The following is a 72,000-nucleotide window of genomic DNA, read 5'->3' as shown; positions in this document are numbered from 1 at the left end:
CGTGTGTCTGAACCACACCTGTGGAAAAGACACTTTGGACTTTCTATCAATGAAACCAATCAAATTCAAGCTGCTGTCGCCCAAAGAAAAACGCAAGTTGTCGACCTGCAATGCAAAGCCATTTCAAACAAAGTGCGTGTTTTTGCAGCTGTTTTTTTTAAATTAATAAATAATAATAATATTTAAAAAAAAAAAAAAAAAAAAAGGTAACACTTTAGTATGGGGAAGACATATTCACAATTAATTAGTTGCTTATTAACATACAAATTAGTAAACTATTGGCTCTTAATTAGTCATTATTAAGTACTTATTAATGCCTTATTCTGCATGGCCTTATTATGCAACCAGTAAGCCATTAACTAAGAGTCTTCCCTCAATAACCTCAAAATTATTGCTTAATAGAATAGAATAGAATAGAATAGAATGGACTTTATTGTCATTATATTTGCATATAACAAGATTAAGGACTCCAATTTAAGGTGCGGTAGTGGGAACAAATATGGGGTCAAAATAAATTACAAAATAAAAACACTACTATCCAATAAAAAATATTAAGCAATCCTGTACAATATGCAAAACACTAAATACTGTACAATATACAGAACAAGACAAGAGTACCGGAGTAATAAATTGCACTCGAAGGGTAATGTTGCACAGTGGGGTATTAGGGTAGGATATTGTATAGGGGTGAATTATTATTATAAATTAGAGGTATTAGTAACACTAACCCTCACCCTAACCCTTATATGTTCCCCTAGTGTCCAAATAACTCTAAATTAAATATGTGTTATTTTGCCTTATTCTGCATGGCCTAATTATACAACCAGTAAGCCATTAACTAAGAGTCTTCCCTCAATAACCTCACAATTATTGCTTATTAGAATAGAATAGAATAGAATAGAATAGAATAGAATAGAATAGAATGGACTTTATTGTCATTATATTTGCATATAACAAGATTAAGGACTCCAATTTAAGGTGCTGTACTGGGAACAAATATGGGGTCAAAATAAATTACAAAATAAAAAGACTACTATCCAATAAAAAATATTAAGCAATCCTGTACAATATACAAACCACTAAATACTGTACAATATACAGAACAAGACAGGAGTACCGGAGTAATAAATTGCACTCGAAGGGTAATGTTGCACAGTAGGGTATTAGGGTAGGATATTGTATAGGGGTGAATTATTATTATAAATTAGAGGTATTAGTAACACTAACCCTCACCCTAACCCTTATATGTTCCCCTAGTGTCCAAATAACTCTAAATTAAATATGTGTTATTTTGCCTTATTCTGCATGGCCTAATTATACAACCAGTAAGCCATTAACTAAGAGTCTTCCCTCAATAACCTCACAATTATTGCTTATTAGAATAGAATAGAATAGAATAGAATAGAATAGAATAGAATAGAATAGAATGGACTTTATTGTCATTATATTTGCATATAACAAGATTAAGGACTCCAATTTAAGGTGCAATAGTGGGAACAAATATGGGGTCAAAATAAATTACAAAATAAACAGACTACTATCCAATAAAAAATATTAAGCAATCCTGTACAATATACAAAACACTAAATACTGTACAATATACAGAACAAGACAAGAGTACCGTAGTAATAAATTGCACTCGAAGGGTAATGTTGCACAGTGGGGTATTAGGGTAGGATATTGTATAGGGGTGAATTATTATTATAAATTAGAGGTATTAGTAACGCTAACCCTCACCCTAACCCTTATATGTTCCCCTAGTGTCCAAATAACTCTGAATTAAATATGTGTTATTTTGCCTTATTCTGCATGGCCTAATTATACAACCAGTAAGCCATTAACTAAAAGTCTTCCCTCAATAACCTCACAATTATTGCTTATTAAAACAGAATAGAATAGAATATAATAGAATAGAATAGAATAGAATAGAATGGACTTTAATGTCATTATATTCGCATATAACAAGATTAAGGACTCCAATTTAAGGTGCGGTACTGGGAACAAATATGGGGTCAAAATAAATTACAAAATAAACAGACTACTATCCAATAAAAAATATTAAGCAATCCTGTACAATATACAAAACACTAAATACTGTACAATATACAGAACAAGACAAGAGTACCGGAGTAATAAATTGCACTCGAAGGGTAATGTTGCACAGTGGGGTATTAGGGTAGGATATTGTATAGGGGTGAATTATTATTATAAATTAGAGGTATTAGTAACCCTAACCCTCACCCTAACCCTTATATGTTCCCCTAGTGTCCAAATAACTCTAAATTAAATATGTGTTATTTTGCCTTATTCTGCATGGCCTAATTATACAACCAGTAAGCCATTAACTAAGAGTCTTCCCTCAATAACCTCACAATTATTGCTTATTAGAATAGAATAGAATAGAATAGAATAGAATAGAATAGAATAGAATAGAATAGAATGGACTTTATTGTCATTATATTTGCATATAACAAGATTAAGGACTCCAATTTAAGGTGCTGTACTGGGAACAAATATGGGGTCAAAATAAATTACAAAATAAAAAGACTACTATCCAATAAAAAATATTAAGCAATCCTGTACAATATACAAACCACTAAATACTGTACAATATACAGAACAAGACAGGAGTACCGGAGTAATAAATTGCACTCGAAGGGTAATGTTGCACAGTAGGGTATTAGGGTAGGATATTGTATAGGGGTGAATTATTATTATAAATTAGAGGTATTAGTAACACTAACCCTCACCCTAACCCTTATATGTTCCCCTAGTGTCCAAATAACTCTAAATTAAATATGTGTTATTTTGCCTTATTCTGCATGGCCTAATTATACAACCAGTAAGCCATTAACTAAGAGTCTTCCCTCAATAACCTCACAATTATTGCTTATTAGAATAGAATAGAATAGAATAGAATAGAATAGAATAGAATAGAATAGAATGGACTTTATTGTCATTATATTTGCATATAACAAGATTAAGGACTCCAATTTAAGGTGCAATAGTGGGAACAAATATGGGGTCAAAATAAATTACAAAATAAACAGACTACTATCCAATAAAAAATATTAAGCAATCCTGTACAATATACAAAACACTAAATACTGTACAATATACAGAACAAGACAAGAGTACCGTAGTAATAAATTGCACTCGAAGGGTAATGTTGCACAGTGGGGTATTAGGGTAGGATATTGTATAGGGGTGAATTATTATTATAAATTAGAGGTATTAGTAACCCTAACCCTCACCCTAACCCTTATATGTTCCCCTAGTGTCCAAATAACTCTAAATTAAATATGTGTTATTTTGCCTTATTCTGCATGGCCTAATTATACAACCAGTAAGCCATTAACTAAGAGTCTTCCCTCAATAACCTCACAATTATTGCTTAATAGAATAGAATAGAATAGAATAGAATAGAATAGAATGGACTTTATTGTCATTATATTTGCATATAACAAGATTAAGGATTCCAATTTAAGGTGCGGTACTGGGAACAAATATGGGGTCAAAATAAATTACAAAATAAACAGACTACTATCCAATAAAAAATATTAAGCAATCCTGTACAATATACAAACCACTAAATACTGTACAATATACAGAACAAGACAAGAGTACCGGAGTAATAAATTGCACTCGAAGGGTAATGTTGCACAGTAGGGTATTAGGGTAGGATATTGTATAGGGGTGAATTATTATTATAAATTAGAGGTATTAGTAACCCTAACCCTCACCCTAACCCTTATATGTTCCCCTAGTGTCCAAATAACTCTGAATTAAATATGTGTTATTTTGCCTTATTCTGCATGGCCTAATTATACAACCAGTAAGCCATTAACTAAAACTCTTCCCTCAATAACCTCACAATTATTGCTTATTAAAACAGAATAGAATAGAATAGAATAGAATAGAATGGACTTTATTGTCATTATATTTGCATATCACGAGATTAAGGACTCCAATTTAAGGTGCGGTATAGTGGGAACAAATATGGGGTAAAAATAAATTACACAAGAGGTAATTAAGAAAAAAAAACTAAGAATTGAAATAAACAGACTACTGTCCAATGAAAATAATAAGCAATCCTGTACAACAGGGGTGTGGGAAAAAATTGATTCGGATTCGAATTCGAATTGCGATTCTCACGTTGTGCGATTCAGAATCGATTCTCATTTTTAAAAAATCGATTTTTTTTTTAAATTTAATTTATTGATTTTTTTCCCTTTTTTAATTTTTTTTTTTTTTTTTTCAATTAATCAATCCAACAAAACAATACACAGCAATACCATAACAATGCAATCCAATTCCAAAACCAAACCCGACCCAGCAACACTCAGAACAGCAATAAACAGAGCAATTGAGAGGACACACAAACACGACACAGAACAAACCAAAAGTAGTGAAACAAAAATGAATATTATCAATATTAGTTACAATTTCAACATAGCAGTGATTAAAAATCCCACATTGACATTATCATTAGACATTTATAAAAAATAAAATAATAGAACAATAGTGTCACAGTGGCTTACACTTGCATCGCATCTCATAAGCTTGACAACACACTGTGTCCAATATTTTCACAAAGATAAAATAAGTCATATTTTTGGTTCATTTAATAGTTAAAACAAATTTACATTATTGCAATCAGTTGATAAAACATTGTCCTTTACAATTATAAAAGCTTTTTACAAAAGTCTACTACTCTGCTTGCATGTCAGCAGACTGGGGTAGATCCTGCTGAAATCCTATGTATTGAATGAATAGAGAATCGTTTTGAATCGGGAAAATATCGTTTTTGAATCGAGAATCGCGTTGAATCGAAAATAATCGATTTTGAATCGAATCGTGACCCCAAGAATCGATATTGAATCGAATCGTGGGACACCCAAAGATTCGCAGCCCTACTAGTTATTAGCTGACAACCTGTTATGCACTGTTAGCCAGGAAAGAGAAGCATGCATTTGGTTAACATTGGTTCTTAGTGAACAACCCAGAACCAGCCTTGCAGCCCTATTCTGTCCTATTAGGGTATGATATTGTATAGGGGTGAATTATTATTATAAGTTAGAGGTATTAGTAACCCTAACCCTCACCCTAACCCTTATATGTTCCCCTAGTGTCCAAATAACTCTAAATCAAGTATGTGTTATTTTGCCTTATTCTGCATGGCCTTATTATACAACCAGTAAGCCATTAACTAAGAGTCTTCCCTCAATAACCTCACAATTATTGCTTATTAGTAACCCTAACCCTAACCCTAACCCTTATATGTTCCCCTAGTGTCCATTTACTATTTATAACTCTAAATTAAGTATGTGTTACTTTAATAAGCAACTATTTAATGGTGAATATGTTCCCCATACTAAAGTGTTACCAAAAAAAAATAATTAAGATAATTGGTGTCAAAACTGTTTATTTACATATGACCAGGGTAAAATGCTTTATTAGTATCATTCATTCATTTTTTTTTTTTTTTTTTTTTTTTATTTCAGGCAATGACATAAAAAAATTAAAATAAAAAGTACAAAGTTGACAACATATAATAATATAAATTAATATAGTGCAAAAGGTAATGTACAGTATGTAATGCATGATTGTCCAGTTTTGCCTGAAAGGGAGTGGGAAGAAGATCATTTATTTAATCCCACCCCCAGTTCTCCATTCAGTGATTATTCCCATGAGTTTCACTGTTCCAAAGTAACAGTGAAACAGTCATGCTTCCAACCCCGCTTCGAAAAAGCTGTGCACTAAAAATAATTTACTCATTGGTAGCCATCAATCCTGAAAAAAATCAGCACACATTGTTTTAATATTTTTTATTTTGTTTGTTGTTGTTGTATACATTGTACTATTTAGCTAATGTTGGAGTTCAATTTAAATGTGTTACTATTTATTGAGTTTATGAAATAAATGTTTTCTTGTTCCTAGGGAGGGCGTACCGGGAAAATAAATGGGAAGCACTTCCTTAATTGAACAATGTTGCAGTAAAAAATAAACAACATTTTTAGATAATAACAAATATCGAATAATTGTAGTTGCATAATACTTACAGATACAAAGTTTCCAAGGCAGAGCCGTATTAGAAAGTGTGTTAACTTAGTGGGTTATATATAATCAGGGAACCAATTGTTCAAGCAGGATGTCATTTTATTAACTAGCTCTCAGTCAGCACAAGGCAGGACACCTCTAGCTCAAGCTATAAGCAAAATAAGCTAAGCATGCCCCCATGTGGTGTGGGTTAGAACTGCAGGTAATTAACTATCAATCATCAATCAATGTTTATTTATATAGCCCTAAATCACAAGTGTCTCAAAGGGCTGTACAAGCCACAACGACATCCTCGGTACAGAGCCCACATACGGGCAAGGAAAAACTCACCCCAGTGGGACGTCGGTGAATGACTATGAGAAACCTTGGAGAGGACCGCATATGTGGGTAACCCCCCCCCCCCCCCCCCCCCTCTGGGGGAGACCGAAAGCAACGGAGGTCGAGTGGGTCTGACATAACATTGTGAAAGTCCAGTCCACAGTGGATCCAACACATCAGCGGGAGTCCAGTCCACAGCGGGGCCAACAGGAAACCATCCCGAGCGGAGACGGGTCAGCAGCGCAGAGATGTCCCCAACCGATGCACAGGCTAGTGGTCCACCCGGGGTCCCGGCTCTGGACAGCCAGCACTTCATCCATGGCCACCGGACCTATGCAACTCCCCCTCGCAAGGGACAGGGGAGAAGAGGAGAGAAGAAAAGAAACGGCAGATCAACTGGTCTAAAAAAGGGGGGTCTATTTAAAGGCTAGATTATACAAATGAGTTTTAAGATGGGACTTAAATGCTTCTACTGAAACTACATAACCATATCTTCCTCCCCCTTAAAGTTAAAGTTAAAGTTAATCAGTCACACACTAGGTGTGGTGAAATTACCCTCTGCGTTTGACCCATCCCCCTGTTCCACCCCCTCGGAGGTGAGGGGAGCAGTGAGCAGCAGCGGTGGCCGTGCTCGGGAATCATTTTGGTGATTTAACCCCCAATTCCAACCCTTGACGTTGAGTTCCAAGCAGGGAGGTAGCGGGTCCCATTTTTAGGATAGTACCACTAACCTAGGCATTTAACTAATTACTTCTACTATAATCACTTGGTGGCTCCTGCAGAAAAAATGTTTACCATCAAACAATACTGACATATACAGCAACACAGGAATGTACTTTTTCCCATTTTTTAAAATGTTTAACTATCTAGGAAGGTGGGTGGACTACCAGCCTTCCAGCAAGTCCCAGAGCGCATTCTTGTTCTTTTTTGTGGGATCTCGCCATGACCTAACAAAGTCTCTCAAATAAGCAGGAACTTGACTGGACAGGTGTAGATACGACTCCTGTGTCTCCTGGAAACCCTGCACTGCTGTCCGGAGATCTCTCAGGTGTGAAGACATCATTTTGTACAGGAGTAAAGACAGCCGGCCCCTCTTGAGAAAACTCCAATGGAAGTGTTGGACCCATAAGCTCAGTCGGTTCCCATATCCTTCCAGTCAAGGGTTTTTCGGTCTCAGCTGTTTGTCTCCTGGAGACTTGATTGACGTGGCTTCTCACTGTACGTCCATCTCCTGTTTGGGCTGTGTTGGTCCCGTGTTTTCTTCAACGACAGCTGGTATCCTGTAATTTCTTATGTACACCTCATCCCCTGGCGTAAAGCTCCTCCACTTACGGTGTATGTCTTGCTGTTCTTTTTTCTTAAGATGCTTGCTACGGATCTTTGATTTCACGTCTGGCAGCAGCAGATCCAGGGTGGACCTCAGTCTTCGAGACATGAGCATCTCGGCAGGTGACAAGCCCGTGGTCGTTTGTGGCGTTACTCTGTAATTGAAGAGAAATCTAGCAACTTTCGTTTCCAATGTATCTCCTTTTATTTTGTGCATTCTTGTACAGAAGTAGGGACAGCCGGTCCCTCTGGAGAAAACTCCAATGGAAGTGTTGGACCCATAAGCTCAGTCGGTTCCCATATCCTTCCAGTCAAGGGTTTTTCGGTCTCAGCTGTTTGTCTCCTGGAGACTTGATTGACGTGGCTTCTCACTGTACGTCCATCTCCTGTTTGGGCTGTGTTGGTCCCGTGTTTTCTTCAACGACAGCTGGTATCCTGTAATTTCTTATGTACACCTCATCCCCTGGTGTAAAGCTCCTCCACTTACGGTGTATGTCTTGCTGTTCTTTTTTCTTAAGATGCTTGCTACGGATCTTTGATTTCACGTCTGGCAGCAGCAGATCCAAGGTGGACCTCAGTCTTCGAGACATGAGCATCTCGGCAGGTGACAAGCCCGTGGTCGTTTGTGGCGTTACTCTGTAATTGAAGAGAAATCTAGCAACTTTCGTTTCCAATGTATCTCCTTTTATTTTGTGCATTCTTGTACAGAAGTAGGGACAGCCGGTCCCTCTGGAGAAAACTCCAATGGAAGTGTTGGAGCCATAAGGTCAGTCGGTTCCCGTATCCTTCCAGTCAAGGGTTTTTCGGCCTCAGCTGATTGTCGCCTGCGGACTTGATTAACGCGGCATCTCACTGTACGTCCATCTCCTGTTTGGGCTGTGTAGGGCACTAGTCCCATGTTTTCTTCAAAGACAGCTGGTATCCTGTAATTTATGTACATCACATCCCCTGGTGTAAAGCTCCTCCACCTACGGTCTATAGCTTGCTATTTTTTCTTAAGCTGCTTTCTACGGATCCTTGATTTCACGTCTGGCAGCAGCAGATCCAAGGTGGACCTCAGTCTTCGAGACACGAGCATCTCGGCAGGTGACAAGCTCATGGTCGTTTGTGGCGTTATTGTGTAATTTAAAGGCCTACTGAAATCCACTACTACCGACCACGCAGTCTGATAGTTTATATATCAATGATGAAATCTTAACATTGCAACACATGCCAATACGGCCGGGTTAACTTATAAAGTGCAATTTTAAATTTCCCGCCACACTTCCGGTTGAAAAAGCCTTCGAAGGATGACGTATGCACGTGTCGTAGCCCGAGGAACAGAGGTATGCCTTCTCCATTGAATACAATACAAAAAAGCTATGTTTTCATTTCATAATTCCACAGTATTCTGGACATCTGTGTTGGTGAATCTTTTGCAATTTGTTTAATGAACAATGGAGGCTGCAAAGAAGAACGTTGTAGGTGGCTGTAGCAACACAAGGACCACTTACTCGGATAGCAGACGCCTAGCCGATGCTAGCAGACGCCTAGCCGATGCTAGCAGACGCCTAGCCGATGCTAGCAGACCCACCGCACAGATGATCTGGTGAAGTCCTTCGTCGCGCCATCAATCGCTGGAACGCAGGTGAGCACGGGTGTTGCTGGGCAAAGCAGATGAGGGCTGGCTGGCGTAGGTGGAGCGCTAATGTTTTTATCATAGCTCTGTGAGCTCCGGTTGCTAAGTTAGCCTTAGCGTCGTTAGCAACAGCATTGTTAAGCTTTGCCAGGCTGAGATCTATTAACCGTGTAGTTACATGTACATGGTTTAATAGTATTGTCGATCTTCTGTCTATCCTTCCAGTCAGGGATTTATTTATTTTGTTTCTATCTGCATTTGAGACAGATGCTATCACGTTAGCTCATGCTAAAGATGCTAAAGAGCTCCGTCGATGTATTGTCGTGGAGATAAAAGGCACTGTAATGTCCATTTCGCGTTCTCGACTCTCATTTTCAAGAGGATATAGTATCCGAGGTGGTTTAAAATACAAATCCGTGATCCACAATAGAAAAAGGAGAGAGTGGAATCCAATGAGCCAGCTTGTACCTAAGTTACGGTCAGAGCGGAAAAAAAAATGTATTTCACTGCATTCTAGTCCGTCACTCTAACGTTCCTCGTCCACGAATCTTTCATCCTCGCTCAAATTAATGGGGTAATCGTCACTTTCACGGTCCGAATAGCTCTAGCTGTGTTGAAAACAATAGGAAAATATGAAGGAGTGAACAACTGACAACGTCACGCTACTTCCGGTAGGGGCAAGGTTTTTTTTTATCAGAGACCAAAAGTTGCGAACTTTATCGACGTTGTTCTATACTAAATCCTTTCAGCAAAAATATGGCAATATCGCAAAATTATCAAGTATGACACATAGAATGGATCTGCTATCCCCGTTTAAATAAAAAAAATTCATTTCAGTAGGCCTTTAAGAGAAATCTAGCAACTTTCGTTTCCAATGTATCTCCTTTTATTTTGTGCATTCCTTGTTTGAAGGACTGTATGGCCCTTTCCGCGAGGCCATTCGTAGAGGGGTGAAAGTGCGCAGAGGTGATGTGTTGTATGCCGTTCTGTTTAGGGAAGACTCCAAATTCCTGGCTCGTAAGACAGGTTCCATTAGCCGACACAATCACTTGAGGCAAACCATGTGTGCTGAAACATTGCCTTAGTTTCTCGATGGTTGCTTGGCTCGTGGCTGTTCCTGTGGGATATACATCCATCCATTTCCAGTGTGCGTCCACAATGATCAAAAATATTTTTCCTAAGAATGGACCTGCATAATCAATGGGATGCCAGATCTCCATGGGTTTTAAAACGAGTTTTGGGGATCTTTTTAGAAGACCCTGGCCTGAAGACCGGATGCTGCGCCCTGAAGAGTAGAGGCATAGCAAGTCAGTGATGTAATGAGGGGCCCCACCGTGCAATGCACGGAATGTCAGGACTAAAATTTTAAACTCAATGTGGAATTTAACTGGAAGTCAATGAAGACTGGATAAAACGGGGGTAATATGGGCTGTTCTGGGTGCACCGGTCAAAAGTCTGGCAGCTGCATTTTGTACCGTCTGAAGTCTCTTTAGCGTTTACTTGTTGAAAAGAGTGAAAAGAGAATTGCAATAGTCAATACGAGATAAAATTAACGTGTGAATGATTCTTTGAGATCCACATTTCTCACTTTAGAAACATTTCTGAGATGATAAAAACTGTTTTTGGTCAGTTGACGGCAGTGACCCTCCGAAGACATTGACTGATCAAACACAAACCCAAGGTTTCTGAGGCTGCTTTTAACAGATGCAACAAGAGCACCAAGGGAGTTCTTGATCAGGGGGATCTTTTTATCGGGAGCAATTATCAGAGTTTCCTTTTTGTTAGAAATTATCTGGAAGAAATTTGAGGACAACCAGTTTACGCACTCCAAGAACTCAGACAACAAGTGAAACTCTAAATCATTGAAGGAGCATAACAGTTGAATATCATCTGCATAGAAATGATAAGAAACATTTTTAAAACTACTGTTTAACCTCCCAAGCATCAGATACAACAAAAATAAAACAGAACAGAAGCCCAGAACAGAACCTTTGGCCACACCACAAAACAGACTGGACATATTGGACATTACATCATTAAGAGCAACATTAAAAGTAACAAAGGTAACAAAAAGCAAGCCTGACATGTCTGGACTTCCTGCTCAATGTCAGAGTCCATCTTGGCCCCCATACATAGGAGTGTGCTAGGCCCTTCATCCTGGAAATGCCAGGGTGCATTTGGTGTAACTTTCAAAATAAAGTTCTGTCCTCTTTTGGGAATGATTACTCTTGCAACCCAGACCACGCATCCATCGTTCATGCTCAATTCAAGCCTTTGCTGCCTATACGATCTGTATTGTGCATGCACTTGTTCTGGCCACCCAGTTCTGGAATGCAGCATAATTCAGCCCTGAAGGCGGGAAACAGGTGCAACAAGATAAAACTAATTGACAATGAGCGTCTCGTGTGCTGGCAGGACATGGAACAGAAAGTAAAGGTGTTTCAAAACACAGACCAAACAGGAAATACAACGATCATGTTGCTGTGTTTAGACAACAATGCTGAAGTGCTTTATTGATTTGTATTATTATTATTAATAAAAATATGAAATGTATTATTAAATATACTATTGTATCAAAATTATTTCTTTTCCAGGCTTTCACGAGCAACGAACAAATGATGTGACTGGCCAGCTGTGGTCCCTGGGCCTTGACTTTGACGCCTGTGTGTCACGGCCAGTGTGCATTCCAATGCGCACTCATCAGTGCGCTCCGCTGATTGAGCCTCCAAGAGCGCACCTGCGCGCGCCACTCCAGCAGAGGCTGCGCCGGTGCACAGCTACAATCAATCACCGGCAATCAGCGCACCTGAAGCTGATCATCTGACCTGCCTTCATAAGCCTGCACAACCTGCTATCCCGCGCCAGAATGTAGTCATCTGTTCCCGTACAGTAAGCCGACTAATGAAGCTCTATGCATTCTCTCTGTTTCTCCACCGTCGTGTTTGATTGGTCTCGTGTCTTCCTTGTCGTACTCCCTGCAGTCTGCCTTCGTTCCACGTTTTGAGCTGTGTGTCTCGTTTTCCTGCGTTCCCTCTGTTTCCTTGGATGCCTCTTGGATCTCGACCTCCCGCTTGGAAACGGACCTTCGACGCCTCGCTATAGCCCCGACTTCCTGCCTGCTCACGGATCAACGAGCCTGCCCTGCCCCTTTTGGACTTGCTGCCTCTCGCTCAACACTCCGGTAACACTCAACAGCTAATCTCCACACATAGTCACACACAATACACTCTTGGATTTTGTCACACTCCATTCCTTTCTTTATTTAATATTATTATTTATTTATATACTTCATATATATAAATAAATAGAGCATAATACTACGCCCCTGTTGTCTGTGACGTCTCCTCATCCTGTACACATAACACAACACACAAGTGATGCTTTTTCTCTCTTAATCTATACAAATAATTACAGATTGCACTCATTCTGTATTATAGATTCCATTTGATCTTGATTAAAACATGAAATTTTGTCTTTATTGTTTTGGCTGTTTGTACACTTTTCGGTACTCTTCTTATGTCTGTACATGTGCCTGCTGATACGTGACTGCCACCTTCTGGTGAGATTTATCATTCAATGTACTGTAAATTATTTTATGTAAAACAAGATTTACTGATAATTTTACAGGAGCATTCATATATACAGTCTCTTAATGTATGTTAATACTAGCTCAGGAGTCCCCAAACTTTTTGACTCGGGGGGCCGCATTGGGTTAAAACAATTTGGCCGTAATATATAAATATATATATATATATATTATATGTATATATATATATATATATATATATATATATATATAGAGAGAGAGAGAGAGAGAGAGAGAGAGAGAGAGAGCAAAGACTGGCTATTTTGAAGAAACGAGAATGTAAAACATGTTTTCAGTTATCTCACCTTTTTTTTGTTAAGTACATAAGTCTACATGTGTTCATTCATAGTTTTGATGCCTTCAGTGACAATCTACAATGTAAATAGTCATGAAAATAAAGAAAACATATTGAATGAGAAGGTGTTTTATATATATATATATATATATATATATATATATATATATATATATATATATATATATATATATATGTTTTATATATATATATATATATATATATATATATATATATATATATATATATATATATATGTTTTATATATATATATATAAAACACCTTCTCATTCAATATGTTTTCTTTATTTTCATGACTATTTACATTGTAGATTGTCACTGAAGGCATCAAAACTATGAATGAACACATGTAGACTTATGTACTTAACAAAAAAAAGGTGAGATAACTGAAAACATGTTTTACATTCTCGTTTCTTCAAAATAGCCAGTCTTTGCTCTCTCTCTCTCTCTCTATATATATATATATATATATATATATATATATATATATATATATATATATATATATATATATATATATATATATATATATATATATATATATATATATATATATATATATATATATGTGTTTTATATATATATATATATATATATATATATATATATATATATATATATATATATATATATGTTTTATATATATATATATATATATATATATATATATATGTTTTATATATATATATATATATATATATATATATATATATATATATATATATATATATATATATATATATATATATATATATATATAAAACACCTTCTCATTCAATATGTTTTCTTTATTTTCATGACTATTTACATTGTAGATTGTCACTGAAGGCATCAAAACTATGAATGAACACATGTAGACTTATGTACTTAACAAAAAAAAAAGGTGAGATAACTGAAAATATGTTTTACATTCTCGTTTCTTCAAAATAGCCAGTCTATGCTCCGATTACTTTTTTGCACACTCTTGGCATTCTCTCGATGAGCTTCAAGAGGTAGTCACCTGAAGAAGGTGTGCTTGAAGCTCAAGAGAATGCCAAGAGTGTGCAAAGCAGTAATCACAGCAAAGGGTGGCTATTTTGAAGAAACTAGAAAATAAAACATGTTTTCAGTTATTCCACTAATTGACTGAAAAGGCGTGCGTTTGCGCGATGATGTCACGTTATCGATGGGAAAATGCATTTTTAGACAATATGATTTGCCTGAGCGACTAAGCGGTAGACAATGGATTTGAAAGGACAGATTATTTTAAATAATATATATATTTATTTTTTTATTTTTTTTTACTTGGGACTTCCCGTGGGCCGGATTTTGGATGCTAGCGGGCCGGATCTGGCCCGCGGGCAGTAGTTTGGAGACCCCTGTACTAGATAATAGAGTAAAAATCAGTGTTTGTTTGCTCAAATATGTGTAAAAAGATGTACCAAGCTACAAAGTTTTTATATTAAACATATAAATTGTTCTGTGGGTTTGTTTTTTTACACACAGTGTTTTGCAGGGCAATAAGACATTAAAAAACTCCTGTAACATTTTGCATTAAAAAAAAAACAGTCTTATGAAAAATGGGGATACAAAAACCAAGGCAGGCCTGTAAATTATGCCAAATAATCTTTTATTTTAGCAATAGCTACAAAATGCCACTAGGTGGAGGTATTGCTCTGCAAATATATTGCTGTGCACACCCTTATTGGCGTCATGGTGGTTAACTTGCATTAGGATGTTGTTTATGCAAACTGTTTAGATTCGGGATTTTCCGATCAGGGTTTATGATGCTGATTCTGATACCGATCAACTATGAGTGAGATCAGCCAATACCGATTAAATGTATTTACTGTATTCTTTTATTTTATGTGAGTGTTAATAACAGCAACACAAAGTCAATACACAATAACTAAACAAAAGTGAAAACTACTGTCTACTACTCATTTAAATCATTTGGGTTTTGCCCTCAAAGTCCTCACATGTGTCCATGTAGGGAATTAATGCCCCGAGTCTGGAAACATTAACAAAAACAAAAAATATACTGTATATATTTTTAGGAAAATAAAATATCGTCCTAATCACTTTAGTGTCGATCATTTACAATACAATATTTGGTATCGACTGTGGCAATGTTGACTTGTTAATTTCCTGTTCGTAACTGCTTACTTTTTGTTGTGATACATTTCCTAAATTTTTCTAAACACTTGTTTCTTAATGTTGTTTAAAGCTAGCAGTTAGCTTAAGTTATTAGCATGCCTACTCCTGGCTTTCTCTCAGTCTGTATAACATGTTTGGCCTCATCCCCCGGTGATAATGATACCTGATACTGATACTTAGCTACTAAAAAACGCAATTTATTTGCCATTATGGTGATTATTAGCTTAGAGGAGTGAAAATACATGGGGTTGGTAGAGTGGCCGTGCCAGCAACTTGAGGGTTCCAGGTTCGATCCCCGCTTCTGCCGTCCTAGTCACTGCCGTTGTGTCCTTGGGCAAGACACTTTACCCACCTGCTCCCAGTGCCACCCACACTGGTTTAAATGTAACTTAGATATTGGGTTTCACTATGTTAAAGCGCTTTGAGTCACTAGAGAAAAAGCGCTATATAAATATAATATACTTCACTTCACATAGGGACAGAGGGGATCTACATTTGTGATCGACTTCAAAAGTCAATAATCGGCAATGATGATATACTATTTCACAAAAATTAGCCGATACTGTTCGGTGGCTGATTCATCTGCACATACAGATCATTTATTTCAAGTGATTTTATTGAATTAGAACTTTGAAGTCTGGTGTGCTTTAAAAGTCAATCAATTCAAGGCAGATGTGTCAAACGTACGGCCCAATGGCCGGATCAGGCCTGCGAACAGGTTTTATCCGGCCCGCGGGATGAGTTTGCCAAGTATAAAAATGAGCCGAAATTTTTTAATGAAAGAAACTGCTATTCTAAATGTGTCCACTAGATGTCATAATAGCAATTATTTTTATCGTTGTAGATGATGCTACATATGTACAAAAAATAAACCACATGATGTTAGAGCACTGGTTCTTAACCTGGGTTCGATCGAACTCTAGGGGTTCGGTGAGTCGGGCTCAGGGGTTCGGCGGAGGTCAAAACACACCCAACTCATCGTGTGAATAAAAACTTCTCCCTATCGGCGTATTAAGGATACGGCAACAGCAGAAGTCAGACTGATTTGCAGGTGTGTAATTTGTTGTGAGTTCATGCACTGTGTTGGTTTTGTTCTTTGAACAAGGTGATGTTCTTGCACGGTTCATTTAAAAACATGGTATATGGGAACATATTCACCATTAATTTGTTGCTTATTAACATGCAAATTAGTAACATATTGACTCTTAACTAGGCATTATTAAGTACTTATTAATGCCTTATTCAGCATGGCCTTATTATAAACATAACCCTCTAATCCTAACCCTAACCAGTAAATTAAGTCTTTGTTATTTAGAATATGTTCCCTTAGTGTCCAAAAAAACTCAAAATTAAGTCTTTGTTACTTAGAATTTGTTCCCTATACTAAAGTGTTACCAAAAACATAACTTTGTCTTGAATTTGAAAAAATATATATATATATATTTTTCATTAAAGGGTTCGGTGAATGCGCATATGAAACTGGTGGGGTTCGGTACCTCCAACAAGGTTAAGAACCACTGTGTTAGAGGAAAACGAGCAAACTACATAAATAACATCATGCAATTGGATTTTTACATTATTTTTCCATCTTGATATAGATAGAAAGTTAACAGATGAACATTATCACATAATTCATTCAGAAAGTATAACGACAAATAAAAGTAGAATACTCTAAACCGCAACATCCATCCATCCATCCATCCATCCTTTTCCTACCGCTTCTCCCTTTCGGGGTCGCGGGGGGTGCTGGAGCCTATCCCAGCTGCATTCGGGCGGAAGGCGGGGTACACCCTGGACAAGTCGCCACAGGGGCCAACACAGATAGACAGGCAACATTCACACTAAACCGCAACATGTAAGTGTAAAAAAAACAACATGAATTTTACATTTTCAGAATGTGCTTGTTCTATTTTTCCGGTGGCCATGGATGAAGTGCTGGCTGTCCAGAGTCGGGACCCGGGGTGGACCGCTCGCCTGTGCATCGATTGAGCACATCTCTGCGCTGCTGACCCGTCTCCGCTCTGGATGGTTTCCTGCTGACTCCACTATGGACTGGACTCTCACTATTATGTTAGATCCTCTATGGACTGGACTTTCCCAATACTATGTCAGACCCACTCGACATCCATTGCTTTCGGTCTCCCCTAGAGGGGGGGAGGTTACCCACATATGCGGTCCTCTCCAAGGTTTCTCATAGTCATTCACATCTACGTCCCACTGGGGTGAGTTTTCCTTGCCCTTACGTGGGCTCTGTACCGAGGATGTCATTGTGGCTTGTGCAGCCCTTTGAGACACTTGTGATTTAGGGCTATATAAATAAACATTGATTGATTGATTTTTAAACAAAGAAAACAAATCTGAAGTTGTCTTTATTTTTAAAGTTATCGTGCCGTGATTTGACCAGTTCGGCCCACTTGGGCGTAGATTTTCCCCCATGTGGCCCTCGATCTAAAATTAGTTTGACACCCCTGGTCTGTATACCTTTTTTATTTTTTTTTTGTCATATTATATTTGTACACATATGACAGTTTTTCAAACAGCAGGTGGAGTAAAATACATTTCTGAGTATATATTAAAAAAAAAAAACAGTCTATCAGTTAGTTGTGGATGACTTGAGGAGCCTTACATCCTCCTCCTTCTCCTGTATGTCCTTGGTCTGACTCTCCTCTGCCTGGCTCTGCGGACCCTTCTGATCCTTCTCGGTGCAACTCTCCTCCTCCTCCCTCTCCTCCTAGTGGCTCTCCTCCTCATAGGAGTGCGTCTTCTTCTTCTGGGGCGAGGCCTCCTGGTTCTCCTTCTCCTGCTCCTCCTCCTCACTCTGACCATCCTCCTTCGCCTCCTCCTTACTCTCCTTCTGCTCCTTGGTCTTCTGCCCACTCTCCTTCTACTAACTCTCCTTCTAGTGACTCTCCTTCTACTAACTCTCCTTCTGCTCGCCCTCCTTCTGCTCGCCCTCCTTCTGCTCACACTCCTGCTAGTACTCCTCCCTCCTTGCCTCCTTCCTCTCCCCATCCTCCTCCTCCTGCGAGGTGAGTAAGGATTGATCTTATATGAGGCCCTGGCGCCTGTGCCCCTGGTGCGCAGGATGTACTTTCTGGCATGCAGCCTGCGGACTGCGAGGCGGATTGTGCGTCTGTTCCTGGTCACGTTGTAGCCATTGGCCTTCAGGACCCTCCTGAGGCCGGCCATGGAAACGCCCGACGCCCCCCCGTATGAGGAGAGGGCGTGCAGGATGAGGTTGGACACCATGGTCCCCCCTCTTTTTCCATACTTCTTCCGTGATTTTGGAACAGACATGTCGTGGAAGACTTTTCTCCAGGTGTGTTTTTTGGAGGGGGGTCGTCAGCTTCAGGTGTAGGTTGGATTTACAAGATTCTTCTCATGGCATCTACAAAAAGCTTTACTCTCAGTTACGCGCGTATAGTTCAGGGCCTTGAGCGGCTTTTGGATACAGTGCGATGCGTAATTACGCGCGGCAGCGGGTGACGTGTCAACGGGCGTCATCATTACGATGTCGAGTTAAACAACCCTATTACAAACGCCTAACAGCCTGCCACTTAATTTGGGGGAATTCTGGGGTTAAAACTGTGCAAAAAAGCTTTACTCTCAGTAACGAGTCTATACTTTAGGGCAGGGGTGTCAAACTCGTTTTCATTGAGGGCCACATCGCAGTTATGGTTTCCCTCAGAGGGACACTTTTAACAATGAGTAATGTAATATATATATATATATATATATATATATATATATATATATATATATATATATATATATATATATATATATATATATATATATATATATATATATATATATATATGTTTGTGTGTGTACGGCTCCACTAAAGGACATTGGAGTGTTACTTTCAAAGGCAAAATTAAAGTATTGCTAACATAATTTTATATGGGACTTTATTGTATTATATGTATAGTACATGTTCCAAAAAGAAAAAAAGCATAAAACACAGTATATTTAGATATACTAAATGTAAAAAAAAGGGAATAAATATTCAAAATAATCTAGTTTGGTTACGCCATCATGAGCACAACTCAAGGTTGTAAAAGTTTCAACTACAATTCTAAATAAGATGTCAAAAGCAAACTGAAATCAAATACGCACAGCTTAAAGATTGATCAATACCTATTGAAATGTACTAATACATAAATATGATGATTTATCAAAATATAAAAGAAATATGCCTGAACAGAACGCTCATGATGGTTACACCAACAAGTTGTAAAAGTCGATCAAAAGGGGGTGTGACGTTCATATTTTGTCAATATTCAGTGTTTTATCCTTCGTAGAAAAATGTTAAATTCCATTACGTTTTTTAAGGCGGTCTGTCATAACGTTTTTAGCATTCAATCAGACATTATTGTGAGGTTTTGTATTAGTGTTCATAGAAATAGATATACCGGCCCCCAGACACTTTTTTTCTCTAAATGTGGCACCGAGTCAAAATAATTGCCCAGGCCTGGGTAAGTGTGTCCACCCTGAGACTGGTAGGTCGTGAGTTCAAACCCCTACCGAGTCATACCAAAAGACTATAAAAATGGCACCCATTGCTCAGCATCAAGGGTTGGAATTAGGGGTTAAATCACCAAAATTATTCCCGAGAGTGGCCACTGCTGCTCACTGCTCCCCTCACCTCCCAGTGGGTGAATATAGGGATGTGTCAAATGCAGAGGATAATTACACCATACCTAGTGTGTGTGTGACATTAACTAACTTTTTAATATCACCCCCCCAAAAAAATCACCACTTCAATTTAAAGACAGCATATGTCCAATCCATTCCAGATGGTTAATAATAAATAGGTTGGTGTTTTTCTCACCTACCATTGTTTTATTTTTGAATAATTCCCCTTGATCAAGCCTTTTCTAACATTCCACACAAAAATGATACAAGTATGCATGATTCCTGTCGATATCGTATCGGATCAATATTGTTAGCGACCAATATCGAGGCTCCAATATGGGTATCGTACCGGAAATTAAAACATTGTATGGGGACAACCTTATTACTGTACTATCCCACTGCAAGGTGACTCAACATGCGAGCATTTTCACCTATATAGCTGAAAACATGATTGTCTCGCCAAAATAAAATCAAACTTTATAAAGTACTTTTAAGGTCGCTCTTGAAAAAGAGATTTTAATCTCAATGAGTCTTTACCTGGTTAAATAAAGGAAATTTAATATACATTTAAAATGCAACTGTGGAGGGGGGCGTGGCCTGCGGGCCTGCCACGGAGCGGGGTGTGCAAGGACCGGCCTCGAAGACAGCGGTAGGTAAGTGAATTGCCCAGCTGGGCGTTGTTGTCTAATCACCTGTCGCCCTTAGTAGCAGCAGCCGGAACGAGACGGGGTGGGAGTGGGAGCCAGAGAGACTGAGGAAAAGACACTTTGCTGGAAAGCAAAAGCCCATCAATATTTATGCAAATAAAACAGTGTTGTACCCTGAAATCCGGGCTCTCGTGGCAGTGTGTGGTGGTCCGAAGAACCCACTAGAGGGCAACCTCTACAGCAACATAAAGTGCTTTACAAAAATAATGCCCTAATATCCCTCTCCTTCTTTATATAACCTATTTACCATGCACACACATTTTTTAAGGTGAAAGAAAATCTACTGCTATACAAAGTGTACACTGACTACTCTATATCTATGTTGACTTTTTATAGTTTTATCTTTGTATACTTCAGGATTTAGAGCAGGGGTGTCAAACGTAAGGCCAGGTTTTATCCGGCCCGTGGGATGAGTTTGCTAAGTATAAAAATTAACCTGAAATTTTTGAATGAAAGAAACTGCTGTTCTAAATGTGTCCACTAGATGTCGCAATAGCAATTCTTTGTATCTATGTAGGCTACATATGTAAAAAACAAAACAATGTTTACCCACATATGCGGTCCTCTCCAAGGTTTCTCATAGTCATTCCCATTGACGTCCCACTGGGGTGAGTTTTCCTTGCCCGTATGTAGGCTCTGTACCGAGGATGTCGTTGTGGCTTGTACAGCCCTTTGAGACACTTGTAATTTAGGGCTATATAAATAAACATTGATTGATTGATTGGGAAGACTATGTCTCCCGGCTGGCCTGGGAACGCCTCGGGATCCCCCGGGAGGAGCTGGACGAAGTGGCTGGGGAGAGGGAAGTCTGGGCTTCTCTGCTTAGGCTGCTGCCCCCGCGACCCGACCTCGGATAAGCGGAAGAAAATGGATGGATGGATGGCATTTTCAGAATGCGCTTGTTATATTTTTAAACAAAACAATCTGAAGTTGTCTTTATCTTTAAGTTATCTACTCCCCACTTGGGAGTACATTTTTCTCCAAATAAAATGAGTTTGACACCCCTGATTTAAAGCAAAGTTTCAGCTAAATGATTTTTTAATTCTTTTTTTTGGCATAATTCCTTTCTTTTGTGTTCTTTATCATTATTTTTTTTCAAAGAATCCAACCACACGCTTCCGCTTACATTATACGTGACGCACCGACATCGGTCTTAAGGTTTTAAAAGTGCACCAGAAAACAGTAAACAATACATCCGTGATTACATGCGTTGTTGAGAAATGCGACTTCCTCCTTCTCCCATGCGAGGAGATCATGTGACCTGCTGACGTCAGAGCAGTCCTGACTGGAAACCTTGTGACCACTTCAGGGTCTGCCAGAGCAACAGTTGGAGCACTGCGACTTTGCCCGGGCTGTCTCATCACACAAACATGGACTGCGGCATCATCACCTCCAAGACCATTCTCATCTTCCTCAGCCTTGTCTTCTTGGTAAGTCTCCTTATGCCTCTCCTGTCCCTTATTGATGACTCATTTATGCATTTTATTCGATATATTCCCTAACTTTACTGCATAATTCAATCACAGTTAGGCCTGGTCAACCGAGTGTTCGCGTTTAAAAAAAATACCACCGTGCGCACTTTGCGGTAGTAAACACGACTCGGCATTCTCTTTTAAATAAAGGAAACGTATAACCACGAATATTATACGCCAAATAAACAAAAATGCTCTGTGACTTGCTTTTTTTCCGGCAGGTTGTTTTAAATTAGTGGTTTTGCCCTTTTTATGTTCAGTTCAGTTGCCTTTACGTGTCGTCGATCAAATGGCTACTATAGCTCCTCTACGACTAGCAATGTCGTTTACATTTGAGCTTTTCCCTGCATTTGGTGAATATGTTGTCAGTCAACATTCACTTTCATTTGATTGGATACTTGCAAGCGGAAGAACTGGCCATTGTTCTGTCGCACACACATACACACTTGTCTCTATATAATCAAATTACATCGTTGTTTTTATTATAATGGTCTCCGTGTCTCGCCCGTTTCTACTCCCTTTAAAGAGGCTTCACGTTTGCATTTAAAATAAACAGTTTTATGAGTGGTTATCTGCTTTTAACGCTCATTTATATGTTCGATTGCATTAGACAGGTTAAAGACCACTTTCCTCGACCTAGTCGTGGCTTAATTGTACACAGGCAGGTATTTGGCCACCTAATTCTAATGAGCTTTTTCGGTCAGTGTATGTTTTTGTCGTTTTCTTTTCTTTTCTTTTCAATGTCATGTGAGCACCATTTGAGGAAAAAAAGAGGAACATTTCTATAAACACGCAAATCTGCGACGCAAACCCCAAAAGAAGGTTTTGAAAATCAAGACTACATTTACTGCATTTTCTACCTTATTGTTTACCTTTACATTTATTCTCATGGACCAACCTCTTTTGGTTGTCTTTTAGGTCTCGTTTACACTAAGCTGGATAAAGTTATCCAGCGTAAATCCCACCTAACCTGATTCGTGTCCACACACACAACAATGCCACGGTTTAAGACCCCCTATCCCATGGGTGTCAAACTCTGGCCCGCGGGCCACATTTGGACCGCCGTGTAATTTCACTTGGCCCATGAGGCGATATCAAAATAACACTAGACCTGGCCCGCCGATCATATACAGCGGCAGTGCCGCGGTACACCGCCAATTCTCGTACTTGCCAAACCTCTTGGGAGACTCCCAAATTTCAGTGCCCCTCCCGAGAATCGTAACGTCCCCTTTTGTCCAGTCCAACGAGTGAGGCTCTGGCACGCACACACAAGTGAATGCAACGCATACTTGATCTTCAGCGATACAGGTTACACTGAGGGTGACCGTATAAACAACTTTAACATTGTTAGAAATATACGCCACACTGTGAACCCACAACAAACAAGAAGGACAAACACATTTCGGGAGAACATCCACACCGTAACACAACATAAACACAACACAACAAATACCCAGAACCCTTTGCAGCACTAACTCTTCCAGGAGCTACAAGGTGGGGGGGGGGGGGTTTGGTGGTAGCAAGGGTGTATATTGTAGCGTCCCGGAAGAGTTAGTGCTGCAAGGGGTTCTGGGTATCTGTTCAGTTGTGTTTATGTTGTGTTACGGTGCAGATGTTCTCCCGAAATGTGTTTGTCATTCTTGTTTGGTGTGGGTTCACAGTGTGGCGCATATTTGTAACAGTGTTAAAGTTGTTTATACGGCCACACTCAGTGTGACCTGTATGGCTGTTGACCAAGTATGCTTGCATTCACTTGTGTGTGTGAAAAGCCAAGAGATATTATGTGGCTGGGCCGGCACGCAAAGGCAGTGCCTTTAAGGTTTATTGGCGCTCTGTACTTCTCCCTTTGTCCGTGTACAGCTGCGTTTTAAAAAGTCGTAAATTTTACTTTTTGAAACCGATAATTTCCGATATTAAATTTTAAAGCTTTTATTGGCCGATAATATCGGCAGTCCGATATTATCGGACATCTCTATTTACTACCATTATTATCATTGAAGATGTAATGTAAAATTCCATAACATTCAAGCAAAAAACTCAGAAAACATCTCCCGTTTGGCAACGCTATCCTGTAGCCACACCCCCTCGGCTTTTGTCACGTCAAAAATATACTTTCTCGCCGGCTACTAATAAATACTCTAGAACTACAACTGGTTCAAAGCTGACAGGGTTCAGATTGTAATTATCCAAATGAGATTAGCAGAAAAGTGAGAGAGACAAGCGGTAGAAAATGGATGGATGGATGAACAGCTGTCAACATTGTGGCTCAGAGAGTGAGCCGAGGCGACAACAATTAAGCGCGCTAGATGGTTAGCTAACAAACCAGTTTGTTTCGCTGCTCTCACCAAGATCTAAACTTTTTTTCTATTTATTTTGGAGCACCAAAACAAGCATGCGAGTTAGCTTACTATCTAACTAGCTTATGATTACCGAGCGCGGCGCACGCTGCTGCTCACTGCTCCCCTCACCTACCAGGGGGTGAACATGGGGATGGGTCAAATGCAGAGGACAAATATCACCACACCCAGTGAGTGTGTGACAATTGTTGGGACTTTTACCTTTTTAACTTTAAATGTTGTCGCCTCTGTCGCCCATCAAAGCCACAGCACTGACGGATGTCCACATGGCTGCTAATCAAATTAGCTTGTCCTCCAGCTCAGTGCGGCGTTTAGGCAAGGGAAACAGCTAGTACCTGCAGCAGAGGAGAGCGTGTAACAAATGTAGTATTTCTTTTTTTTTTTTAAAACAAAATGCGGAAGTGATATTTTGTCGCAAAAATGTATGTTTAAAAACCCAGATTTTTGCGGAACTTTCTCATGCCTGTTTCATGAATGGCAATTAAAAAACTTTTTCTCTTTCAGTGTTGAAGAGCTTTATCTACATCTTAAAACTGCTTTCTTATCTGTTTATCTCTTTTTTGTTTGTGTCTGCTATTTCTTTGTTAGCAGCGGCTATTTTTTCTTTGATTTTTGGTGGTTCGGTCAATTACTAACCCTAATTACCACATGAACACACACAAAAAGTATGAAAATTGGTACAGTTGCATATCAATATCGAGTGCCAGGTACAGGGAATTGCTATCTGTTAAAATGTGAAGGGAATAAGCGGTAGAAAATGGATGGATGGATGGGCACTCTATTAAAACATTTGTATTTTTTTTGGTGAATTTTTTGCATGTCTAATGTACCGTATTTTTCGGACTATAAGTCGCAGTTTTTTCCATAGTTTGGCCGGGGGTGCGACTTATACTCAGGAGCGACTTATGTGTGAATTTATTAACACATTACCGTAAATTATCAAATAATATTATTTAGCTCATTCACGTAAGAGACTAGACGTATAAGATTTCATGGGATTTAGCGATTAGGAGTGACAGATTGTTTGGTAAACGTATAGCATGTTCTATATGTTATAGTTATTTGAATGACTCTTACCATAATATGTTACGTTAACATACCAGGCACGTTCTCAGTTGGTTATTTATGCGTCATATAACGTACACTTATTCAGCCTGTTGTTCACTATTCTTTATTTATTTTAGATTGCCTTTCAAATGTCTATTCTTGGTGTTGGGTTTTATCAAATACATTTCCCCAAAAAATGCGACTTATACTCCAGTGCGACTTATATATGTTTTTTTCCTTCTTTATTATGCATTTTTGGCCGGTGCGACTTATACTCCGGAGCGACTTATACTCCGAAAAATACGGTATGTTTAAAAACCCATATTTTTGCGGAACTTTCTCATGCCTGTTTCATGAATGGCAATTAAAGAAGGTTTTCTCTTTCAGTGTTAGAGCTTTATCTACATCTTAAAACTGGTTTCTTATCTGTTTATCTCTTTTTTTGTTTGCGTCTGCTATTTCTTTGTTAGCAGCGGCTATTTTTTCTTAGATTTTTGGTGGTTCGGTCAATTACCAACCCTAATTAACCACATGAACACACACAAAAAGTATGAAAATTGTTACCGTTGCATACCAACATCGAGTCCCAGGTACCGTCTTGACCCAATGTTATAGCTAATGCCCTTAATTTTAACTTCATAACAACATCGTTTTGCTCACAAATAACCAAGTAGAGCTTATTAACTCGCCGGGACATATTTGATTGAAACCATTGGAGGACAAAAGACGACTAACTTATTACATTATTTAGTATCATCATTCTTCAAAGTAGTGTTGTCTCTCTGAATCAAGAAAAAGCTGGGAATGGAGCCAATGTGTAATAGTTTTAAAGTGGCAAACAAAGCTTTAAATATCTCACGGGTTTTACAGACAGTTGCGCAATGGACTGCTGCCCAGGCCCCACCGATACTCAACACTTGGAAGCAGCGCGCGTGCACATTCCCACCGCTTAAATAGCTTCCCGGCGACTTTGCTACGTTCCAGTGAGCTGGTGTGTTGCGTCTTTTTGTATTTAAAGCCTCTTTGCTGCATCGCTTCATCTGCACAAGATCAGAAATTCTAGGCCGTGGGGACGGGGGGAGACTTGTGGGACGAGCCCACAGCCATCCCGTGACTGTGTGGTGATTAAGAGACGTGAGTCATGCGGCCGAAGAAGAGAGACCACAAAACACTACAATGTCTTGAGATCACATGAAAATGATGGTATTTCTCCAGGGCGTTGAAGTGTTGATACATGCCTGGTCAAAGGTCTAAAGGAGTTTCAGGCGCACTGATAATGGCTAGAGCACATCACTGCAGCGTCTCTTTGTCTGTTTTACCATTAGCATAGCAGAAGTCATAGACTAAGACCTTGTCTACATTAAGCCGGATAACCCCTTAAATAAATAATTATTTAGCCTAAGCCCCATTTCGGCCACACTAAATCATCGTTTAAGGTTCCCCTCCTTGGATAATTTTTTACACTGGTAAGTGCGGCGTGCATTTCTTGAATCTCCGGCTCTTAGCTTTGTAAGGACTCATTGATCGTTTACAAACTGAGTTCGGAGAGGAAGTGACGCCAGAAAGACCGCGCCCCACACAGGAAGTGACGTCAGAAAAAACGCGCCACAGCCAGCTTCATAATTAAGCGGCTTCGTAACTCTGAGCTAACCACTGGAAATATGGAGGCGAGTCATCCAGACATGTCCGTGTTTCTCCTTCCGTCTTGTGGAACTCACACATGAATACCTTAAGAGAAAGCGATTGCAGCTATTTGGGATACAACACTTCTCAGACGGCAAGAGAACTTTCCAATGTCCAGGTTAGCTGTGATTCTACTTACCGAAAAACTTTGTCCTTTTGTCGAAGGGGAGACAAACGTGAATGCGGACTCCCGTGGATGTGATTAAAAAAGGTAGTGTGTGCTGTCCGCCATGTATGTCGCGGACTCAACGTCTGCGTCCAGAGTATATCAAGTCACCAAAAACGAATTGACAAGGAAGGTGAAGGCAAAAGAGTGAGGAGTGTCCTGACCAGATATCTAGATCCCTAGATTGATGTCAAATGTTTTTAATCACATTGTTTACTTTCACATGTACATTAAAGATTTGATGAATTTATGATGGCTCAGGTGGGATTCACTACAATAGGGCTCCACAACACACTGGATTCCAGTTAAGTGAAATACCACAACACAGGATATTGTTCAGATAAGTTAAATTTAATTGAAGAACTTACACAAAGCAACACTGGAGGTGACTACGACATGCTCATTTTCCGCACATGCATACTAGGTCGCGTTGCGCCTGCAGACGGAGGGCGGGAGAAGGGGTCTTAAACGACCATTGTGTGTGTGTGGACAAGGACAAGGGTAAGGTTGGGAGGGATTTACCCTGGATAACCTTAGTGTAGAAGGGGCTTAAGTCAACGCGCTGGTTTGAACAAAAATATCATTTTCAAGAGATGGCTACAGCGTCACATGATGCTAAATAGTGTCGATCCCCCTGCCTCCCGACCCCTACAAAAAAAAAGTGATAATGTGCTTTTATAGGTTTTTAAAACAGATAACATAAAGAACAAACCAGCAGCTTTGTCCTTGCTCTTTGGTCACGCCATGAGTTAGACAACAATAAGGTCATGTCCTCAAGAGCACTTAAAAGTCGCATACTTTGTATGTGTTTTGGCCTCTTTTCCACATGTCCTTCAAAACAGACTTGAAAACTCCAGTCATTTTGGAGAGTTTAAACATATCTGTAAGTGTGTGTATGGACAGGTAAAACTGCGCTTTTTAACTTGTGTCATAAGAAATGTAGGACTAATGTTTTTAAACCTTATCAAACAACAGAACATGAAACTATTTAGTTACAAGTAGGTATGTATACCGAGCAGTGTTGGTGCTAGGAATTTTCAAAATGGGGTCCCACTTTTTTGTAAGCGTTTTGAAAACAAATGATACATCATACATGTACTGTACGCATTATCCTGTTTAATGCATCCAGCGGGGCATCACAACAAAATTAGGCATAATAATGTGTTAATTCCACGACTGTATATATTGGTATCGGTTGATATCGGAATCGGTAATTAAGAGTTGGACAATATCGGATATCGGCAAAAAAGCCATTATCAGACATCTCTATTTAAAGTCATTAACAACCTACAGTAGGAGCAATAACATCAGTTACAAGACAGGGCTACTTGGGGCTGGGCCGAAAAAAACGACCATATTAGTCACTGAGCTGGCTTCCTGTTGCTCAGAGAATAGTCTTCAAAACATTTTGCTTTTGTAAAGTCTTTTCATGGTCTTCTGCCCAAGTACATCCGGGATATGTTAATGTGATGTGTTAGAGACATACAGGTGGTAATATTTGGGCACCTTACGATTCGATTGTGATTACGATTCAATCAACAATCGATTATTGATGCATCTTTAATATATATAGATATTAATACAGTTTTACATTTCTTTTCGTTTCACTAAATAAGCGTTTATTACTTCCAACTTTTAAAAACAGGGCATTTGTAATAAGAAACCCATCACATTTATTAAATCAATGGAAATGTGTGCAAAACTGGAACATAAGTGCCCTAAAATAAAGGAGCTGGTCGGATCGGTGAGGTGGCTCGCTGCAGTCAGCCAAATTTTAGAACTGTTTGCATTAATTTCTTTACAATAAATACATCGATTATTGATGTTTACTAATCCATTTTATAATCGCCCATGTCCGGATTGCGATGCATCTCAAAAATTGATTATTTCCCCCACCTCTAATATGAACCACCTCGGGCTCTGAGAACCTCAGAGAGTGCTGGTTCCCAAAGTCAGGACACATTTCTTTTTTTTGCTCCTAAATAGTATAAAATAGTATTCCGAAGATGTGAAACAGGCTTCAACGTTGGCAGTGTTCAAATCCTGACTGTAAACACTTTTATTTAATTGTGTATATGACAAATGAAAGTGTTTTATCAACACTCTTTGATTTTGATTTGAATGACAATGGGGACGCGTGGTTACGGTTGGGAGAGTGGCCGTGCCAGCAACCTGAGGGTTCCTGGTTCGATCCCCATCTTCTACCAACCTCGTCACGTCCGTTGTTTCCATGAGCAAGACACTTCACCCTTGCTTCTGACGGGTCGTGGTTAGGGCCTTGCATGGCAGCTCCCGCCCTCAGTGTGTGAATGTGTGTGTGAATGGGTGAATGTGGAAATAGTGTCAAAGCGCTTTGAGTACCTTGAAGGTAGAAAAGCGCTATACAAGTATAACCCATTTACCATTTACAATAGCTGTATCATGATTTTATTTTCAATTTGAATTATGATTACTTTTATGATTATTGAAATTTTGTTTTGCCATCTTCTAATATACTGTACAGCACTAGCCTTGTGTGGAAATTGTGCTTTATAGATAAACCTGCCTTGCCTATTTATATGGGCAAGGCATATTTACATTCCTAAACAGCTGATTTAGTCATTTTAAACAGGGACAAGTTCAGGGGATGAGACTCCCTTATCTGTCGTTAAGCCTCCAGAGCTGTGTGTAGCCGGAATGCCCATCCATCCATCCATTTTCTACCGCTTGTCCCGTTGCTGGTCCTGTGATATTGCTGCTGCAGCCACATTAACAACCTGAAGGATTTCTAACTTGCACTTATACCGTACGGACGATATAAAGGACAATTTTAGTGGTATTGAAACTGTAACTTTTCAATACCGTGCTATACCTTTTAAAACAGGTAACCGACCCATGCCTAGTTCACACTTGCACAGTTCAACAAATCCGAACAGCAGTCGGAAGAAGCAGCTTTTGTATGCATTCTATATTTTGTGGGGTTCTTTGCACACACCAGACTCTTGTTTTGTTTGCCACAAAAAGTAAAACTCTCTTAATTTTGCCTTTAAACATAGTTCGCTTAACGGGTGAAAAATAAATGTTTTTTCTCTAGCTGCTGCGCCTCACCTGTTAGCTAGTTTGTGTCAAAGGTGTATATTTTTTACTTCAATTCAGGCGATTCACAAGCTAATGTGCACGTGTGGTACTCAAGCTGTACACAAACTGCAATATTTTAATTGTAGTGCTAGAAGGATGTTACAATATGAATAGGGATGTCACGGTATGAACATTTCTTACAACCGTTATTGTGACCAAAATTATCACGGTGATCATTATTATCGTGGTATTTTTAAATGTGCTCAACATTTTGAAAAATTACTTTTTACTGAAATCTTTTAACCATGTTTTATTGGGGAAAAAACCCACAAACAACACATTCAAAATTATGTCCTTTGAAGAAGAACCATTACTGTAGATAAGAACACTGTACTTGGACCTTAAGGAGAAATTGAATGTGCATATGAAAACAACACAAGCATTATAAACTAAGTAATATGGCAGAAACAAAATAACATAAATAAGTAAAAAATAAATGTGGAAGTTGAGCAAGATAGCACCGTGTGGACATAAGAGATAAACAAAAACAAATGTAAGAATTTTGCAAGATTGCACCTGATGGCCACAAGACGTAACTGCACTTTTTGTCCATATAAATAAAAATGGTCTTATATGAGATCTAGTCTTATACATAAGGCTGCACGATTATGGTCAAATTAATAATTACGATTATTTTCTATTAATAGTGAAATCACGATTATTTGTCAGGATTATTCATTATGTTTGGTAAAACAGTGTTGGGTTGGCGTGTGAACGTAATGTCTAATAAGGCTATAAACGTTATCCATATATTTAATAGCAGTCTATGTTCATTAATAGTATCAACATGGCAGCCTTTTCACATTACATGATGCTTTTATCTCTATTTTTACATTTTAACAGAGAGAATAATTTTTTTAAGTTATGCACATTTATATGTACATGTACAGGTACATGCTGTATTGGGACAGATTCTTAAAGAGTTAAGTATGTCATATAGGAATGAACTACACCATAACACTTTAACAAAGCGCTATGTCACATGAATGGTTTTTAAAGTAACTTTGTGAAATTAACAAATCCACAACATGTAAAAACATGGTGTATACTTTTTGATATCAATATAAAACAAGGCAGTTTGGCTAATGAAGATAAAGTCAAATAAACAAGCTTTGTTCTTCTCTGACAGCATTTCCTTGTGGTTCAGTGCAACAGTTTAGCCAACAAAAATAAACAGGAGTGATACCTCTCACATCGAATACACAATCTTCACAGCCTAAATTCAGTTCGAAGAAATGACAAAACATTTTAGCTGGTATTGATGTTGTTGGAACACTGAAAAAGTTAGCAGCTGAATAAAGAACGAGTCACCATCCCATTAAACAAACGGCAAGACTTTATAAACAAGTTGTGGCAATGTTCCCGACACATCGCCTGCTGCATGTTTCCTCACGTCATTAACTCTCAGTCACATTAGGACGCTGTGTTAAGAAAATGAAAACAACTCCTCCACAGTATACTTTTAGCGTGGGACAAATGTGTCTGTCTTGTCCACACCTGTAGTCATCTAATAGCAGCAGTGCGCTCTTGAGAGCAAGCCAAGACTCCACGGAAATTAATCGAGGGGAAAGGAAGTTAAACGAAGCACTCGGCTCTGTTTAGTCCGAGGGGAACTCTACGAAGCAAAGTCTGTGTAGTTGCTTTCCGCCATGTTTCAAGCCAAACGACGTCAGTGGGCATGCGCTGGCGCTGCTGTGACTCTGTATCCAGGAAGTAAGCGGTGTTGCCTAAAATTAATTAATAAATGACGGCTTTTAGTAATTAAAAATTCAAACAGTATTACTAACAGTCTGTAATTTTACCGCGGTTTATAATTTTACCGTTTACCTAAATGTTATATAGCACTGGTTTTGTGACCAAAATTATCACTGTTATCATTGTTTTCACGGTATTGTTGCATGTGCTCAAAAAATACTTCTACAGACACTAAAACTGTTGACCAAGTTGTTATAAAATAAAATTAATGCACCGTTAGAAAACCCACCTTTTGCACGTTTTGTGTTTTGCCTTTTCTACCCAGATAGTGTTTTAGTCCTACTTAGTATTTTATCTGTTTTAATAGCAAAGCTTTTATTATTTTTAAATATTTTTTTGTACTGTAGCACTTTAAAATGTATTTAATGAAAAGTGCGTAACAAATAAAATGCTACTTATTATTTGTGGTGGGCATTGTGTCCTACTCTGATTAGCAGGCCTTGAACGCCCCGTAGTAACACCTTCTCCTCTTTACCTTTGGGTATAGAACGATCACTCTATTCTAAGAGAGCACAGCTTGTAGGTCCAATGTGCACTATTAAATATTTTACTTGCTCACACAGCTATGTGTTTATATGTTCATATTTGTGTATGTTGTTTCCTAATGGGGAAAGCTGTTAATGACTTTTGTTTTCATGTTAGCATTTGAACTAGCAAGCTGATGCAAGTCAGTCTGTGTGAGTTTATCAAAGTGAAGGTTTTTTGATAATTTTAATCTAAAACAGTAATAACACTAACTGGCGGAAGATTTACCACAGTTATCAATATTACCGTTATTCGTTATATCCCCACATGGTGCAAAGTTCTTACCAGTACGAGGTCAAAAACTCAGAAAAGTTTCACCCTCTTTTAGGCTGCAGGTGCCGGCTTGGCCCACGTGGGCGCCCAGGTTCTGAGCAGCTATGGCACCTTCGAAAGCTTCATCCAGGAAAGCCCAACGCTCATCCCGGGCGTCGTCATCATCAGCATCAGTGTGGTGATGTTCATCTTTGGGCTGCTGGGATGCTGCGCTACCTTGAGGGAGTCCAAAGTGGGCCTGAGCTTTGTGAGTTACCCCGACCCACCAACCAGCAATAACAGTTTCCTCAGTGTGATTCTGATCAACAATATATATTCTTTTTTTTGGTCTAGTTCTTCATGATCATCATGGTGATGTTTGCAGCTGAGGTGGCCGCTCTGGTGCTCAGCTTCATCTACCAAGGCAAGGTGTGTCATCTCCTCTGACTCCTGTCACATTTTTCCTGCTGTTGTAGTAACAACCACTTAAGAAGTTGCTTTCACTTTCCTTTTGGAAACTGCGAAAGAATTGCTACAATACAAGAACATGCAATCTCAGGAGGTAAAACTAGCTAAAAAAGTGAACATGCAAACCGTTAACATGTGTCAAGTACCAAGTAATATGGCTCCGAGTGTACACCTGTAAAATTAGCTAAACAATTCAGCATGTGTCAAGTACCAAGTTATATAAATGGGAGGTGTACGCCATCAAAATTGGCTCAAAAAAAGTTAACATGTTATGTTAACTGCAACTTTTAGGAGATTTACAGTACTTTTAGTTTAAAGGCCTACTGAAATGAATTTTTTTTATTTAAACGGGGATAGCAGATCTATTCTATGTGTCATACTTGATCATTTCGCGATATTGCCATATTTTTGCTGAAAGGATTTAGTATAGAACAACGACGATAAAGATTGCAACTTTTGGTATCTGATAAAAAAAAGGCTTGCACCTACCGGAAGTAGCGTGACGTAGTCAGTTGAACATATACGCAAAGTTCCCTATTGTTTACAATGATGGCCGCATGAAGTGAGAGAGATTCGGACCGAGAAAGCGACAATTTCCCCATTAATTTGAGCGAGGATGAAAGATTTGTGGATGAGTAAAGTGCAAGTGAAGGACTAGTGGGGAGTTGAAGCTATTCAGATAGGGAAGATGCTGTGAGAGCCGAGGGTGACCTGATATTCAGCTGGGAATGACTACAACAGTAAATAAACACAAGACATATATATACTCTATTAGCCACAACACAACCAGGCTTATATTTAATATGCCACAAATTAATCCTGCATAAAAACACCTGCGTGTTTGTTATGCTAGCTCCTAGCTCCTCTGCTAGCTCCTAGCTCCATAGAACACGCCAATACAATTCAAACACCTGATCAACACACACAATCACTCAGCCCAAAAGACAGTTTACCTAACCCAAGGTTCATAAAGCTTATATATTTTTAAAAAGTTACGTACGTGACGCGCACATACGGTCAAGTTATCGAATGTTTAGCAGCCAAGGCTGCATACTCACGGTACCTGATATTCAGCTGGGAATGACTACAACAGTAAATAAACACAAGACATATATATACTCTATTAGCCACAACACAACCAGGCTTATATTTAATATGCCACAAATTAATCCTGCATAATAACACCTGCGTGTTTGTTATGCTAGCTCCTAGCTCCTCTGCTAGCTCCTAGCTCCATAGAACACGCCAATACAATTCAAACACCTGATCAACACACACAATCACTCAGCCCAAAAGACCGTTCACCTAACCCAAGGTTCATAAAGCTTATATATTTTAAAAAAGTTACGTACATACGCAAAAAAAAGCCAAAGCTGCATACTCACAGTAGCACGTCTGCGTCTTTGTCATCCAAATCAAAGTAATCCTGGTAAGAGTCTGTGTTGTCCCAGTTCTCTACAGGCGTCTGTGTATCCAAATCAAAAGTCCTCCTGGTTAGAGTCTCTGTTATCCGAGTTCTTCCATCTTGACTGCATCTTTCGGGAATGTAAACAAAGAAGCGCCGGCTGTGTACTGTTGTGGCTGACTACGTTCGAAAAATACGTCCATTTCGCACCGACAACTTTCTTCTTTGCTTGCTTGGCTTCCTTCTCCATAATGCAATGAACATGATTGAAACAGATTCACGAACACAGATGTCCAGAATACTGTGGAATTATGAAATGAAAACAGAGCTTTTTCGTATCGGCTTCAATGTGGAAGGCATACCCGTGTTCGCCGGTCTACGTCACGCGCATACGTCATCCGCAGAGGCGTTTCGAACCGGAAGTTTAGCGGCAAATTTAAAATGTCACTTTATAAGTTAACCCGGCCGTATTGGCATGTGTTATAATGTTAAGATTTCATCATTGATATATAAACTATCAGACTGCGTGGTCGGTAGTAGTGGGTTTCAGTAGGCCTTTAACCTTTCCATCTTTTATGGACATTACAGTGGCAGTGGTATACAGTAGATAACCCGCTCTTAGCGGGTGTTCCTTTGCAAGAAAAAATGGATGTACCCTTAAAAACCCTCTTTTGACACCTAATACCAGGAGTGTCTAAACATTTTGCCTCTAAGGGCCTAAGTCAGGGATGTCCAAAGTGCGGCCCGGGGGCCATTTGCGGCCCGCAGGTAATTTTTTAACGGCCCCACGGCACATTCTAAAAATACAATAAAAAAACATAAAAAGTGATATAAAAGAGTAAACAGGCGACTATAAAATGTTGCTATGTTGACTCTAATAACACTAAGCTGTCATGCAGGCTGTTTCTTTCTTTAAAACATAATAATGAATAAAAAATTTTATTATGAATTATTGACCTATTCAAGGCTCCAATTAGGTCACATTAAATATTCCACTTTGAGATATTTTTTGGGGAAAATGTTGCATATTTTGTGTTTGCCATATAAAAAACTATGTTTTTTTTTTAAAGAAGGGCCTAAAATGAACAAACAAGGAACATAATAAACAACAATACAAGTTATAATTGACGGATAGATCTGAAGTTGATCTCGAGACTATTGTGTTAACCGTTTTAAAAAAAATTACGATTTATTTTTTAACACTTTACTGAGCAGGACCCTTTTGGATCCCCAATAATTTTAGCGGCACTTTTTTTTTTTTAAGTGTCATTGCTCAAAAAATAATAATACATTAAAATCAATGTTGTTATGAGTTATGTTATGAGCTCCAATTATTATATAATCTAAAATGTTCCACTTTAAAATTTTATTGGGGGAAAATATTTTATATTTTGTGTTTTTTCCATAAAAAAACTGGGTTTTCTTTGACAAAAAGGGCATACAACTTAAATCTAAAAAAAAAAAACGTTATATTGACAGATATACCTAATGTTGATCTAGCTATTTAAACTTTGAATAATAATATTAATAATAATACCAAATAATTACATTTTTTAATTTTTTTTTAACCTAAACCCTTTGAAGTCCCCGGTATCAAGCCTGAGTGGAGGCCTAAATGTATATTTTTTATACATATTTTGTATTGGTATTTAAAATGAAAAATATCAAAATGGCCCCCGCTTGCTTTGATTTTTCAGTGTGCGGCCCTCAGTGGAAAAAGTTTGGACACCCCTGGCCTAAGTAAAATGTGCTGATGGGCCAAACAGCAATTTTAAGCATACACCATCATTATAAGTGAAGAGTTTAGCCCCGTACCATTATATTTAAAGAGGAGATTGTCACAATAGATGGCAACTAATTAGCCTTGCAAACATGCTCTCAATAATTGTGTGGGCTTGTTATGTCAGTTATTTATTTTTTTAAATTCAGTTTAGCACATTAAAAACTTTTACAGGCATACAGTATAAATAGTGATGGCTAAATGATGCCTCAGTGATTTAAAAATTAACTAGATTAACAAAGTCACTACATTTGAACACCAAATAAAATGAATAGTTAGCATATACCTGTATAATTGTTATTTAAATGAATAGCTGTGCAGAAATGAAAATGAAACTGTGGTCAATGAGCAAAATAGTTAACAGGAAATATGGGTGGGAACTGCAAATAGTCGGAGACCAGTTGTACACAGAAAATGCACAGATCAATCCACATGTATTGTTGTTGTAACATGTTTTATTTTGATAACAATAAATGTAATAGAACTTAAGATGTCACTTCTCTGTTTTTTGTTTAATTTTCTAATTTTGGATTTGGTTGTGACTTTTTTCTTGTATTTTTACTGTCATTCACAAAACAATTAACCGTTTGATTTGAAATGTTGGTATACATTGTGGACATCTACAGCCTTGCCTTTTTAGTTTAGTGTCATCTGTTGAATTTTGATTAACACAGCTTCAATGTTGATTCATTTGCAACATAAGAAACCTAAAGTTTTCACATAGTCCATGTGTATTCTACAAGTGTGTTTCCTGTCCAGATAAACGGCAACTTGGAGCGCTCCATGAACAACGTCTTTGCAAAGTATGACGGCCAAGACCCCGAGACTAAAGCTGTTGACCTTCTTCAGACTCAGGTAATGATTGGAGGGTTTTCAAACACATTGAAGGACACTTAATTGATCTACCCCTGTGTCAACTATGTTTTATATGTGTGTGTATATAATATAAGTATATATATATAATGCAGCTGAGATAGGCTCCAGCACCCCACGCGACCCTGAGAGGGACAAGTGGTAGAAAATGGATGGATGGATATAATACACACACGTACTGTATGTACAGTCGTGGTCAAAAGTTTACATAGAAAGAACATGATGTCATGGCTGTCTTGAGTTTCCAATCATTTCTACAACTCTTATTTTTTTGTGATAGGGTGTTTGGAGCACATACTTGTTGGTCACAAATAACATTCAAGAATTTTGGTTATTTTATGAATTTATTATGGGTCTACTGAAAATGTGACCAAATCTGCTGGGTCAAAAGTACATACAGCAATGTTAATATTTGGTTACATGTCCCTTGGCAAGGTTCACTGCAAAAAGGTGCTTTTGGTAGCCATCCACAAGCTTCTAGTTGAATTTTTGACCACTCCTCTTAACAAAATTGGTGCAGTTCAGCTAACTATGTTGGTTTTCTGACATGGATTTGTTTCCTCAGCATTGTCCACACGTTTAAGTCAGGACTTTGGGAAGACCATTCTAAAACCTTAATTCTAGCCTGATTTAGCCATTCCTTTACCACTTTTGACGTGTGTTTGGGGTCATCCTGTTGGAACACCCAACTGCGCCCAAGACCCAACCTCCGGGCTGATGATTTTAGGTTGTCCTGAAGAATTTGGAGGTAATCCTCCTTTTGCATGGTCTCATTTACTCTCTGTAAAGCACCGGTTCCATTGGCGGCAAAACAGGCCCAGAGCATAACACTACCACCACCATGCTTGACAGTAAGAATGGTGTTCCTTGGATTAAAGGCCTCACCTTTTCTCCTCCAAACATATTGCTGGGTATTGTGGCCAAAGAGCTCCATTTTTGTTTCATCTGACATCACATGGACAAAGATAAGACCTTCTGGAGGAAAGTTCTGTGGTCAAACAAGTATGTGCTCCAATCACTCTATCACAAACAAATAAGAGTTGTAGAAATGATTGGAAACTCAAGACAGCCATGACATTATGTTCTTTACAAGTGTAACTTTTGACCACGACCACAAATATATATTCGTGTGTATTTTATATAGGCCCCCTGTAGAACCTAACTGTCTATGGCCACTATAGTAGTCGTACTGTAGTATATTTGTTGATCCTATGGTCACACATGGGATGCGAGTCACATTGTTGTCTTATGTCAGCGCTGGAAGTAGTAAAATCAGCTGTTCCCCTGCTATAACAAGGGAAATTTTATTTAGCTGTTGCCTTGTTTTTCATATATTACTGCCTTTGCACAAGTCAATGTTTACTTTTTTAATTCACAATAAATCAACACACAATCCATACTTTGGAGCAATGTTCACAGACTCTAGTATTTGGCTTGTTAGCTTCTCGCCGCAGGTGAGCGATGATGGTCATGGACTCGTGGTTGAGGGAAGACTTGTTTGATGTTGGATGCTAGAAATTGTCCGATGCGTTGCAACAGTCAGCCTTAATGCATTGTTGCGGCTCGATGATTTTTGTGCACGTTATGCCATACGTGTTTGCGAGACGAGCGGGTGCAGTGTGGCCGCGCCCAGAGGAGTGGGGCTGCGGCTTTGATAGCGGCGGGATGAGAGGCTGAAGCGAGAGAGGCAGAGGCATGCATCCGTGTGAGGGGTTAAAATGCTTGCCTGTATAGTCAGTGTTATTATTTAAAAGCAAAGCAATTAATGTTTGCTTAAGTCTTTCAAATGTATACAGTATTTCAGAATACATTCATTACAATTTGTTGCTTGTTGCATAATTTTCATTTTATGTGATGTTTTTCTAATGCTTATTTGTGCACTTTAAGTTAAAGACCAGCATGTAAAGGCTAGATGACATTTTTATTGTTTATTTTTATTTAAGTCCACTTAAAAGTAACAGTTATAAACCTAATACAGGTGTCCAAACAAAAGCCTGTTTGATTTGAAACTAGTTGAAAAAGTTAGGTGGCGCAACTGGAAGGAATGTCACTCACGTTAATAGAATAATTAATGTTATTTATACGTTTAATAATGTGTTTTGTCAATATTTTTTATGATATATGTTACATGATTTTCATTGATATATAGTTTTTCAATGTTTTTAGATGCCACTTTTACACATACTTTTAGACGCATATTTGTCATCGAACCAAATATAATCAATAGTGACATAATGACACAACTTATGCAGCTGCAGTGGGACAACAAGAGCATAATTATTCTGCTTTGCACATCTTTGCATTGACACTACACACATCAAAACCACAGAGTGTTTACGCCAGGGGCCGGGCCCTGGTCCAAACTATCCATGTGAAATGCAGGAAGTGATGCTGTGAGCATGCCGGGTCAACGTTTAAAATCCTCCCCCCGTTTTCAGTTGCAGTGCTGCGGTGTGAAAAACTACAGCAGCTGGTCCAACACGACCTGGTACAACAGCCACAACAACACGGTGCCACTGTCTTGCTGTAAAAATGTCACCGCACAGTGTACTGGCAGGATGGACCAGTTGGACTTGATCAATTTAGCGGTAAGTTATTCTGTTTTGGGGTTTAAGATGCTTCTAATAGGTACTTTTTATTGGAATTTTGTCTATCATTCACAGTCCTTATGTAAGACAAGCACACATGTTTTTCTTTTTTTGTGCATTCTATCTAGTAAATAAATGCGATCAAAACTCTGCTTACAATTGAGCCTAAGGGAGTCACTCTATTCTGTTTATAAAGCGCTTAAAACACTTCCAGCAATGTTTTTATCTACATGCGGTAAGTACATATGTAATGTAGTTACAGGCACACTCATAATATTTACATATTTTGCTCATTTTAAGCTTTTGTGGCGCATTCATTTCACAAACGCATACTTGCCAACCCTCCCGGTTTTACCGGGAGACTCCCGGTATTCAGCGCCTCTCCCGACAACCTCCCGGCAGAAATTTTCTCCCGACAAACTCCCGGTATTTAGCCGGAGCTGGAGGCCACGTCCCCTCCAGCTCCATGCGGACCTGAGTGGGGACAGCCTGTTCTCACGTCCGCTTTCCCACAATATAAACAGCTTGCCTGCCCAATGACGTCATAACATCTATGGCTTTTAGAGAGTAGAGTGCACAACTGCGCACACAACAAGGAGACGAAGCAGAAGAACAAGGATTACAGACATGGCGACGCCGTCGACGAACAAGATGAAGAAATACGCTTGCAAGTTCCAAAACGAATGGAAACAAGAATTTTAGTTCATCCAGGACAGTTCGAAGGGGAAGGGGTATGTTGCCTGTACATTTTGTAGAACAGACTTCTCCATTGAACACGGTGGCCGAAATGATATACTCATTCATGAACGGAGAGCGAAGCACATGGCGGCAGCAGCGCAGCACCGTTCACAGCACAGTATTATGGGCCACCTCGCAAAATGGAGACCCGATGGTGTAACATGCCGAGACAAAGATGGCTATGCTGAAGTACAACAATGAGTAGATGAGTGTTGTGTGTGTATATGTGTAAATAAATTAACACTAAAATGCAAGTATTTCTTTTATTTATATATATATAATAAATAAAAAAAAAAAAATATATATATATATATATATGAAATACTTGAGTTGGTGAATTTTAGCTGTAAATATACTCCCCTCTTAACCACGCCTCCACCCCCCAAACACGCCCCCCGCCCCCCACCTCCCGGTATCGGAGGTCTCAAGGTTGGCAAGTATGCAAACGCATCACTAAGTTTGCTTTTTACTCCGACAACACCACTGATTTCTACTCACTGCAGACTTCATGAGAGCCAACAAACATAATAAATGATCACCTACTGGACAATGTCTGCTCTCACTGGGATGCCGGCTGTTACAATGTTGATATATTTCCGTTTAAATGAAAATTGACTCATAATCCTTGCGAAGAAAAAAGAGGGGTGGAACCAAGCGTCTTTTCAGGTATTTCTCGCCATTATGGCCATCAATTTTGACCGCCATGTTAGGATTACGTCCTCATCCTTCTACTATCCAAGTGAGTGATAATTTTTATTATCTAGAATAAACTTTTACCTGCTCCAAGGCAGGAAAGCAGCTCACCAGCTCATGACATCAATATAGCAGCAACAAGGTAGTTAGCTCTCTGTGATCACGGCGCCGCTAAAAATAGTTTGTCTGCGTTAGCACTTGTAACAACAATATCACGAATACTTGGTTAAATTCAGGTCACAAAATGTAATTGGAGTATTGTTGGTGGTTTTTGGATGATTATTTAGAGGACTTTATGGGCGGAATAGAGGACCTCCCATTGACTCTATTGTAAGCAGATCTTTATTTACGTTTATTTACGAATTCAAATTTTTAGGCTAATATTTTTACTGGCCCTCTGGGAGTAACCATCGTCAGGTGTGGTGCAGCCAATGTAATTATCTCATCTTATAGAAAATTTGATAAAATTATTCATCTCATTATGTGAATTATAACTGACTTAAACGTGTATTTAAGAGGACTGTTAAATTTAGAAATACTTGAATTCTAGTTACACAAAGAGAAGAAGAAGTGAACATGTGTTAGCAATTGCCATGAACTGGAAAAGGAGTTTGATTAAAATAAGCTTTTCTTTTTCCTTCTTTTCAGACATGTCGTAAGGGGAATTAAGAATATGTGAAATATGTATTTTCTATTTTAATATATATATAGCAGTGATGACAAACAGTAATATGCAATAATGAACATAGAACAGAAAACAGAACTTACTGAAACAAAGAAATGGTTTTAATTGAGATGTTTTATTTTTACACCTGTAAAGCAATATTAATATCAAAATTGTACAGCATTTTAGGTTTTATGAAAAGTTCCACCAACACACTGGTAGTTTCATCACCTACAAAGTTACTTGCCCCAAATGTGGCACAATTTGGCATCCAACACAAATTGTAAGGACAAAACTGTTAGGAAATAAAGGTAAAAAAAAATACTACATATATGGTGTGTTTTGCATTTGTTTTTTTTGTGATGGCAATAAGGAAAAATGTGACTACCACCATAAAACAAAACAAACTGACTTTTTTAAATATTTAGTTTTAACTTATTTGTACACATCCTGTACAGATAAACAATTTTCTGTGGACATTTGTTTGTGTGTGTTGAAAATGTGTTTCGAAATGACAGCAGCATGAAAGTCAACCACCAGAGAGTTTAATTGAAAAACATGTCTTCTAGGGTTGTGAAGCCAAGCTCGAGCACCTGCTGCATGATGTGCTGAAATACGCCATGCTGGTTATTCTAGGTCTGGCTATCATCAAGGTAAAGAAAAATGTTGTTGTGTCTTACACACACACACACACACACACACATTTTAACACTGTTGCTAACTTTTGGAGGCATCCTGGCTTGACCATGGCAACCACAGAGATCCTATACTCCCATAATGTCTCTCATAACGCCCATGCACCTGTGTCTAATTGACCTCACCTTTGCGTCTTGCAGTTCTTCGGGATGCTGAGCGTGTGCGTGATAACGTGTCGAGGTGGCGGACGGAGGAGCGGCTACCAGCCTCTCTACGCCTGAAACTCACCGTATCATCACCGCATAAAACTCACTGTAAAAAACCAACAACCACAAAAATCTGGAACGTTGCCTGTTGTATTTTGTTCCTGAACGTTCCATTCCGCTGACAGCCTACCTTTTTTTCTGTTACTATTAGGAATTGTTAAACAGCCACACAGGATTTTAAGTTGCACATATTGTAGGTGATATAGCGTAGAAAGGTCATAAAGTATTCTTCACTGGAGGGAACAGTGCCTTTTATGAGTTGCCAATCATATTTATAGTTCTAGCCCACTGATTTGCTGCATTTTACAGATGCTTTATTGTCTTTCTAATATAATAAATTGACTTTCACATTAAATTACCTCCAGAGGATGCTTCATTAGGTGTTTGTTTTGAAATGAAAAAGTCTTGTCCACAAAAAATATTCAAAACTTCCAATTTGAGTCCTGTATCCACTAAAACAATTCTGAAATAGTTAAACTAGTTTTACAGAAATATTTGTTAATTGATAATACAATACTGTATGTTTTTAATTTTTGTAAATCTATTTACTGCTCAGTGGCCTTGTGGTTAGTGTCCGCCCTGAGACCGGTAGGTCGTGAGTTCAAACCCCGGCCGAGTCATACCAAAGACTATAAAAATGGGACCCATTACCTCCCTGCTTGGCATTCAGCATCAAGGGTTGGAATTGGGGGTTAAATCACCAAAATGATTCCCGGGCGCGGCCACCGCTGCTGCTCAATGCTCCCCTCACCTCCCAGGGGGTGAACAAGGGGATGGGTCAAATTTCACCACACCTAGTGTGTGTGTGACAATCATTGGTACTTTATAACTTAAACTTTACTGTGACTCTTACTTGCCAACCCTCCTGAATTTTCCAGGAGACTCCCGAATTTCAGTGCCTCTCCCGAAAATCTCCAGGGACATCCATTCTCCCGAATTTCTCTCGATTTCCAGCCGGACGTAAGGCACGCCCCCTCCAGGTCCGTGTGGACCTGAGTGAGGACAGCCTGTCGTCACGTCCGCTTGGCCAACCAAAAAGCAACCACAGAACACTACCGTATAGTGTTCTGTGGTTACTTTTTGGTTGGCCAACGGTTTACGTTATAAAGTTATAAAGGTTTTTTTTTCAAAACCTTTATAACATTCAACATTTACATACAATCAAAAAAAAAAAAATCAAAACAAGTACAGAAACAGTACAAAAACAGTCCAAAATAGTGCCAGGGAGTTGTAAACTCAATAAAGCAACTAAAGAAGAATGCAATATATATATATATATATATATATATATATATATATATATATATATATATATATATATATATATATATATATATATATGTGTGTATATATATATATAAATATGTATATATATATATGTATATGTATATATATATATATATATATATATATATATATATATATATATATATATATGTATATATATATGTATATATATATATGTATATGTATATATATATATAAGTATATATATATATGTATATGTATATATATATATATAAGTATATATATATATACATATATATATATATGTAACAAAATGTAAAGCCATAGGCTCACACAAGTTTTGTAAATAATCCAAATTTGGAGCACAGCATCATCGTTTTCACAGCTTTTTGGTTGTTAGAGGTAGAGAGTGTTTTAATGTAGAGTTGTAAATCTTTTTTAAAGGCACAAAAAACAGGTCGGGTATTGAGAAACTTACATTTATGAATATAAAACTTAGCCAATAGTATAATGAGGTTGCAAAGGTAAAATTCCTTTTAAAAATGTTTTTCATATAGTTTAAATGCAAATATCACATCTTTAAAAACAAAGCACAAATTTGTCATGGGCAAGTGTGGGAGTCGGTTCTGAAGTATGCATCACCTCGCCTGGTTATTGACTCCAACCTAAAATATTACACTGCCCATACCTATGTTCCTTCAAAGGCTGTGCTACTGGCTGCAAAGCATTGCACTTTCAAATACAACAATGAGTAGAGACGAGTGTTATGTGTGTGTATATGTGTAAATAAATTAACACTGAAATTCAAGTATTTTATTTATATATATATATATATATATATATATATATATATATATATATATATATATATATATATATATACATAGCTAGAATTAACTGAAAGTCAAGTATTTATTATATATATATATATATATATATATATATATATATATATATATATATATATATATATATATAAGAAATACTTGAATTTCAGTGAATTCTAGCTATAAATATACTCCTCTCCCCTTAAACCCAACCCCACCCCCACCCCACCCCCCAAAATCTCCCCAATTTGGAGGTCTCAAGTTTGGCAAGTATGCTGTGACTTTAAATGTATTTTTTAGTGTTATTTGTAAGTGTTTAAAAACTGTATTACCCACAATGTTCTACAGGTGGAGCATTTTGGCACAAGATGCAGAGCCTTCAAAGGCGGCATCAAAATGGCGCCGGGTAGTCACGTGAGGAGCTTTTGACCAATCATATAGAAGATCTTCTAGCCATAGTCTCTCTTATTGGTCAGAATCCCCTTAGTAAAAATAGGGCGCCATATTGAGGCAACTATGAAACCAAGATGGATAAGAACGCTGTTCCTTATAAGACCCAGGTATGAATACATTTATACATATTAGTCTATTCAGGGTTTTAAAAGTGTATTTTAAACATACATATTATGTATTTGAATTTGTGGACCCATCTCGATGTAAAGAAGTAATGTACCGCCATACTAGAAGTGTTTGACCAGATAGCTTGAAAAGTGAGTTTATGGATCCATTCCATTCCACTTAGCTCTTTTGTGACGTTATCCGACTTGTAAATTCACCATTAAACCTTTCACATTCACTCACCTAAGTAAACGGTAGCCATGTTGAATGTGTAAATAAATAGTCGCCATGTTGAACGTTTGCCCATCTGGGAGGAGTGGCGGTCTCTAGGCCGGTGTTTTTCAACCTTTTCTGAGCCAAGGCACATTTTTTTCATTGAAAAAAATCTCGAGGCACACCACCAGCAGAAAACATTAAAAAATGAAACTCAGCAGCCAATATTGACAGTAAAAAAAGTCGTTCTCGCAATTGTTGGATATAACAGGAAGCAATATGTGAAGACGGGTGAAAATATGTCAACACAGCTAGATATATCCTGTGGTGTACCCCAGGGATCAATACTGGGACCGAGATTGTTTAATCTTTATACAAACAACATTTGTAAAGTTATACAAAGGACTTAAAGTTAGTTTTATTTGCAGACGACACAACTGCTTTCTGTTCATGAGAGAACACACAAAAGATAATACAAATAATAACAGAAGAAATTAACAAATTAAAAAGATGGTTTGACAAAAACAGACTATCTTTGAATCTCAGTAAAACTAAAATAATGCTATTTGGTAATAGTAAAAAAGAGCATCATACCCAAATACAAATAGACGGAGTATTAATAGATGATCAAATGAACTGGAAAGCTCATATACAAAACATACAACATAAGGTTGCAAAAAACATTTCAATAATGAATAAAACAAAATACGTCCTGGGCCAAAAATCACTTCATATTCTCTACTGCTCACTAGTGTTACCATATCTGAGTTATTGTGCAGAAATTTGGGGAAATAACTACAAATGTGCGCTACATTCGCTAACCATGTTACAAAAAAGATCAGTTATAATAATACATAATGTCGGATATAGAGAACATACAAACCCTTTATTTATTAAGTCAAAAATATTAAAGTTCGGTGATTTGGTAAAATTGCAAACAGCTAAAATTATGTACAAAGCAAACTATAACCTGCTACCAAAGAATGTACAACAATTCTTCTCAACTAAAGAGGACAAATATAACCTTAAAGGAAAAAAATAATTTAAAACATTTGTATGCACGTACAACACTTAGAACTTTTAGCATATCAGTATGTGGAATTAAATTATGGAATGGATTAAGTAAAGAAGTTAAAAATTGTACTGATATGATCCAGTTTAAGAGGTTGTTCAAAATAATAGTGCTTACAAAGTACAGAGAAGAAGAATTATGAGAAATACTTCCAACCTTATTGAAAATAAGATATTCTTCATCTCGGTATGTTAATAATGACTGAATTAATTAATTACATATTACAAAACTGTTGTGTATACTAATTCATAGATGTTATTTTATTATATAAAAAGGTCAGTAAATGATTCTATATAATTGTAAACGCTTGAAGGGGAAAGGGGTAGGATTAAATAAGCTTTGCTTCTTCCTACTCCTTTTCGGGCATGATGTAAAATGAAATGATATGAAATTGTGTGATGTATTATGATGTAAGTGTGTTCATGTTCGAAATAAACTAAAGAAAGAAAGAAAGAAAAATTCAAAGCATAACTATAGCATCACTTTAGCGCTTGTCTCAAAGTACACTGCAAAAACTGAAATCTAAGTAAGATAAAATATCTCAAATAAGGGTGATATTTGTTTATTTTCTGTTTGATAAGATAATTCTTCTCACTAAGCAGATTTTATGTTAGTGTTTTACTTGTTTTAAGGGTTATGGTCCGAAATGATCTCAGTAAGATATTACAGCTTGTTGTTGAGATTTTATGACCTATATTGAGTAAAACATGCTTGAAACCAGAATATCAACTGTTGCAAAGCTGTGTCATTAACACTCACAAGTATAAAACTACTTTTTTAAAGTAATAATTTCTTACTTCAAGTATGAAAAAAAAAATCATGATGTATTCATATCATTATGTCAAGACAATGGCACTAGCACTTACTTAATTTAAGAATATTTTTCAACATATTGAGCAAAAAGGTCTCTTTTTTTATACCGAGAAACATGCACTTGTTATTAGTGAGAATATACTTATTTTAAGGTATTTTGGGTTCATTGAGGTTAGCTAATTTCACTTGTTTTGGAAAGTCTTGACAAGCCAAATTTTCTTGTTCTATTGGCAGATAATTTTGCTTAGTTTAAATAAAATACCCCTAATTTTTTTTTTTTTTTTCTTGTTTTTGAACACTGACTTTTTGCAGTGTAGGTGTACTGTCACCACCTGTCACATCACATCCTGACTTATTTGGACTTTTTTGCTGTTTTCCTGTGTGTAGTGTTTTAGTTCTTGTCTTGCGCTCCTATTTTGTTGTTGATTGTCATGTCATGTACGGATGTACTTTGTGGACGCCGTCCGCTGCTCCACACGCTGTAAGTCTTTGCTGTCATCCAGCATTCTGTTTTTGTTTACTTTGCAGCCACTTCAGTTTTAGTTTAGTTTTGCATAGCCATCCCTAAGATTTAATGCCTGTCACTTGGCTTTTGTTTATTTTTGGCTTAAGCATTAGATACCTTTTTACCTGCACGCTCCCTCCCACTGTCGTCTGCATATTGTGATCTCAACAAACCATGTTTCTGACATCTACAGAGCAATTAGCTGCCGGCTGCCACCTACTGATATGGAAGAGTATTACACGGTTAATCTGCCGAGCTCTAGACAGTACAGACAACAATGGCATATTTTTAACCCAATTAGGGGAAATTACATAATCTCCTACGGCAAACCAGACTGTATCTCACGGTATACTAGTGTGCCGCAGCACAGTGGTTGAAAAACACTGCTCTAGGTCACGTGGTAACAATACTAGCAGGGGGAATACATAGATAAGGAAGTCAGTGTGGGAAGAAAACTTGACGAACTTGTCCTTATTCTCTCTTTTTTTAAATGTTTTAATTTCCCTTACTCTCATGTCTATTTTTGTAACTGTTTTACATCTTCTCTCTTTCAGCTATAATTTTCACCTGAGGAATTCTGCTCTTGTTTTACCTGCTCCCTTCTCCAGTACATGATCCATTACTGTCTACTCGGGCAATGAATCTTTGGGCACGATTCGATTCTTGTGAGTAAAGATTTGATTCAGAATTTATTCTTGATTCCAAAACAATTCTCGATATTTTAATAACATTGGGTGCCAGTTCTATGATTAACTACCTTCCTCCATAAACAAAAAAAAACCCAGCTGCGATACATTTTTATATTACTGAAAAAAAAAACTGGTTTTGTTTAATAAAATTCTACCCAAAGGTTTAATAAAGAATTGTGCGTCACTGTTTTTATCTCGTGCGTCATGATTGTTTTGTTTTGGTTTGTCTGTTCCAAAACAACCTCGTATCTCTTAGTCATATTTGGAATATCTAAACATTCCGTAGACAGGTTGGCATAACTCCATATTCACCTTTGTCCCACAACTGGTCCATTCAATGGCACAAAATAGAAGAGAAATTAAAATGAGCAGACATTCTTAATAGACAAGAAATATAGGTCAAAAGGTCAGAAATTCTACGACATACCCTCCTTCCAGGGTCCTAAGACCCCCTTACGACATTTTCTTAAAAAATGCATTTTCTTACATTTTCTTACATTTACGGGTTTAGTCGGGACTCCTGATGACGTTTTGACACATCTCCTACAACTACAGCACCAGAATTGTGCTGCTGAAGCAAGTCCGTTTTTTTGAATTTTTACGACAGGGTCCCCCCTTACGACATTTTAGCAAAAAATGTTTTTCGTAAAAAATGCATTTTCTTACATTTTCTTACATTTACGGGTTTAGTCGGGACTCCTGATGACGTTTTGAGACATCTCCTACAACTACAGCACCAGAATTGTGCTGCTGAAGCAAGTCTGTTTTTTTAATTTTTTTTTGTAAAGAAAAAGTTTTCCCAAAAAAATCATTTTATGCCATTTTTAGGTTTTGTAGGGACTTCTGATGACGTTTTGAGACATCTCCTACAACTACAGCACCAGAATTGTACTGTTGAAGCAAGTCCATTTTTTGGCATTTTTACGACATTTTAGCAAAAAATGTTTTTCTTAAAAAATGCATTTTCTTACATTTTCTTACATTTACGGGTTTAGTCGGGACTCCTGATGACGTTTTGAGACATCTCCTACAACTACAGCACCAGAATTGTGCTGCTGAAGCAAGTCCGTTTTTTGGAATTTTTTTTACGACATTTTGCAAAATATTTTTTTCCCGTAAAATATGCATTTTCTTCTAATTTCTTCCATTTTCGGGTTTAGTCGGGACTCCTGATGACGTTTTGAGACATCTCCTACAACTACAGCACCAGAATTGTGCTGCTGAAGCAAGTCCGTTTTTTTGAATTTTTACGACAGGGTCCCCCCTTACGACATTTTAGCAAAAAATGTTTTTCGTAAAAAATGCATTTTCTTACATTTTCTTACATTTACGGGTTTAGTCGGGACTCCTGATGACGTTTTGAGACATCTCCTACAACTACAGCACCAGAATTGTGCTGCTGAAGCAAGTCTATTTTTTTAATTTTTTTTTGTAAAGAAAAAGTTTTCCCAAAAAAATCATTTTATGCCATTTTTAGGTTTTGTAGGGACTTCTGATGACGTTTTGAGACATCTCCTACAACTACAGCACCAGAATTGTGCTGCTGAAGCAAGTCTGTTTTTTTAATTTTTTTTTGTAAAGAAAAAGTTTTCCCAAAAAAATCATTTTATGCCATTTTTAGGTTTTGTAGGGACTTCTGATGACGTTTTGAGACATCTCCTACAACTACAGCACCAGAATTGTACTGTTGAAGCAAGTCCATTTTTTGGCATTTTTACGACATTTTAGCAAAAAATGTTTTTCTTAAAAAATGCATTTTCTTACATTTTCTTACATTTACGGGTTTAGTCGGGACTCCTGATGACGTTTTGAGACATCTCCTACAACTACAGCACCAGAATTGTGCTGCTGAAGCAAGTCCGTTTTTTGGAATTTTTTTTACGACATTTTGCAAAATATTTTTTTCCCGTAAAATATGCATTTTCTTCTAATTTCTTCCATTTTCGGGTTTAGTCGGGACTCCTGATGACGTTTTGAGACATCTCCTACAACTACAGCACCAGAATTGTGCTGCTGAAGCAAGTCCGTTTTTTGGAATTTTTACGACAGGGTCCCCCCTTACGACATTTTAGCAAAAAATGTTTTTCGTAAAAAATGCATTTTCTTACATTTTCTTACATTTACGGGTTTAGTCGGGACTCCTGATGACGTTTTGAGACATCTCCTACAACTACAGCACCAGAATTGTGCTGCTGAAGCAAGTCTGTTTTTTTAAATTTTTTTTGTAAAAAAAAAAGTTTTCCCAAAAAAATCATTTTATGCCATTTTTAGGTTTTGTAGGGACTTCTGATGACGTTTTGGGACATCTCCTACAACTACAGCACCAGAATTGTACTGTTGAAGCAAGTCCATTTTTTGGCATTTTTACGACATTTTAGCAAAAAATGTTTTTCTTAAAAAATGCATTTTCTTACATTTTCTTACATTTACGGGTTTAGTCGGGACTCCTGATGACGTTTTGAGACATCTCCTACAACTACAGCACCAGAATTGTGCTGCTGAAGCAAGTCAGTTTTTTTGAATTTTTTTTACCACATTTTGCAAAATATTTTTTTCCCGTAAAATATGCATTTTCTTCTAATTTCTTCCATTTTCGGGTTTAGTCGGGACTCCTGATGACGTTTTGAGACATCTCCTACAACTACAGCACCAGAATTGTGCTGCTGAAGCAAGTCCGTTTTTTGGAATTTTTACGACAGGGTCCCCCCTTACGACATTTTAGCAAAAAATGTTTTTCGTAAAAAATGCATTTTCTTACATTTTCTTACATTTACGGGTTTAGTCGGGACTCCTGATGACGTTTTGAGACATCTCCTACAACTACAGCACCAGAATTGTGCTGCTGAAGCAAGTCTGTTTTTTTAAAATTTTTTTGTAAAAAAAAAGTTTTCCCAAAAAAAGCATTTTATGCCATTTTTAGGTTTTGTAGGGACTTCTGATGACGTTTTGAGACATCTCCTACAACTACAGCACCAGAATTGTACTGTTGAAGCAAGTCCATTTTTTGGCATTTTTACGACATTTTAGCAAAAAATGTTTTTCTTAAAAAATGCATTTTCTTACATTTTCTTACATTTACGGGTTTAGTCGGGACTCCTGATGACGTTTTGAGACATCTCCTACAACTACAGCACCAGAATTGTGCTGCTGAAGCAAGTCCGTTTTTTTGAATTTTTTTTACGACATTTTGCAAAATATTTTTTTTCCGTAAAATATGCATTTTCTTCTAATTTCTTCCATTTTCGGGTTTAGTCGGGACTCCTGATGACGTTTTGAGACATCTCCTACAACTACAGCACCAGAATTGTGCTGCTGAAGCAAGTCCGTTTTTTGAATTTTTTTTTGTAAATAAAAAGTTTTCCCAAAAAAAGCATTTTATGCCATTTTTAGGTTTTGTAGGGACTCCTGACGACGTTTTGAGACATCTCCTACAACTACGGCACCAGAATTGTGCTGCTGAAGCAAGTCCGTTTTTTGGAATTTTTACAACAGGGTCCCCCCTTACGACATTTTAGCAAAAAATGTTTTTCTTAAAAAATGCATTTTCTTACATTTTCTTACATTTACGGGTTTAGTCGGGACTCCTGATGACGTTTTGAGACATCTCCTACAACTACAGCACCAGAATTGTGCTGCTGAAGCAAGTCCGTTTTTTGGAATTTTTACGACAGGGTCCCCCCTTACGACATTTTGCAAAATATTTTTTTTCCCGTGAAATATGCATTTTCTTCTAATTTCTTCCATTTTCGGGTTTTGTCGGGACTCCTGATGACGTTTTGAGACATCTCCTACAACTACAGCACCAGAATTGTGCTGCTGAAGGAAGTCCGTTTTTTAGAATTTTTTTTACGACATTTTGCAAAATATTTTTTTTCCGTAAAATATGCATTATCTTCTAATTTCTTCCATTTTCGGGTTTAGTCGGGACTCCTGATGACATTTTGAGACATCTCCTACAACTACAGCACCAGAATTGTGCTGCTGAAGCAAGTCCGTTTTTTGGAATTTTTACGACAGGGTCCCCCCTTACGACATTTTAGCAAAAAATGTTTTTCTTAAAAAATACATTTTCTTACATTTTCTTACATTTTCGGGTTTAGTCGGGACTCCTGATGACGTTTTGAGACATCTCCTACAACTACAGCACCAGAATTGTGCTGCTGAAGCAAGTACGTTTTTTTGAATTCTTTTTACGACATTTTGCTAAATATTTTTTTTCCGTAAAATATGCATTTTCTTCTAATTTCTTCCATTTTCGGGTTTAGTCGGGACTCCTGATGACGTTTTGAGACATCTCCTACAACTACAGCACCAGAATTGTGCTGCTGAAGCAAGTCCGTTTTTTGGAATTTTTACGACAGGGTCCCCCCTTACGACATTTTAGCAAAAAAATTTTTTCTTAAAAAATGCATTTTCTTACATTTTCTTACATTTACGGGTTTAGTCGGGACTCCTGATGACGTTTTGAGACATCTCCTACAACTGCAGCACCAGAATTGTGCTGCTGAAGCAAGTCCGTTTTTTGGAATTTTTACGACAGGGTCCCCCCTTACGACATTTTAGCAAAAAATGTTTTTCTGAAAAAATTCATTTTCTTACATTTTCTTACATTTACGGGTTTAGACGGGACTCCTGATGACGTTTTGAGACATCTCCTACAACTACAGCACCAGAATTGTGCTGCTGAAGCAAGTCCGTTTTTTGGAATTTTTACGACATTTTAGCAAAAAATGTTTTTCTTAAAAAATGCATTTTCTTACATTTACGGGTTTAGTCGGGACTCCTGATGACGTTTTGAGACATCTCCTACAACTACAGCACCAGAATTGTGCTGCTGAAGCAAGTCCGTTTTTTGGCATTTTTACGACAGGGTCCCCCCTTACGACATTTTAGCAAAAAATGTTTTTCGTAAAAAATGCATTTTCTTACATTTACGGGTTTAGTCGGGACTCCTGATGACGTTTTGAGACATCTCCTACAACTACAGCACCAGAATTGTGCTGCTCAAACAAGTCCGTTTTTTGAAATTATTTTTGTAAAAAAAAAGTTTTCCCAAAAAAAGCATTTTATGCCATTTTTAGGTTTTGTAGGGACTCCTGATGACGTTTTAAGACATCTCCTACAACTACAGCACCAGAATTGTGCTGCTGAAGCAAGTCCGTTTTTTGGCATTTTTACGACAGGGTCCCCCCTTACGACATTTTAGCAAAAAATGTTTTTCTTAAAAAATGCATTTTCTTACATTTACGGGTTTAGTCGGGACTCCTGATGACTTTTTGAGAAATCTCCTACAACTACAGCACCAGAATTGTGCTGCTGAAGCAAGTACGTTTTTTTGAATTCTTTTTACGACATTTTGCTAAATATTTTTTTTCCGTAAAATATGCATTTTCTTCTAATTTCTTCCATTTTCGGGTTTAGTCGGGACTCCTGATGACGTTTTGAGACATCTCCTACAACTACAGCACCAGAATTGTGCTGCTGAAGCAAGTCCGTTTTTTGGAATTTTTACGACAGGGTCCCCCCTTACGACATTTTAGCAAAAAAATTTTTTCTTAAAAAATGCATTTTCTTACATTTACGGGTTTAGTCGGGACTCCTGATGACGTTTTGAGACATCTCCTACAACTGCAGCACCAGAATTGTGCTGCTGAAGCAAGTCCGTTTTTTGGAATTTTTACGACAGGGTCCCCCCTTACGACATTTTAGCAAAAAATGTTTTTCTGAAAAAATTCATTTTCTTACATTTTCTTACATTTACGGGTTTAGACGGGACTCCTGATGACGTTTTGAGACATCTCCTACAACTACAGCACCAGAATTGTGCTGCTGAAGCAAGTCCGTTTTTTGGAATTTTTACGACATTTTAGCAAAAAATGTTTTTCTTAAAAAATGCATTTTCTTACATTTACGGGTTTAGTCGGGACTCCTGATGACGTTTTGAGACATCTCCTACAACTACAGCACCAGAATTGTGCTGCTGAAGCAAGTCCGTTTTTTGGCATTTTTACGACAGGGTCCCCCCTTACGACATTTTAGCAAAAAATGTTTTTCGTAAAAAATGCATTTTCTTACATTTACGGGTTTAGTCGGGACTCCTGATGACGTTTTGAGACATCTCCTACAACTACAGCACCAGAATTGTGCTGCTGAAGCAAGTCCGTTTTTTGAAATTATTTTTGTAAAAAAAAAGTTTTCCCAAAAAAAGCATTTTATGCCATTTTTAGGTTTTGTAGGGACTCCTGATGACGTTTTAAGACATCTCCTACAACTACAGCACCAGAATTGTGCTGCTGAAGCAAGTCCGTTTTTTGGCATTTTTACGACAGGGTCCCTCCCCCCTTACGACATTTTAGCAAAAAATGTTTTTCTTAAAAAATGCATTTTCTTACATTTACGGGTTTAGTCGGGACTCCTGATGACGTTTTGAGACATCTCCTACAACTACAGCACCAGAATTGTGCTGCTGAAGCAAGTCCGTTTTTTGGAATTTTTACGACAGGGTCCCCCCTTACGACATTTTAGCAAAAAATGTTTTCCGTAAAAAATGCATTTTCTTACATTTTCTTACATTTACGGGTTTAGTCGGGAGATTTTTGCTAAAATGTCGTAAGAATTCCAAAAAACGGACTTGCTTCAGCAGCACAATTCTGGTGCTGTAGTTGTAGGAGATGTCTCAAAACGTCATCAGGAGTCCCTACAAAACCTAAAAACGGCATAAAATGCTTTTTATGGGAAAACTTTTTTTTTACTAAAAAAAATTCGAAAAACAGACTTGCTTCCGCAGCACAATTCTGGTGCTGTAGTTGTAGGAGATGTCTCAAAACATCATCAGGAGTCCCGACTTAACCCGTAAATGTAAGAAAATGCATTTTTTAAGAAAAACATTTTTTGCTAAAATGTCGTAAGGGGGGACCCTGTCGTAAAAATTCCAAAAAACGGACATGCTTCAGCGGTACAATTCTGGTGCTGTAGTTGTAGGAGATGTCTCAAAACGTCATCAGGAGTCCCGACTAAACCCGAAAATGGAAGAAATTAGAAGAAAATGCATATTTCACGGAAAAAAAATATTTTGCAAAATGTCGTAAAAAAATTTCAAAAAAACGGACTTGCTTCAGCAGCACAATTCTGGTGCTGTAGTTGTAGGAGATGTCTCAAAACGTCATCAGGAGTCCCGACTAAACTCGTAAATGTAAGAAAATGCATATTTTACGAAAAACATTTTTTGCTAAAATGTCTTAAGGGGGGACCCTGTCGTAAAAATAAAAAAAAACGGACTTGCTTCAGCAGCACAATTCTGGTGCTGTAGTTGTAGGAGATGTCTCAAAACGTCATCAGGAGTCCCTACAAAACCTAAAAATGGCATAAAATGCTTTTTTTGGGAAAACTTTTTTTTTACAAAAAAAAATTCAAAAAACGGACTTGTTTGAGCAGCACAATTCTGGTGCTGTAGTTGTAGGAGATGTCTCAAAACGTCATCAGGAGTCCCGACTAAACCCGTAAATGTAAGAAAATGTAAGAAAATGCATTTTTTAAGAAAAACATTTTTTGCTAAAATGTCGTAAGGGGGGACCCTGTCGTAAAAATTCCAAAAAACGGACTTGCTTCAGCAGCACAATTCTGGTGCTGTAGTTGTAGGAGATGTCTCAAAACGTCATCAGGAGTCCCGACTAAACCCGTAAATGTAAGAAAATGTAAGAAAATGCATTTTTTAAGAAAAACATTTTTTGCTAAAATGTCGTAAGGGGGGACCCTGTCGTAAAAATTCCAAAAAACGGACTTGCTTCAGCAGCACAATTCTGGTGCTGTAGTTGTAGGAGATGTCTCAAAACGTCATCAGGAGTCCCGACTAAACCCGTAAATGTAAGAAAATGTAAGAAAATGCATTTTTTAAGAAAAACATTTTTTGCTAAAATGTCGTAAGGGGGGACCCTGTCGTAAAAATTCCAAAAAACGGACTTGCTTCAGCAGCACAATTCTGGTGCTGTAGTTGTAGGATATGTCTCAAAACGTCATCAGGAGTCCCGACTAAACCCGTAAATGTAAGAAAATGCATTTTTTAAGAAAAACATTTTTTGCTAAAATGTCGTAAGGGGGGACCCTGTCGTAAAAATTCCAAAAAACGGACTTGCTTCAGCAGCACAATTCTGGTGCTGTAGTTGTAGGAGATGTCTCAAAACGTCATCAGGAGTCCCGACTAAACCCGAAAATGGAAGAAATTAGAAGAAAATGCATGTTTTACCGAAAAAAAATATTTTGCAAAATGTCGTAAAAAAAATTCAAAAAAACGGACTTGCTTCAGCAGCACAATTCTGGTGCTGTAGTTGTAGGAGATGTCTCAAAACGTCATCAGGAGTCCCGACTAAACTCGTAAATGTAAGAAAATGTAAGAAAATGAATTTTTTAAGAAAAACATTTTTTGCTAAAATGTCGTAAGGGGGGACCCTGTCGTAAAAATTCCAAAAAACGGACTTGCTTCAGCAGCACAATTCTGGTGCTGTAGTTGTAGGAGATGTCTCAAAATGTCATCAGGAGTCCCGACTAAACCCGAAAATGGAAGAAATTAGAAGATAATGCATATTTTACGGAAAAAAAATATTTTGCAAAATGTCGTAAAAAAAATTCTAAAAAACGGACTTGCTTCAGCAGCACAATTCTGGTGCTGTAGTTGTAGGAGATGTCTCAAAACGTCATCAGGAGTCCCGACAAAACCCGAAAATGGAAGAAATTAGAAGAAAATGCATATTTCACGGGAAAAAAAATATTTTGCAAAATGTCGTAAGGGGGCCCTGTCGTAAAAATTCCAAAAAACGGACTTGCTTCAGCAGCACAATTCTGGTGCTGTAGTTGTAGGAGATGTCTCAAAACGTCATCAGGAGTCCCGACTTAACCCGTAAATGTAAGAAAATGCATTTTTTAAGAAAAACATTTTTTGCTAAAATGTCGTAAGGGGGGACCCTGTCGTAAAAATTCCAAAAAACGGACTTGCTTCAGCAGCACAATTCTGGTGCTGTAGTTGTAGGATATGTCTCAAAACGTCATCAGGAGTCCCGACTAAACCCGTAAATGTAAGAAAATGCATTTTTTAAGAAAAACATTTTTTGCTAAAATGTCGTAAGGGGGGACCCTGTCGTAAAAATTCTAAAAAACGGACTTGCTTCAGCAGCACAATTCTGGTGCTGTAGTTGTAGGAGATGTCTCAAAACGTCATCAGGAGTCCCGACAAAACCCGAAAATGGAAGAAATTAGAAGAAAATGCATATTTCACGGGAAAAAAAATATTTTGCAAAATGTCGTAAGGGGGCCCTGTCGTAAAAATTCCAAAAAACGGACTTGTTCAGCAGCACAATTCTGGTGCTCTAGTTGTAGGAGATGTCTCAAAACGTCATCAGGAGTCCCGACTAAACCCGTAAATGTAAGAAAATGTAAGAAAATGCATTTTTTAAGAAAAACATTTTTTGCTAAAATGTCGTAAGGGGGGACCCTGTTGTAAAAATTCCAAAAAACGGACTTGCTTCAGCAGCACAATTCTGGTGCCGTAGTTGTAGGAGATGTCTCAAAACGTCATCAGGAGTCCCGACTAAACCCGAAAATGGAAGAAATTAGAAGAAAATGCATATTTTACGGAAAAAAAATATTTTGCAAAATGTCGTAAAAAAAATTCAAAAAAACGGACTTGCTTCAGCAGCACAATTCTGGTGCTGTAGTTGTAGGAGATGTCTCAAAACGTCATCAGGAGTCCCGACTAAACCCGTAAATGTAAGAAAATGCATTTTTTAAGAAAAACATTTTTTGCTAAAATGTCGTAAGGGGGGAGGGACCCTGTCGTAAAAATGCCAAAAAACGGACTTGCTTCAGCAGCACAATTCTGGTGCTGTAGTTGTAGGAGATGTCTCAAAACGTCATCAGGAGTCCCTACAAAACCTAAAAATGGCATAAAATGCTTTTTTTGGGAAAACTTTTTTTTTACAAAAATAATTTCAAAAAACTGACTTGTTTGAGCAGCACAATTCTGGTGCTGTAGTTGTAGGAGATGTCTCAAAACGTCATCAGGAGTCCCGACTAAACCCGTAAATGTAAGAAAATGCATTTTTTACGAAAAACATTTTTTGCTAAAATGTCGTAAGGGGGGACCCTGTCGTAAAAATTCCAAAAAACGGACTTGCTTCAGCAGCACAATTCTGGTGCTGTAGTTGTAGGAGATGTCTCAAAACGTCATCAGGAGTCCCGACTAAACCCGTAAATGTAAGAAAATGCATTTTTTAAGAAAACTATTTTTTGCTAAAATGTCGTAAGGGGGGACCCTGTCGTAAAAATTCCAAAAAACGGACATGCTTCAGCGGCACAATTCTGGTGCTGTAGTTGTAGGAGATGTCTCAAAACGTCATCAGGAGTCCCGACTAAACCCGAAAATGGAAGAAATTAGAAGAAAATGCATATTTTACGGAAAAAAAATATTTTGCAAAATGTCGTTAAAAAAATTCAAAAAAACGGACTTGCTTCAGCAGCACAATTCTGGTGCTGTAGTTGTAGGAGATGTCTCAAAACGTCATCAGGAGTCCCGACTAAACCCGTAAATGTAAGAAAATGTAAGAAAATGTATTTTTTAAGAAAAACATTTTTTGCTAAAATGTCGTAAGGGGGGACCCTGTCGTAAAAATGCCAAAAAACGGACTTGCTTCAGCAGTTCAATTCTGGTGCCGTAGTTGTAGGAGATGTCTCAAAACGTCATCAGGAGTCCCGACTAAACCTAAAAATGGCATAAAATGCTTTTTTTGGGAAAACTTTTTTTTTTTTTTTTTTTAATTCCAAAAAACGGACTTGCTTCAGCAGCACAATTCTGGTGCTGTAGTTGTAGGAGATGTCTCAAAATGTCATCAGGAGTCCCGACAAAACCCGAAAATGGAAGAAATTAGAAAGAAAATGCATATTTTACGGAAAAACATTTTTTTGCAAAATGTCGTTTAAAAATTCCAAAAAACGGACTTGCTTCAGCAGCACAATTCTGGTGCTGTAGTTGTAGGAGATGTCTCAAAACGTCATCAGGAGTCCCGACTAAACCCGTAAATGTAAGAAAATGCATTTTTTAAGAAAAACATTTTTTGCTAAAATGTAGTAAGGGGGGACCCTGTCGTAAAAATGCCAAAAAACGGACTTGCTTCAGCAGCACAATTCTGGTGCTGTAGTTGTAGGAGATGTCTCAAAACGTCATCAGGAGTCCCGACTAAACTCGTAAATGTAAAAAAATGCATATTTTACGAAAAACATTTTTTGCTAAAATGTCTTAAGGGGGGACCCTGTCGTAAAAATGCCAAAAAACGGACTTGCTTCAGCAGTACAATTCTGGTGCTGTAGTTGTAGGAGATGTCTCAAAACGTCATCAGGAGTCCCTACAAAACCTAAAAATGGCATAAAATGCTTTTTTTGGGAAAACTTTTTATTTACAAAAAAAATTTCAAAAAACAGACTTGCTTCAGCAGCACAATTCTGGTGCTGTAGTTGTAGGAGATGTCTCAAAACGTCATCAGGAGTCCCGACTAAACTCGTAAATGTAAGAAAATGTAAGAAATAGCATTTTTTAAGAAAAACATTTTTTGCTAAAATGTCGTAAGGGTGTCGTAAAAATTCCAAAAAACGGACTTGCTTCAGCAGCACAATTCTGGTGCTGTAGTTGTAGGAGATGTCTCAAAACGTCATCAGGAGTCCCGACAAAACCCGAAAATGGAAGAAATTAGAAGAAAATGCATACGTCACGGGGAAAAAAATATTTTGCAAAATGTCGTAAAAAATTTCAAAAAAACGGACTTGCTTCAGCAGCACAATTCTGGTGCTGTAGTTGTAGGAGATGTCTCAAAACGTCATCAGGAGTCCCTACAAAACCTAAAAATGGCATCTCCTGTTCCCACAGTACCTCCGTGTCTCCGCAGTGAGCCGTGCGCCTCACCTGCCGATCTTCCCCCTGGACTCTGACTGCCTTCCTCGACCTCCGCACTCGGACCTGGACTTCTGGACGCCTCTCTCCTGCCCCCACGGACCTCGCTCGGATCACGAACCTCTTTTGCTTCGCCCCTCTGGACTTCTTTGCTGCAACAACCAACACACACTTACAATAACCTCTGGTAACTTATATTTGGTTAACTTCTACACATAGCCCTGCATCCACACACATAGTAGCATACACTCCCGACGTAATCATCAAGCTCAAATAAAACCCGTTGAGCTAGACCTCCTGCTGTCGTACCGTCTCCTTCCCCCTTCGTCTTACGTAACAGTACCGGTACCAAAATGTATTTTGATACTTTTCTAAAAAAAGGGTACCACAAAAAATTGCATTATTAGCTTTATTTGAACAAAACATCTTAGTGTACATGAAACATATGTTTATTATTGTCATTAAGTCCTCAAATAAAATAGTGAACATACTAGACAACTTGTCTTTTAGTAATAAGTAAACAAACAAAGACTCCTAATTAGTCTGCTGACGTATGCATTAACATATTGTGTCATTTATACACCTATTATTTTATACACATTATGAGGGACAAACTGCAAAAATTGCTTATTAATCTACTTGTTCATTTGCTGTTAAAATCTGCTTATTTTCTGTTTCAACATTTTCTATCTACACTTTTGTTCAAATGTAATAATCACTTATTCTTCTCTTCTTTGATACTTTACATTAGTTTTGGATGATACCACACATTTAGGTATCGATCTGATACCAAGTAGTTACAGGATCATACATTGGTCATTTTCAAAGTCCTCATGTGTCCAGGGACATAATTACTGACTTTATAAACATAATATACATTTACAAAAAAAAGGAAAAAAGATTTTGTGACGATAAAAAATATCGATGTAATCATAGTAGTATCGACTAGATACGCTCTTGTACTTGGTATCATTACAGTAGATGTCAGGTGTAGATCCACCCATGGCGTTTGTTTACATTGTGACGGCGGTGAGATATTGTATCCTCCTACGGTGTGTAGTGAAGCATGTTTAGGTATTCCTCATCCTCCAGTGATAATGCTACTTGTAAAAAACTTACTTTATTTGTCGCCATGGAGGCCAGGATTAGTGATTTAGAAGTAGCTGAAACACTGTGGATGTGTGTTAGCTGCGAGCTAGTTAGCCATGTGTTAAAGCAGCTCTTCCTGAGGGTGTTTCAGTGTTATAACTTCACCTTTATCTTTACTTTTTACACCAAAATGCGTCCATTCTCCCTCTTCTGTCTACACACTGTGTCTGCTTGTAAGTACTCTGTGTGTGTGTGCTGCCCAACAGCAGTACAACCAGCAATGTCATGATTGACTATTTGCTTGATCAGTAACTTAACAAAGCTCCAAAGTTTTGGTTCACCTCCATCGTAGTTCACTAAGACGGGTCCTCGATTATATTTGTCATTAGGGCCTGGAATCTAGCTCTGCAAGACCTGGGATAGCTGAGTGGTTAACACTGTTGGCCACCAAGCAAGGGGTACTGGGTTCAAATCCCAGTAGGGTGTTAGTGTTTTGTTTCACTATCATTGTGATTTTGTGAGACAGGTTCTCAATTAAATATGTCATTGGGGCCCGAAATCTAGCTTCAAGAAGACCAAGAATAGCTTAGTGGTCAAAGCAGCTAGTGCCCAATCAAATGGGACTGGGTTCAAATCCCAGTCAGATCGTTTGGTGACTAGGAAAGATCCAGTCAGAGAAATTACTCTTTTATATCATAGTTTACTGAGACAGGTTCTCAACTAAATATGTCATTGGGGACGGAAATCTCCTTTCAAGAAGACCACAGATAGCTGAATGGTTGAAGCAGCTAGCTCCCAATCAAAGGGTTCTGGGTTCAAATCCCAGTCAGGTCACTCTGAAGGTAGTAAAGATCTAGTCAGAGGAATAAATCTTTTGTATGATAGTTTAAAGGTTCTCAATTGTATATGTCATTGGGGCCCAAAATCTAGTAACAAAAAGACTAAGGATAGCTGAATGGTTAAACAGCTAGCTCCCAATCATAGGGTTCTACGTTCAATCCCAGTCAGATCAATGATCTTTGATTTGTGTTTTGTAACATGTATTTAAAACAACAGAGTGCTCCTGTCACAGAAAGGATTTTTGACCTGCATTTTTCCACAGTACAGTGCTCCCGTCAAACAAGATCTTTGATTAGTGTTCTGTGACAGGAGCACTCCACTGTATTATCCTGAATCAGATGCACCTGTGTGAGGTCGTTAGCTGCATAAAGACACCTGTCCACCCCATACAATCAGTAAGAGCCAAACATTCAGCATGGCTAAGAGCAAAGAGCTGTCCAAAGACACCAGAGACAAAATTGTACAACTCCACAAGGATGGAAAGGGCTACGGAGAAATTGCCAAGCAGCTTGGTGAAAAAAGGTCCACTGTTGGAGGAATCATTAGAAAATGGAAGAAGCTAAACATGACGGTCAATCTCAATGGGAGTGGAGCCCCATGCAAGATATCACCTGGTGGGGTCTCAATGATGCTAAGAAAGGTGAGGAATCAGCCCAGGACTACACGGCAGGACTTGGTCAATGACCTGAAAAGAGCTGGGACCACTGTTTCCATGGTCACTGTTGGTAATAACGTCATGGTTTGAAATCATGCATGGCACGGAAGGTTCCCCTGCTTAAACCAGAACATGTTAAGGCCCGTCTTAAGTTTGCCAATGACCATTTGGATGATCCAGAGGAGTCATGGGAGAAAGTGTTGTGGACAGTGTTTTATCACATCTCTATCATAGTTTACAGACACAGGTTCACCATTACATCTGGTCTTAAGAAAACCCAAGGTAGCTCAGTGGGTTACATCAATACTGTTAACCAAGGGGTACTGGGTTCAAGTCCCACTTACAGTTTTATACCATAGTTTACTGAGACAGGTTCTCAATTAAATGTTTCATTGGGGCCCGAAAACTTTGTTCTAGAAGACCAAAGATAGCTGAAGGGTTAAACAGCTACCTCCCAATCAAAGGGTTCTGGGTTCAATCCCAGTCAGGTCAGTCTAAAACTAGTAAATATTGAGTCAGAGCAATTAATCTTTTAAATGAAAGTTTACTGAGACAGTTCTCAATTATATATGTCATTGGGGCCCGGAAATCTGGTAATAAAAAGAACAAGAATGGCTGAATGGTTAAACAGCTAGCTTACAATCAAAGGGTTCTGGGTTCAATCCCAGTCTGGTCACTCTACAACTACTAAATATCCACTCAGAGCAATTCATCTTTTAAATGAAAGTTTACTGAGACAGTTCTCAATTATATATGTCATTGGGGCCCGGAAATCTGGCAATAGTATGGCCGAGGATAGCTGAATGGTTAAACAGCTAGCTCCCAACAAAGGGTTCATGGGTTCAATCCCAGTCCAAGGTCCAAGCAAGGGTGGGGAGTAGCGTTATGTGGGGGTGTATCACCTCCCCCACACAGAGTAAAGTCAAGTGGTAGCTGATTAATTAACTTATAGTTAAAAAGGTAAGTATGAGTAATAATAATAACAAATAGTCTATAGTCCAAAAGTAAAGGGTAACCTCGGGGGTTAGCTCCTCCTCCTTGCCGAGGCTAAAGTTGGCTGGGATGGGCGGGAATAGAAAGATAGATAGTTAATTCATTGTGAGTGTTGACCAATCAGCTCTCCTGGTCTGACTAATTGCAGTTGAGATAATAAAAAATAAAAAAAACTGCAATTAATAAATAAAATAAAAAATTGGATAATAAAAAAATAAGATTAAAAAAAACATGTCATGTAATTGCAATTGAGATGAGATAATTAATTGAGATAATTGGAATGGAGATAATTAATTTTAATTATCTCAATTGAGATAATTAATTATCATAATTCATTGAGATAATTAATTATCTCAATTGAGATAATTAAAATTAATTATCTCCATTCCAATTATCTCATCTCAATTGCAATTACATGACATGTTTTTTTTAATCTTATTTTTTTATTATCCAATTATTATTTTTTTTTATTGTATTAATTGCAGTTTTTTTTTATTATTATTATCTCAACTGCAATTAGTCAGACCAGGAGAGCTGATTGGTCAACACTCACAATGAATTAACTATCTATCTTTCTATTCCCGCCCATCCCAGCCAACTTTAGCCTCGGCAAGGAGGAGGAGCTAACCCCCGAGGTTACCCTTGAATTTTGGACTATAGACTATTTGTTATTATTATTACTCATACTTACCTTTTTAACTATAAGTTAATTAACCAGCTACCACTTGACTTTACTGTGTGGGGGAGGTGATACACCCCCACATAACGCTACTCCCCACCCTTGCTTGGACCTTGGACTGGGATTGAACCCATGAACCCTTTGTTGGGAGTTAGCTGTTTAACCATTCAGCTATCCTCGGCCATACAATTGCCAGATTTCCGGGCCCCAATGACATATATAATTGAGAACTGTCTCAGTAAACTTTCATTTAAAAGATTAATTGCTCTGAGTGGATATTTAGTAGTTGTAGAGCGACCAGACTGGGATTGAACCCAGAACCCTTTGATTGTAAGATAGCTGTTTAACCATTCAGCCATCCTTGCTCTTTTTGTTACCAGATTTCCGGGCCCCAATGACATATATAATTGAGAACTGTCTCAGTAAACTTTCATTTAAAAGATTAATTGCTCTGACTCGATATTTACTAGTTGTAGAGTGACCTGACTGGGATTGAACCCAGAACCCTTTGATTGGGAGGTAGCTGTTTAACCCTTCAGCTATCTTTGGTCTTCTAGAACTAAGTTTTCGGGGCCCAATGAAACATTTAATTGAGAACCTGTCTCAGTAAACTATGGTATAAAACTGTAAGTGGGACTTGAACCCAGTACCCCTTGGTTAACAGTATTGATGTAACCCACTGAGCTACTTTGGGTTTTCTTAAGACCAGATGTAATGGTGAACCTGTGTCTGTAAACTATGATAGAGATGTGATAAAACACTGTCCACAACACTTTCTCCCATGACTCCTCTGGATCATCCAAATGGTCATTGGCAAACTTAAGACGGGCCTTAACATGTTCTGGTTTAAGCAGGGGAACCTTCCGTGCCATGCATGATTTCAAACCATGACGTTATTACCAACAGTGACCATGGAAACAGTGGTCCCAGCTCTTTTCAGGTCATTGACCAAGTCCTGCCGTGTAGTCCTGGGCTGATTCCTCACCTTTCTTAGCATCATTGAGACCCCACCAGGTGATATCTTGCATGGGGCTCCACTCCCATTGAGATTGACCGTCATGTTTAGCTTCTTCCATTTTCTAATGATTGCTCCAACAGTGGACCTTTTTTCACCAAGCTGCTTGGCAATTTCTCCGTAGCCCTTTCCATCCTTGTGGAGTTGTACCATTTTGTCTCTGGTGTCTTTGGACAGCTCTTTGCTCTTAGCCATGCTGAATGTTTGGCTCTTACTGATTGTATGGGGTGGACAGGTGTCTTTATGCAGCTAACGACCTCACACAGGTGCATCTGATTCAGGATAATACAGTGGAGTGCTCCTGTCACAGAACACTAATCAAAGATCTTGTTTGACGGGAGCACTGTACTGTGGAAAAATGCAGGTCAAAAATCCTTTCTGTGACAGGAGCACTCTGTTGTTTTAAATACATGTTACAAAACACAAATCAAAGATCATTGATCTGACTGGGATTGAACGCAGAACCCTATGATTGGGAGCTAGCTGTTTAACCATTCAGCTATCCTTAGTCTTTCTGTTACTAGATTTTGGGCCCCAATGACATATACAATTGAGAACCTTTAAACTATCATACAAAAGATTTATTCCTCTGACTAGATCTTTACTACCTTCAGAGTGACCTGACTGGGATTTGAACCCAGAACCCTTTGATTGGGAGCTAGCTGCTTTAACCATTCAGCTATCTGTGGTCTTCTTGAAAGGAGATTTCCGTCCCCAATGACATATTTAGTTGAGAACCTGTCTCAGTAAACTATGATATAAAAGAGTAATTTCTCTGACTGGATCTTTCCTAGTCACCAAACGATCTGACTGGGATTTGAACCCAGTCCCATTTGATTGGGCACTAGCTGCTTTGACCACTAAGCTATTCTTGGTCTTCTTGAAGCTAGATTTCGGGCCCCAATGACATATTTAATTGAGAACCTGTCTCACAAAATCACAATGATAGTGAAACAAAACACTGACTCCCTACTGGGATTTGAACCCAGTACCCCTTGCTTGGTGGCCAACAGTGTTAACCACTCAGCTATCCCAGGTCTTGCAGAGCTAGATTCCAGGCCCTAATGACAAATATAATCGAGGACCCGTCTTAGTGAACTACGATGGAGGTGAACCAAAACTTTGGAGCTTTGTTAAGTTACTGATCAAGCAAATAGTCAATCATGACATTGCTGGTTTTACTGCTGTTGGGCAGCACACACACACAGAGTACTTACAAGCAGACACGGTGTGTAGACAGAAAAGGGAGAATGGACGCATTTTGGTGTAAAAAGTAAAGATAAAGGTGAAGTTATAACACTGAAACACCCTCAGGAAGAGCTGCTTTAAGACATGGCTAACTAGCTCGCAGCTAACACACATCCACAGTGTTTCAGCTACTTCTAAATCACTAATCCTGGCCTCCATGGCGACAAATAAAGTAAGTTTTTTACAAGTAGCATTATCACTGGAGGATGAGGAATACCTAAACATGCTTCACTACACACCGTAGGAGGATACAATATCCCACCGCCGTCACAATGTAAACAAACGCCATGGGTGGATCTACACCTGACATCTACTGTAATGATACCAAGTACAAGAGCGTATCTTTTCGATACTACTATGATTACATCGATATTTTTTATCGTCACAAAATCTTTTTTCCTTTTTTTTGTAAATGTATATTATGTTTATAAAGTCAGTAAATATGTCCCTGGACACATGAGGACTTTGAAAATGACCAATGTATGATCCTGTAACTACTTGGTATCAGATCGATACCTAAATGTGTGGTATCATCCAAAACTAATGTAAAGTATCAAAGAAGAGAAGAATAAGTGATTATTACATTTGAACAAAGGTGTAGATAGAAAATGTTGAAACAGAAAATAAGCAGATTTTAACAGCAAATGAACAAGTAGATTAATAAGCAATTTTTGCAGTTTGTCCCTCATAATGTGTATAAAATAATAGGTGTATAAATGACACAATATGTCAATGCATACGTCAGCAGACTAATTAGGAGTCTTTGTTTGTTTACTTATTACTAAAAGACAAGTTGTCTAGTACGTTCACTATTTTATTTGAGGACTAAATGACAATAATAAACATATGTTTCATGTACACTAAGATGTTTTGTTCAAATAAAGCTAATAATGCAATTTTTTGTGGTACCCTTTTTTTTAGAAAAGTATCAAAATACATTTTGGTACCGGTACTGTTACGTAAGACGGAGGGGGAAGGAGACGGTACGACAGCAGGAGGTCTAGCTCAACGGGTTTTATTTGAGCTTGATGATTACGTCGGGTGTGTATGCTACTATGTGTGTGGATGCAGGGCTATGTGTAGAAGTTAACCAAATATAAGTTACCAGAGGTTATTGTAAGTGTGTGTTGGTTGTCGCAGCAAAGAAGTCCAGAGGGGCGAAGCAAAAGAGGTTTGTGATCCGAGCGAGGTCCGTGGGGGCAGGAGAGAGGCGTCCAGAAGTCCAGGTCCGAGTGCGGAGGTCGAGGAAGGCAGTCAGAGTCCAGGGGGAAGATCGGCAGGTGAGGCGCACGGCTCACTGCGGAGACACGGAGGTACTGTGGGAACAGGAGATGACAAGGACAAATAAGGACTAGGCACGAGGGAGACAAAGCGAGCAAAAGAGAGAGACACAGGTGAGGAGCCAGAGACGTGAAGCTTACTGAATCAGGGCTTTGTTCCGGCGTGGAGTAGTCAGTGGAGTGAGCCTTTATGCTGCTGCTTCTCGTCAAGACCAGGTGCGTTGATTGATGATGGCCGCCGGCTGTGGAGGCGCGTGGCCGCGGTCTGCGGGGCGCGTGCGGGGGCGTGTCCTGCGGTGCTTGCAGCGTAGCTTCGAGGAGCTCCTGCCGAGGAGGGAGAAGCAGACTGCGCGAGCGCCGTAACAGTGCCCCCCCTCTTATGCGAGGCTCTCGACGAGCGCCGGAGAGCTCCAGGGTTGACCTGATAGAAGTCCTCCAGAAGGGTGGGGTCAGCAAGGTAGGAGGCCGACACCCAGGATCTATCCTCTGGACCATAACCCTCCCAATGTACCAAAAATACCAGGCCCCCTACCTTGCCGACGGACCCCAAGGATCTCCTTGACGGTCCAAACTGGGTCACCGTTTTCCCAGAATTCTAGGAGGGGTAGGGTCAGGGGAAGAGAGTGGAGAACTGGAGACAGGCTTACTCTGGGATACATGGACCACCGGATGTCGCTTCACCGAGGGGGGTAGAGACAGACTAACAGATACTGTTGGATAAGCTCAGAGCAATCGGATTTAACAAAACCTCATGGAGCTGGATGCAATCCTACTTGGAGGGGAGGAAACAGGTGGTAGAGGTGAACGGCACCGTGTCCCCCCCCTCTCAGTGAGCTGTGGAGTCCCCCAAGGCAGTATATTAGGGCCTTCACTGTTCCTGGTATACATAAACGACTTGTCATCGGCATGCGACTGTGAATTGTTTTTGTTTGCGGATGACTCGACCTTGCTGGTATCCGGCAAGGACAAGTCACAGGTGGAGAAAATCCTCAGTGCTGAACTCTGTAGAACTTGCACCTGGCTCGCTGACAACAAGCTATCCATACACTTGGGTAAAACGGAATCCATCCTGTTTGGGTCCCACATCAACCTTAAGAAAGTCAATGACTTCACTATAAAAGTGGGTGACGTTGTTCTCACCAGGAAAGATGAGGTCACCTACCTAGGTTCCATTCTAGAGGCTAATCTTTCCTGTGATAAAATGGCAACCAAGGTAATCAAAAAGGTCAACCAACGAACGAGATTTCTCTATAGAATCTCCTCTCTGGTCAACAAAAGCACCTTGAGGATTCTGGTGGGAACTCTCGTTCAACCCTTTTTTGATTACGCATGCACCTCCTGGTACCCTAGCACCTCTAAATCCCTCAAATCTAAACTCCAAACATCCCAGAACAAGCTAGTCAGATTACTTCTAGACCTCCACCCCAGATCCCACCTCACTCCTACCCACTTCTCCAAAGTGGGCTGGCTCATGGTGGAGGACAGAGTTAAACAACTTGCACTGAGCCTAGTCTATAAAATCCGCTACACCTCCCTGATACCGAAGTACATGTCAAACTACTTCCATAACGTTAATGACCGCCATAACCACAACACCAGGGGGAGCTCCACTAACCACGTTAAACCCAGATTCCGATCCAACAAAGGTCTTAACTCATTCTCTTTCTATGCCACATCAATGTGGAATGCACTCCCAACAGGTGTAGAAGAAAGCATAAGAAAAAGTATCTACATTTGATTGTTAACATTTGATTTATATATGTTTATTTTTTAAATATTTTTATGAATTTATTAATCAATCAACAAAACAATACACAACAATGCAATCCAATTCCAAAAGCAAACCCGCCCCAGCAACACTAAGAACAACAGTAAACAGAGCAATTGAGGACACACAAACATGACACGAAACAATCCAAATGTAGTGAAACAAAAATGAACATTATCGACAACAGCATCAATACTAGTAACAATTTCAAAACAGCAGTGATTAAAAATCCCTCATTGACATTATCATTAGACATTTATATATATAAAAAAAAGAACAATAGTGTCACAGTGGCTTACACTTGCATCGCATCTCATAAGCTTGACAACACACTGTGTCCAATATTTTCACAAAGATAAAATAAGTCATATTTTGGTTCATTTAATAGTTGAAACAAATTATTCTTGAGACAAGATTTCAGGCCCCAATGACATATTTATTTGAGAAGCTGTCTCAGAAAATTTTGATATAAAACAATAACTCCCCAGCTGGAGCCTTCCTAGTCACTGCTGGACCATGACTTGGATTTGAACCTAGTACCCTTTGATTGGGAGCTAGCTGCTATAACCACTCAGCTATCTTTTGTCTGCCATTTCACAGTTTTCAGGCCCCAATGACATAACCTGTCCTGGTAAACTAGGATATAAAACAGCAACTCTTCCAGTTGCAGCTTTCCTAGTCACTGCACGACATGACGTGGATTTGAAACCAATCCCCTTTGAGTGACAGCTAGCTGCCTTAACCACTCAACTATCATTGGTCTGCTGGAGCCAAGACTTCGGGCCCCAATGACATATTTAATTGAGAAACTGTCTCAGTAAACTATGATACAAAAAAGTAACTCCTCCAGCCGGAGTTTACCCAGTCACTGCTCGGCCATGACTGGGATTTGAACCCAGTCCTCTTTGATTGGAAGCTAGCTGCTTTAACCACTCAGCTACCCTTGGTTGGCTGAAGATCAGATTTTGGTGCCCCAATGACATATTTAAATGAGAACCTGTCTCAGTTAACTACAAATGGACGTGTAAAAAAACACTGACTCTTTTGGCTGGAGTCTTGTAACCTGACCGGGATTTGTACCCAGTACCCCTTGGTGCACAGTTACCAGTGTTAACCACTCAGCTACATATATATACACTGTACATACTGTATATGTATATATACATATACAAAAATTAACATTTACACCGTATATCTAAGGGTTGTCAAGTGATTAATTTGTTTTAATCAGATTAATCACACTCTAGATCTGTGATTAATCACAGATTATTTTTCTAGCATTTTTTTAATTATATATATATATTAAGGCTGAAACGACGCGTCGACGTAGTCGACGTCATCGGTTACGTAAATACGTCGACGCCGTTTTTGTGCGTCGACGCGTCG

The 72,000-nt window shown here is 38.4% G+C and overlaps 2 protein-coding genes and 1 long non-coding RNA gene across 3 annotated transcripts; 2 read left to right on the top strand and 1 right to left on the bottom strand.

Moving 5' to 3' along the window:
- Positions 1-17,837: 17,837 nt before the first annotated feature.
- LOC133631856 (protamine-like protein) lies at positions 17,838-18,684 on the bottom strand. The gene has a single exon (XM_062024022.1). It carries the CDS (start codon positions 18,655-18,657, stop codon positions 17,983-17,985), a length of 675 nt encoding a protein of 224 aa, XP_061880006.1. The 5' UTR covers positions 18,658-18,684; the 3' UTR covers positions 17,838-17,982.
- Positions 18,685-21,972: 3,288 nt separating this feature from the next.
- On the top strand, positions 21,973-43,548 carry tspan36 (tetraspanin 36). Its single transcript, XM_062024021.1, has 7 exons — positions 21,973-22,135; positions 33,156-33,347; positions 33,434-33,508; positions 37,492-37,587; positions 40,044-40,193; positions 42,858-42,941; positions 43,125-43,548. The coding sequence occupies exons 1-7, from the start codon at positions 22,076-22,078 to the stop codon at positions 43,203-43,205; spliced, it is 738 nt and encodes a 245-aa protein (XP_061880005.1). The 5' UTR covers positions 21,973-22,075; the 3' UTR covers positions 43,206-43,548.
- Positions 43,549-45,497: 1,949 nt separating this feature from the next.
- Positions 45,498-61,470, top strand: LOC133631854 (uncharacterized). Its single transcript, XR_009821629.1, has 3 exons — positions 45,498-45,825; positions 48,981-49,091; positions 61,024-61,470. It is a non-coding gene; the product is annotated as an uncharacterized LOC133631854 (long non-coding RNA).
- The last annotated feature ends 10,530 nt before the right edge of the window (positions 61,471-72,000 follow it).

Source organism: Entelurus aequoreus, linkage group LG17 (assembly GCF_033978785.1).
Source record: "Entelurus aequoreus isolate RoL-2023_Sb linkage group LG17, RoL_Eaeq_v1.1, whole genome shotgun sequence".
Lineage (NCBI taxonomy): Eukaryota > Metazoa > Chordata > Actinopteri > Syngnathiformes > Syngnathidae > Entelurus > Entelurus aequoreus.
The sequence above is the reverse complement of the archived record's forward strand: the minus strand, read 5'-3'. Positions and strand labels throughout refer to the sequence as shown.

What these genes read in the sequence shown, in the direction of transcription:
- LOC133631856 (XM_062024022.1), bottom strand. Translation starts at nt 18,657, where the DNA reads ATGTCTGTTCCAAAATCACGGAAGAAGTATGGAAAAAGAGGGGGGACC.
- tspan36 (XM_062024021.1), top strand. Translation starts at nt 22,076, where the DNA reads ATGGACTGCGGCATCATCACCTCCAAGACCATTCTCATCTTCCTCAGC. An exon ending in GCTTCATCTACCAAGGCAAG is followed by an intron (nt 33,509 to 37,491) that starts GTGTGTCATCTC and finishes TTTCCTGTCCAG; the next exon opens with ATAAACGGCAACTTGGAGCG. An exon ending in TTGACCTTCTTCAGACTCAG is followed by an intron (nt 37,588 to 40,043) that starts GTAATGATTGGA and finishes CCCCGTTTTCAG; the next exon opens with TTGCAGTGCTGCGGTGTGAA.